At 43.8% G+C, this 72,089-nt stretch overlaps 1 protein-coding gene across 1 annotated transcript; it reads right to left on the bottom strand.

The window, feature by feature from the left end:
• Positions 1–17,959: 17,959 nt before the first annotated feature.
• BLOC1S5 (biogenesis of lysosomal organelles complex 1 subunit 5) lies at positions 17,960–50,413 on the bottom strand. Its single transcript, XM_075272184.1, has 5 exons — positions 50,197–50,413; positions 47,159–47,241; positions 38,826–38,955; positions 27,766–27,824; positions 17,960–18,199 (listed from the first exon to the last, which is right to left on the bottom strand). Exons 1-5 carry the CDS (start codon positions 50,303–50,305, stop codon positions 18,023–18,025), a joined length of 558 nt encoding a protein of 185 aa, XP_075128285.1. The 5' UTR covers positions 50,306–50,413; the 3' UTR covers positions 17,960–18,022.
• Between the last annotated feature and the right edge of the window lie 21,676 nt (positions 50,414–72,089).

Below are 72,089 nucleotides of genomic sequence, written 5' to 3' on the forward strand. Positions count from 1 at the left end.
AAATGGTTTCCACTGCCTGATCTCATATACATGGAGCCATAGTGAAGTCTGACATTACAGGTATACCGCTAGAATACAGATCTGGTGGATAAAAATAAAATTCAGTTCATATAAAAATTAAAGATAATTTATTAAAAAAAAGAAAGCAGTGGAGACCATGGCTACATACTTCTTTACAGGGGTTGTCATACTACATTTCTGTTAGTGTATGCTGCAGGAAAAATTTATGAGCACAAAAAAAAAAAAAAAATTAAAACTTTAAAGGGGTTTTCCGGGCAAAACAAAAAAAGGTCTGTTGGTTCTATTAACAGGTTAATAAATGCACCGAAATAGCTTTAACCGTGTTTTGAGTGACTTCTGGCTTTCTCTGCGACCTCCTGTTCTCCTCTGCATTTGTTTACTTGGGTAGCTTTCCGCTGGCTTAGCCTACAACTACCATGATGCATTGCAGTTCACTCAGATTAGCCCTCACAACTCTCCCCCCCCCCCATTTCCCTAGCTAACCTACGGACTACTAGCCCTATCTACTAGAGATGAGCGAACACTAAAATGTTCGAGGTTCGAAATTCGATTCGAACAGCCGCTCAATGTTCGTGTGTTCGAACGGGTTTCGAACCCCATTATAGTCTATGGGGAACAGATACTCGTTAAGGGGGAAACCCAAATCCGTGTCTGGAGGGTCACCAAGTCCACTATGACACCCCAGGAAATGATGCCAACACCTCTGGAATGACACTGGGACAGCAGGGGAAGCATGCCTGGGGGCATCTAACACACCAAAGACCCTCTATTACCCCAACATCACTGCCTAACAACTACACACTTTCCACATTCAAAAAAACCTCTATCAAAGTGGGAAAATACCTGGAAACCTTCTTTACTCCCCAAATGGATGGACACAAACCCCAATTTAAGCTCAACAAACAGTAACAACCACCCCTTTAAATCACGTTCCCCATGACAACCACAAATGGAATAGGCAATGGGAATTCCAAAAGCCCTCACCCTTAACTGTCATTTTGAGTGTGTGTGTGTGTGTGTGTGTGTGTGTGTGATGTGGTAAGACCTTCCAAAATTCACTTTTCTAGCCCTTAACATGAGCCCTTCCAAACAAAGTTACATGACCTTAAGCTGAGCTACCAGCAGAGATTGAGGCCCTTGGCATGAGTAGAGCCTTGCACCAGCAGTGTTTTTGGCACTTAGGGTGAGTTGAGCCTTGTACCAGCGTGTGTCCCTTAACATCAGGCGGGCCCTAAGTTCTGCGCTTTGCACAAAAGTTCCACATTAACTAGGCTGAATGGTACAAAGATTAGTAGGCCCGAGAACCAGGAACAGGTCTTGCAATGGCTGTCGGATAACGCTTAAAGCACATTGTCCACCAGCCAGTCAGCCTCTACCTCCTCTTACCCAACAGTCTTGTCCTCCTTCCACCCAAAATTCCCAATCTTCTCAGAACAATAACCCCAACTGTCCCTGCTCCCCAGAGCTGTTCTCCCTTCCTTTGACTGTACCGCAACCTGCCCCTCCATTTCGCGATTCCACGGACCTAACAGACGAGTATCTGTGTCCAGATGCTCAAACACTAGAGTCTCCTCCATTCCATCTCCGGTCGATTTGGTGGCGGATGACCAGCAACCCACCCTCATCGACGACGATGAGACGCAGTTGCTGTCAGGGCAGCCAGTTGACATGCGCATTGTGCAGGAGGAGGAGGCGAGACAGGAGTTGGAAGAGGAGGTGGTGGACGACGAGGACACCGACCCCACCTGGACAAGGCAGATGTCAAGCTGGGAAAGTAGTGTGGATGTTGAGGCAGGTGCAGCACCAAAAAGGGTAGCTAGAGGCAGAGACATGTCCAGAGGCAGAGGTCAGCTGCTTTGCCGAAGCCAGGCCAGACCCGGAATGTCCGAAGATGTTCCCTTTTGTACCCAGCCCAGAAAAACTCCCCCATCGAGGGCACGTTTCTTGAAGGTGTAGAGTTTTTTCAAGGAATGCGCCGAGGACAGATATAGTGTCGTCTACACAATTTGCCTCTCGAAATCGAGTAGGGGCCCTGAGAAGAGCAACCTGTCCACCACTTCAATGCACCGTCATTTGGAATCCAAGCAATGGAATCAGTGGCAGGCAGCAACGGCAGGACAAACGTCGCCCGCCGTTCATGCCACTGCCTCTGCTCACAGTGCTGGCGATGCACTCCAGAGGACGAGCCAGGACATCACTTCATCTGCCTCCGCCACTTTGTTGACCTCCCTCATCCTCCCCTGTTTCTGTCTTATCTCCTTCTCCTGCACCATCAAAGGCACCATCAGGCGCTTCTTTACAACAACCCACCATCTCTCAGACATTGGAGCGCCGGCAGAAATACACTGCTAACCACCCACCCACGCAAGCCTAGAACGCCAACATCGCTAAACTGCTGGCCCAGGAGAGGTTGGCGTTCCGGCTTGTTGAAACTCCCGCCTTCCCGGACCTGATGGCAACTGTGGCACCTCACTATGCCGTCCCTAGCCGTCTCAACTTCTCCCGGTGTGGCGTCCCCGCCTTGCACCAGCACGTGTCACTCAACATCAGGTGGGCCCTTAGTTCCGCGCTTTGCTGCAAGGTCCACTTGACCACCGACACTTGGACAAGCGCCTGTGGTCAGGGATGCTGCAGTGCTTATCTTTAATGACAGGCAGGGTGAATGTGGTGGAGTCTGTTCCCCGGGTGCAAACTGGGGTGGCCTATCTCCTCTCCCAGGCCAAAATTCATGGCAGGAGTAGACTGAAACCCTACGACGCTGCAACCTCCACCACAGCTACTAGCGGCAAACGCTAAAACACTGGTGTGGGGAGACGTCAGCAGGCGGTGCTGAAGCTCATCAGCTTGGGGGACAGACAGCACAGTGCCTCCGAGGTCAGGGATGCCATCCTGGCTGAGATGGCATTTTTTTTTCCCTGCTACACCTGGGGCCTGGCATTTTTACGCCTGTGATAATGGCTGGAACCTGGTAGCGGCTCTGGAGCTTGCCAGCCTCCAACACGTTCCATGTTTGGCCCACGTCTAACCTAGTGGTGCAAAGTTTTTTAAAAACATACCCAAATGTACCGAAGCTACTGTTGAAAATGCGGCGCTTGTGCGCCCACTTTTGCAAGTGCACAGGAGTCGCTGCTAGCCTAAAAACACTCTAGCAAGGCCTACATCTGTCCAAACACAGGCTGTTGTCCGTCATTCACACACGCTGAAACCCTACAATACCATATCTTGAGCAGGGTGTGTGAGCTGCACAGACCTTTGATGGAGTTCCATCTACAAAACCCAAGGGTTCCTCAAAGTCAGCAACCAAAGTTTCTGCACCATGAGTTTCCAGGGGTGGCAGAGTTATGGCTAGGGGAAGAGGCATGGATAGGGATGATGTCTAGGGGCAAAAGCAGTGTGGATGTGGAGGCAAGCTAAGCAGGAAAAACTGGGGGTACAAGCTAAGGCATGGACTGGGGTGATGTCTAGGGGCAAAAGCAGTGTGGATGTGGAGGCAAGCTAAGCAGGAAAAACTGGGGGTACAAGCTAAGGCATGGACTGGGGTGATGTCTAGGGGCAAAAGCAGTGTGGATGTGGAGGCAAGCTAAGCAGGAAAAACTGGGGGTACAAGCTAAGGCATGGACTGGGGTGATGTCTAGGGGCAAAAGCAGTGTGGATGTGGAGGCAAGCAAAGCAGGGAAAATGGTGGCTAGAGGCAAAGGGATGTCCATAGGCAGCAAGGGCAAAGATGCAAAACTCTCCCGTTTCAAGAATTTTCCTGACTTGTTTCCCCACAAAACATTCCTGGGAGGAGGGCTGAAACACCACCCTCCTCCTCCTCCGCTGTTAGATTTACCCCAGCTACGAGCTGAAAACGCTGCAACACTGGTGTGGGGAGACGTCAGCAGGCTGGGCTGAAGCTCATCAGCTTGGGAGACGGACAGCACACTGCCTCTGAGGTCAGGGATGCCATCCTGGATGAGATGGCAATTTGTTTATCCCCGCTGCCCCTGGGGCCAGGTTTTTTAGCTTGTTGGAGGGCTCTGGAGCTTGCCAGCCTCCAACACGTTCCATGCCTGGCCCACATGTTCAATGTAGTGGTGCAATGATTTTTAAAAACATACCCCAAATTAGCTGAGCTAAGGGTGAAAGTGCGGCACTTGGACACCCACTTTCCCAAGTCTACAGTACCTGGAGCTAGCCGCAATACACTCCAGCAAGGCCTACATCTGCCTGAAGCACCTACTGTTGTGCGAGGTCACCACACGCTCTAACCCTAGATACCGTATGTTCAGCAGGGTGTGTGAGCAGCAGAGACCTTTGATGGAGTACCAGCTACAAAACCCAAGGGTTCCTCAGAGTCAGCTCCCTCACTTTCTGCACCATGAGTTTCCATGGGTGGCAGACTTATGGCTAGAGGCACAGGCATGGATAGGGGTGATGTGTAGGGGCAAAAGCAGTGTGGATGTGGAGGCAAGCTAAGCAGCAAAAACTGGGGGTACAAGCAGCCGGTGACATCATCACTGACAAGCACAGCTGTCTGTCAGCTGACAGGCTGACTTTCACCAAAATGAACAGACAATGGATAGACTCATCATATACATGTCAGTTACATGACAAATTTAGTGCAATTTGCAAGTCCAAGATGGTTTGGAGATCTGCGGAGAGGAATCTCACCACCTCTTGCGGGTGCCATCATTTGGAAGGCAAGCCCTGGGCTCAGTGGGTGAGAGCAAGCGCAGGATAATCGTCGTTTGGCCTGGCGGCCACTGCCTCTTCCACTGTTGACAGGGCTGGCGCTGCAGTCCAGACCAGGAGCCAGGACACCTCCACATCTGCCTCTGACACTTTGGGGAGTTCACCCTTATCCTCACCTTTTCCTGCCATTTCTCCTTTTGCCCGCGCCATCATGCGCCTCTTCCCAGCAACTCCCCATCTCCCAAGCCTTTCATTTCATGCTAAAGTACAGCGCAACCCACCCACATGCCCAAGGCTTCAACGGCCTCATCTCAAGAAATCTGGCCCAGGAGATGTTGGAATCCCGGCTGGGGGACACTCTGCCCTTTTTGGGCAGAGTGTCTACTGCGCCACCGCACTGTGCCGTCCACACCAGCACTTTCCCCCAAACATGAGGCGGTCCCTAAATTCAGCGCTTAGCCCTAAAGTTCCATGTGACCAGTTACGAATGGACAAGTGCATGCGGACAGGGACGCTACCTTTCAATTTGGGCACAGTGGTTGAATGTAGTTGAGGCGTGGACCGGGTCGCAAAATGTGGTGGCCTGACTTGTCTCCCCACACAACATTCCTGGGAGGAGGGCTGAAACACCACCCTCCTCCGCTGTTAAATTGACCCCAGCTACGAGCTGGAAACGCTGCAACACTGGTGTGGGGAGACGTCAGCGGGCCGTGCTGAAGCTCATCAGCTTGGGGGCCAGACAGCACACTGCCTACAAAGTGAGTCATGCCATCCTCGATGAGACGGCAATGTGGTTTTTGCCACTGCACCTGGGCCCAGGCATGTTGTCATGTGTGATAATGGCCATAACCTGGGATTGGCTCTGTAGCTTGGCAGCCTGCAACATATTCCATGCCTGGGCCACGTTTTTAACTCATTGCTGCTAATCTTTTGAAAAAGGTACCCCAATGTTCCTGAGCTACTGGTGAAAGTGTGGCGCTTGTGCGGATAGTTTTTAAAGTGTATAGTTGCCGCTGCTAGCCTCTATGCACTCCTACAACGCCTGTACCTGCTGGAACAACGGCTGTTGTGCGACGTCTCCACACTGCTGGCACTAAACATATCATGTGTTGAGCAGAGTGTGTGAGCAGCACAGACCTTTGATGTAGTTCCAACTCCAAAACCCTCGGGTTCGTCAAAGTCAACTCCCTCAGTTGCTCAACCATGAGTGGCCATGGGTGGCAGACTTATGTGAAATCCCATCCCATCCATTGCACTGGACACGAAACATTAGCATGCGCTCAGCACAACTTCGGATATGGCAGATGCGTTAAGCAGGGTGCAGGGTACAACACAGACCAGGCCCGAGCACCAGGAACAGGTGTTAGAAATACTGCAGCATCTGCCATTTCCTTCCAATTTTGGGGTTTTGGACCCGCCACCGACTTGTCTGGACCTAAGTGGGGATCATGAGACACAGTTGCCATCAAGGCAAGCTGTGGTCATGTGCGGTTTGCAGTAAGGGGGCAGTGCGCAATTGGAAGAGGAGTTGGTGGATGACGAGGCCACCGACCCCACATGGACAGGGGTGATGTCTAGGGGCTAAAGCAGTGTAGATGTAGAGGGAAGCTAAATCAACAAAAAACCTGGGTAGAAGCAAAGGCATAAACTGGGGTGATGTTTAGGGGTGAAAGCAGAGTAGATGTGGAGGGAAGCTAAGCAGCAAAAACAGTGGGTAGAAGCAAAGGCATGCAAAACTCTACCCTGTTGGAAGACTTATTCCTAGGTCTGGAACACGTTAATGGCCCCCCTGGACAAATTACTGCCACTCAGGGGCCTAGTGTCACCAGGAGGGACAAGTATAGGCGCATGTTGTGGGAATACCTGGCCGACACCAGCTCTGTCCTCTCCGATCCCTCTGTGCTCTACAGCCTAAACTTATTTTCTCATCTTTTTTTCTGAACTGCACATCTCTTGCCTGCTTCCTTTGGGATCTTAAAAATGGTGGTCCACTTCCACAGATGGTAACTTCAATAGACAGTGTAACGGGAGTAGCTGAGGGATCGCTGTCTTAACCACTTTTTGGCACAAAATTAACTTCCAAAGCCAAATATGGTGCAAGTATATGATGCAAGGACACCTACACACCTATCTCTGACACATTGGGGAGTTCACCCTCATGCGCCCTTTTGGCCTGCACCATCATGCGCCTCTTCCCAGCCACTCCACATTTCCCAAGCTTTTCATTGCAGGCAGAAGTACAATACAACCCACCCCCATGCCCAAGCCTGTAACAGCCTCATCGATAAACTGCTGGCCCTGGAGATGTTGGTGTTTGTTTATGCTTCTGGAGACCCAGGCCTTCCGTCAGCAGATGGCAGCTGGGGCACCTCCCTATGCTGGGCCTAGCCGTTACTACTTCTCTTGGTGTGCTGTCTCTGCCTTGCGCCTGCATGTGTCCCATAACATCAGTCGGGCCCAGAGCTCTGCGCTTTGCTGCAAGGTCCACTTGACCACCGACACATGGACAAGCGCCTGTGGTCAGGGATGCTGCAGTGCTTATCTTTAATGACAGGCAGGGTGAATGTGGTGGAGTCTGTTCCCCGGGTGCAAACTGGGGTGGCCTATCTCCTCTCCCAGGCCAAAATTCATGGCAGGAGTAGACTGAAACCCTACGAAGCTGCAACCTCCACCCCAGCTACTAGCGGAAAACACTGTAACACTGGCATGGGGAGATGTCAGTAGGCCGTGCTGAAACTGATCAGCTTGGGGGACAGACAGCACAGTGCCTCCGAGGTCAGGGATGCCATCCTGGCTGAGATGGCATTTTTTTTTCCCTGCTACACCTGGGGCCTGGCATTTTTGCGCCTGTGATAATGGCTGGAACCTGGTAGCAGATCTGGAGCTTGCCAGACTCAAACACGGTCCACGCATGGCCCACGTTTTCCAACTTGTTGGTGCCATGTTTCTTTGAAACCTACACCATTGTGCCTGATATACAGGTCAAAGTGGGGCCATTTTCGTAAGTGAGAACTAGCCTCTGCTAGGCAGAAAACATTCAGAGCACACTCCTCTCATCTTCGCACCGTTGGCTGGCGGAGGAAGACGAGGGGGTTGGAGTGGCATCTGATGTCCCTATCCCACACGAGGCTAGAGGGTGCACTTCAGTGCATCCCATTGCTTCACCACAAATGGTGTGAAGGGGAGTGGAAAATGGAGGAAATGGAGAGTGACCCTTACAGTTGGGGCCAGCAAAGGCATGCCAAGTAACACACTGGCACACATGGCTGACTTCATCTTGGGTTGCTTTTCAACACATATTTCACATCATGAAGAACAAATAATACTGGATTTTTTCAAGCCTCGAACCCCGGTCTAGGTCTAATGTCTGTTCCTTTCTTATATTAGGGGAGAGGGGAAAAAAATTACTTCAGTGATACGTTTAGCGTACATAGACTGACTATTAATGTGTATCCCACTTAGTGTTGTTAGGGTTACACACCGTCACAACCTGGCTAAAGCTTCTATAGCTGTTAATAAAGTCAACATAACTTTACGGTATCCAAAAAGACAGCTGGTACCGACAGAGAGCAAGACAAATGTCACCCAAAGCTGTGAGCTCTGAACACCCACAGTGACTTTGGCGTCATCATCATTATAAGGGAGCGGGTGGTAATAAATAACTTGGCAGTGCCTAAAACCCAAAAAGCTTATACAACTATATTTACATTAAGATACACAAATGAAACTTTTCAGTAGCATGTCATGAGACAAGCTGATAAGCTCTTCCTTTGTGCAGTGCTATTTGAAAGTTAAACGCTGCCTTTATTTTAATTCTGGAGAAGGTGCAGACATTAGATTTAGAACATGTTGTCTTCATTGTCCAAATCCTCTATATAGGTAACGCGTTTTTCGGGCCGAGCTGTCTGGGAACGAGCTGGTGCAGCACTGACAACCTGGGTGAATATGGCAAGAGCCTGAGATGTAGGGTGAATGAATCCCCAAATTATTTGTGGAATTCCCAGTGAGACAATGGCACTGTATACCAGTATTAAAAATTGTGGGTGCACATAACCCCCATATATTCTTTGAATTCCCAGTCAGACAATGGCACTGTATAGCAGTATTAAAAATTGTGGGTGCACGTAACCCCCATATATTCTTTGAATTCCCAGTCAGACAATGGCACTGTATACCAGTATTAAAAATTGTGGGTGCACATAACCCCCATATATTCTTTGAATTCCCAGTGAGACAATGGAACTGTATAGCAGTAGCAAAAATTGTGGGTGCACGTAACCCCCATATATTCTTTGAATTCCCAGTGAGACAAAGGAACTGTATAGCAGTATTAAAAATTGTGGGTGCACATAACCCCCATATATTTTTTGAATTCCCAGTCAGACAATGGCACTATATACCAGTAGTAAAAATTGTGGGTGCACATAACCCCAATATATTCTTTGAATTCCCAGTCAGACAATGGCACTGTATACCAGTATTAAAAATTGTGGGTGCACATAACCCCCATATATTCTTTGAATTCCCAGTGAGACAATGGAACTGTATAGCAGTAGCAAAAATTGTGGGTGCACGTCACCCCAATATATTCTTTGAATTCCCAGTCAGACAATGGCACTGTATACCAGTAGTAAAAATTGTGGGTGCACATAACCCCCATATATTCTTTGAATTCCCAGTCAGACAATGGCACTGTATACCAGTATTAAAAATTGTGGGTGCACATAACCCCCATATATTCTTTGAATTCCCAGTCAGACAATGGCACTGTATAGCAGTATTAAAAATTGTGGGTGCACATAACCCCCATATATTCTTTGAATTCCCAGTCAGACAATGGCACTATATACCAGTAGTAAAAATTGTGGGTGCACATAACCCCAATATATTCTTTGAATTCCCAGTCAGACAATGGCACTGTATACCAGTATTAAAAATTGTGGGTGCACATAACCCCCATATATTCTTTGAATTCCCAGTCAGACAATGGCACTGTATACCAGTATTAAAAATTGTGGGTGCACATAACCCCCATATATTCTTTGAATTCCCAGTGAGACAATGGAACTGTATAGCAGTAGCAAAAATTGTGGGTGCACGTCACCCCAATATATTCTTTGAATTCCCAGTCAGACAATGGCACTGTATACCAGTAGTAAAAATTGTGGGTGCACATAACCCCCATATATTCTTTGAATTCCCAGTCAGACAATGGCACTGTATACCAGTATTAAAAATTGTGGGTGCACATAACCCCCATATATTCTTTGAATTCCCAGTCAGACAATGGCACTGTATAGCAGTATTAAAAATTGTGGGTGCACATAACCCCCATATATTCTTTGAATTCCCAGTCAGACAATGGCACTATATACCAGTAGTAAAAATTGTGGGTGCACATAACCCCAATATATTCTTTGAATTCCCAGTCAGACAATGGCACTGTATACCAGTATTAAAAATTGTGGGTGCACATAACCCCCATATATTCTTTGAATTCCCAGTCAGACAATGGCACTGTATACCAGTATTAAAAATTGTGGGTGCACATAACCCCCATATATTCTTTGAATTCCCAGTGAGACAATGGAACTGTATAGCAGTAGCAAAAATTGTGGGTGCACGTCACCCCAATATATTCTTTGAATTCCCAGTCAGACAATGGCACTGTATACCAGTATTAAAAATTGTGGGTGCACATAACCCCCATATATTCTTTGAATTCCCAGTCAGACAATGGCACTGTATACCAGTATTAAAAATTGTGGGTGCACATAACCCCCATATATTCTTTGAATTCCCAGTCAGACAATGGCACTGTATAGCAGTATTAAAAATTGTGGGTGCACATAACCCCCATATATTCTTTGAATTCCCAGTCAGACAATGGCACTATATACCAGTAGTAAAAATTGTGGGTGCACATAACCCCAATATATTCTTTGAATTCCCAGTCAGACAATGGCACTGTATACCAGTATTAAAAATTGTGGGTGCACATAACCCCCATATATTCTTTGAATTCCCAGTCAGACAATGGCACTGTATACCAGTATTAAAAATTGTGGGTGCACATAACCCCCATATATTCTTTGAATTCCCAGTGAGACAAAGGAACTGTATAGCAGTATTAAAAATTGTGGGTGCACGTAACCCCCATATATTCTTTGAATTCCCAGTCAGACAATGGCACTGTATACCAGTATTAAAAATTGTGGGTGCACATAACCCCCATATATTCTTTGAATTCCCAGTGAGACAAAGGAACTGTATAGCAGTATTAAAAATTGTGGGTGCACGTAACCCCCATATATTCTTTGAATTCCCAGTCAGACAATGGCACTGTATAGCAGTATTAAAAATTGTGGGTGCACGTAACCCCCATATATTCTTTGAATTCCCAGTCAGACAATGGCACTGTATACCAGTATTAAAAATTGTGGGTGCACATAACCCCCATATATTCTTTGAATTCCCAGTCAGACAATGGCACTGTATACCAGTATTAAAAATTGTGGGTGCACATAACCCCCATATATTCTTTGAATTCCCAGTGAGACAATGGAACTGTATAGCAGTAGCAAAAATTGTGGGTGCACGTCACCCCAATATATTCTTTGAATTCCCAGTCAGACAATGGCACTGTATACCAGTAGTAAAAATTGTGGGTGCACATAACCCCCATATATTCTTTGAATTCCCAGTCAGACAATGGCACTGTATACCAGTATTAAAAATTGTGGGTGCACATAACCCCCATATATTCTTTGAATTCCCAGTCAGACAATGGCACTATATACCAGTAGTAAAAATTGTGGGTGCACATAACCCCAATATATTCTTTGAATTCCCAGTCAGACAATGGCACTGTATACCAGTATTAAAAATTGTGGGTGCACATAACCCCCATATATTCTTTGAATTCCCAGTCAGACAATGGCACTGTATACCAGTATTAAAAATTGTGGGTGCACATAACCCCCATATATTCTTTGAATTCCCAGTCAGACAATGGCACTGTATACCAGTATTAAAAATTGTGGGTGCACATAACCCCCATATATTCTTTGAATTCCCAGTGAGACAATGGAACTGTATAGCAGTAGCAAAAATTGTGGGTGCACGTCACCCCAATATATTCTTTGAATTCCCAGTCAGACAATGGCACTGTATACCAGTAGTAAAAATTGTGGGTGCACGTCACCCCAATATATTCTTTGAATTCCCAGTCAGACAATGGCACTGTATACCAGTATTAAAAATTGTGGGTGCACATAACCCCCATATATTCTTTGAATTCCCAGTCAGACAATGGCACTGTATACCAGTATTAAAAATTGTGGGTGCACATAACCCCCATATATTCTTTGAATTCCCAGTGAGACAAAGGAACTGTATAGCAGTATTAAAAATTGTGGGTGCACGTAACCCCCATATATTCTTTGAATTCCCAGTCAGACAATGGCACTGTATAGCAGTATTAAAAATTGTGGGTGCACGTAACCCCCATATATTCTTTGAATTCCCAGTCAGACAATGGCACTGTATACCAGTATTAAAAATTGTGGGTGCACATAACCCCCATATATTCTTTGAATTCCCAGTGAGACAATGGCACTGTATAGCAGTAGCAAAAATTGTGGGTGCACGTCACCCCAATATATTCTTTGAATTCCCAGTCAGACAATGGCACTATATACCAGTAGCAAAAATTGTGGGTGTATATAGCCCCAATTCTATTGCTAGGGGACTTGCAGGGTATTTCTGAGGTGAAGGTGGGGGGGCACACCATTGGAACGGGGATTTGGGGTGTATATATGGGGTATACGGGAATACACTGTCAGTGTGTTCCATTCAGGATCCTGGGAAAGCTGGGTTGCGGCGATTGAGCCCGTCAGTGCCACGTTACACTGACAAGCTTCTCCCTGGAATTGAAGTTATATGTAAGCCCAATATATTCTTTGAATTCCCAGTGAGACAATGGCACTATATGGCAGTAGCAAAAATAGTGGGTGTATATAGCCCCAATCCTATTGCTAGGGGACTTGCAGGGTATTTCTGGGGTGAAGGTGGGGGGGCACACCGTTGGAACGGGTATCGGGGGTATATATCGGGTATACGGGAATACACTGACAGTGTATTCCATTCAGGATCCTGGGAAAGCTGGGTTGCGGCGATTGAGCCCGTCAGTGCCACGTTACACTGACAAGCTTCTCCCTGGAATTTAGCTCTTATAAGAGCTGTTGGTTGTCTTCTCCTTCCTATCCTAGCCTGTCCCTGCCTACCCAGAATCTAACCCCTAGCTAACTGGACGGAAACCTCCGTCCTCGGTGAATTGCAAGCTCAGAATGACGCGAAGCTGGGCGGCGCTGTTCTTTTAAATTAGAGGTCACATGTTTTCGGCAGCCAATGGGTTTTGCCTACTTTTTTCAACGTCACCGGTGTCGTAGTTCCTGTCCCACCTACCCTGTGCTGTTATTGGAGCAAAAAAGGCGCCAGGGAAGGTGGGAGGGGAATCGAGTAATGGCGCACTTTACCACGCGGTGTTCGATTCGATTCGAACATGCCGAACAGCCTAATATCCGATCGAACATGAGTTCGATAGAACACTGTTCGCTCATCTCTACTATCTACCTACCTACTTAGCTAACTAATTCACTCCCCCAACCCCCTCCCCATCATACTTATCTTTCTTCTCATCTTGGAGATGACTTTGAGAAGCCGCTGTCTACTTTTCAGCCAGCACCTGGAATCCAGAACTGGGGCCTATGCATTAGTACATCGGCAATAGACATGCATGCGCAATAGAACGCGGCTTATTTTTGCTTCTGCTGGTGTTCTATTGCGCAGGCACCTTGTGAAGGAAGTGATGCCCATCAGAAAAAGAGGAAGTGAGCGTTGGCAAATATGAGAAGGAAGGAAAAGGGGGGGGGTTAGGGAAAGTGGAGTACTGGTGGCCTCCCGTCTCCCGAAACTCCGATATGCAAAGTCACCAGGAAATCAGAAAATGTGCCTGGGGCAGTTGCATGACCTCTCCAGGCATATGGGTAAATATACAATTATTATTAAGGGAGTAAATTAGAAGTTAGGCGGGGGAGGGGGTTTAGCTTAGTGGTAATGTTTTAATTTATCCCAGACAACCCCTTTAAGGCTGCATTCACATCTGTGTTGAAGTCTCCATTGGAGACTCAGTTGTAGAATACGACAAAAAACAGCAGAGGAATGGAGGACTTTTCCTCCTCTGCTGACAGTTTAAATACGAAGGACACCCGCCAGGCTCCTTGGGTAACCACAGATTTGGCAGTCCATGTCTCAATTATTTGAACAGAATAAGGAAGAGCAATCAAATCAAATCAAATCAAAAAAGCTTTATTGGCACGTCCGAATAGATATTTGGCATTGCCAAAGCTAGTAAAGTGGTGGTGGTGGGGGGGAGTTGGACTCGGGTGGGTGAGTGGTGGTGGGGGGGGGGGGGGTGGTTTGGGGTATAACAGTCCATGGAGTTTCATCTTCCTCTTCGTTGGTGACTGCTATATGGGGAGGTGGGGGTGGGTGGGGTGGGGTTGGGGCGGGTGTATTGGGATAAATATAACAGTCCGTGGAGTCTCATCTTCCTCTTATTTGGTGACAGCTGGACACGTATTGGGCAGCGATCTCCACAGTGGCCTCTTCTTCTCCCAGTAGGATGTAGAGTTTCCTCTTCTCGTCTGCAGATATGAAGTCTGGGATGTGGGCAGAGAGTCTTTGGTAGTAGACAGCCCTCACAGCTGAGTATTTGGTGCAGTGTAGCAGGAAGTGGGTCTCGTCTTCTAGGGCCCCCTGGTCACAGTGCTGGCACAGTCTGTTCTCCCGTGGCTTGTACGTCTGCCTGTATCGCCCCGTCTCTATCTCTAGGTTGTGGGCGCTCAGTCTGTACCGGCTCAGGGTCTGTCTGTGTTTGGGGTGAACCTAGCGTAACACTCTGGGGCTCTTAAAGACTGAACCACGTACATCAGTTGATCGACAGGGAGGCTTTTTTTTTTCTTTTATTCAGCCATCTAATGTATTGTATGTAATATTTTTTATTGTCTATTCTGTAGAAAAGATGTCCAAAAATGACAAAATACACAGCAGAATACTCAATAAATTGCATCACTAACTGTAAACCATAAGAAGGAGTGGATTCACAACAGAGGAAACACATTAGAATTTCTCTTTGTAGGTTGACAAATACTGATGCAAAGTACTGACTGCTCCAGTCCTTCACAAAGGCAGTATTGTAGTGTTCCATAATGTTAAAATAATTAACCATGCACACTATTAAATACTTTAAAGTGTAAATCCCATGTGGTTTCTTTTCTGCTATTGTGTCGAGTGGGGGACATTTTGTAATATGCTTTATTAATTTATCACACTTCCTTTTAATAGAAAACAGGCTGTAAAGTTCCCATTAGCAATGCTCTAACTAAGCATTGTTAGGGTAACTCAGTCCGTAAACCCATTCTCGATGCAGTATGTAGAACTGAAGCATTTACAAAAGGGGATGGTCACTTCCAATAACTGTCTCTGCTTTTATACCACCTAGAAAAATGGTATCACAAGAAAGCTTGAGATTCTCAGCTCTCACATTATTCCAATATTAAAAGTACTAGCTATAGTTATACTTTACATGGCACGTCGCTGCTGATGTCAGGTAGGGGGTCTGTAAATGGAAGCCATCACTGGAAACAGAGAACCAGGGAGAACTGAGTAGTATTTTTGGCCCTGACAGAAGCACAACTAAATGTTTTCTAAAAGAATCAGATAACCCCTTTAAGATTTTTTTTTGTAAGGTTAAACAAAAGTAATAGAAAAATCAATAATCTTCATTCCTTTCCGCTCTGATGGAACCCTAAAAAAGTTACAGTCAAAGAAAAAAGCCTGGCCAGGACAACCCATTTGTGGGAAGGGAATAAAAAGTATAACTTGTGTGTAGCTTGTTCTATAAAAATGATGATATATTACAAAACTAGTCAACTAGACCGCTTATGCCTTGTTTTTTAATGAGACACTCAATTTTCCCATGAAAAATCATCTCAACACAAAAACACACAAAAACATGCTGTCCCCTGAAGGACAAAATGAGCTGTGTCATTAAGAGGTTAAAGAGGTTTTATAGACATACAAAGATACTGGACAGGGGTAATAAACTATATAGCTGTAGTTTAGAATATGAAGTTACCTAGTGGCCACATGCCTTTACTGCTCTATATAGAATTCCCTTCAGGCACGATACTACAGATAGTAACTACAACATTATTAGTAGCAAAACATTCTCCTACGGCATGGACTTAAACCTAGGCTAGCAGGTGTAGGAAAACTCTTCATTGTACCATCCACATAATGGCCACTTGGAGATAACCACTGAGTGGAGAAGATATCTATTCACCTCTGAAGTTTCCCAATCTGTCATCATCTGCATACCTGTTTATAAAACCACCAGTTTGAGATAGCCAGCACCTAAGATGGGACAAAATGGCTCGTACTTATAACCTATGTCACCACTCTTACAATTGCAAAGATACAAGCTTTGTTATGATTGCAAAATAAAGTTTATTAAAAAAGAAATAGTGGCAGGGGGCAAAGAGGGGGTATAAACAAATAAAATAAACATAACCCCCCCCCCCCACTTGCCCCACTGATCCCCCTAATGCTCCCATCTTAAAACACATCATACTCACTCCACTGCTCCTTCCATTATAACACACATATAATGTTTATGGGACCAGCCACACACCAATGATACCTTCTTTGCAATGTGATAGCCACTACCCTTCCCACAAATGGGTTATCCTGGCCACACTCCTTTCCTAGCTTTTGTTTAGTTAGACTGTAATAGTATCTGCACAATGAAACAATATTCACCTAAAGCTGGAACTCATGTTTTGAGACTTTGGGTGGTCCATGCAGGACTACAACTGCTAAATCCCCCAACAAAATAATTTAGAAATCACAATTATAGTGTAAAGTCCTGCCCTATAATAGTTGTCCTGATGAAACTGGAGGTATGCTTTAATAAAACAGATAAGGTCCTCCTTACATTTCCAGAAAAGTCTTATTTTCTTCCAGCAAATGGTCAATAGGTTGCCTTAAAAAGGTCTTCTATGAGAAGCTAAACACCTGATGGTGGAGTTCTGCAGCCTAAAGTCCTCCAGTGACCATTAACTCCAAAAAGATGCCACTTTCATCAGCAATGGAAGAGGTTATGTTGTCACTCTCCATTGTGAATGAAACTTCCTGAAACTTCTAAGGGCTCATTCACATCTGCACCCGGTCTCCGTTCTGCAGGTTTCCGTTTTCTGCACAAAACAGAGGCAGGAGACGGAAACCTGCAGGACTCTCTCACCCATTCATTTTAATGGGTTTGAAAGCTGTCCGGCCATGAGCGGCGGTGAGCGTTTTATGCTCTCCGCCACGAAACCGTTTTTTTAAAAATTCGGACACAGAGTGGGACATGCAGTACTCTGTGTCCGGTTTAAAAAAAACGGTTTCGCGGCGGAGAGCATAAAATGCTCACCACCTCTCACGGCCGGACCCAGTCTGTAGTTTCCGTCTTCTTGCATGCAGAAGACGGAAACCACAGAACGGAGACCTGAACGCAGGTGTGAACCTAGCGTAAGTGATTTTGCTTTGAGGAACCCATCTTTAGAATTGAGTGACCACACATGAATTCTGATTTCTTCATCCATGGTATGTCTACATGACCACAGCAGAGGAAACAAAAGCAAAAAAATGACTTGCCATAAGGCAGCTAAAGGACTGAAAAACAATGTGCATTTGTAACTAGAAGTTGGCATCCATCTTTGTGTAGACCTGCAGTAGACTAATACCTCTAGTGAGGGGCTATGAAGAAGGCCACGTGCTTTGTAGTAACAGTACTCGCCAGAGATATTCTCCTTGCTGTACCTCGTTATTTTATTGCTGAGTCAGAGCTGGATATTGCTCAAGTACACAGTGATGTTTGTACAGTACAATGTACACCATTGCTTGCATAATACAGATTCAATACAGAGCTCATAACACCAATGGAGGGCTAAACAAACACATGGACAAGTCCAACATACCAAACGTCTGTGATGTCTATGCAGAATTTACAACAAACAACATACATATCTATAAATTTCCTGCACGATCCTTCTTGTTCTAGATCTTCTCCCAGGTCTTGAACTTCCTCAGGCACTTAATATACAGTATGAGGTAATGGAAGCTTACCACCAATCTTTTTTTTTTTTTTTTTTTACCAATAACAGAATGGCAAGCAAGCATCAATGGATCACAGCCATATTTTATGATCTGCATAGGGTTGATTTTAAAAGGAGGCCATTTTGGAGAGCTCGCTGTCCATCTGGGCATACTGTTCCTTTAGGCGTAATACAGCTTTATTGTGCTCCTCATCTATTGCAAAACGTCTTCGCTCCTGTTCCTTCATGAATTCCTCCCTTTGAGAATGAAATCTCTCAAGTCTGCCTTTTGCTGCTGTGTTAGTCTAAAAAATAAGAGATTGAGATAAGGAACACTTCAATACTGTTACAGCAACCGCAGTTAATCCTAAAGATCTAGATGATATAATAATATCTAAGACATTTTCTTCCATTGTTATTTACAGTATGTTATGTATGTATGTATGTATGTATGTATGAGGTAGCCCAGAAGTATTTGGACAGGGACACAGTTCGCAGAAATGTAACCTCCATACACCATCACAATGGACTTGGAACAAAACAATCAAGATGTGACTCAAATGTAGTTTTCAGCTTTAACTCAAGAGGTTTCCAGATATGTTACATTAACCATTTAAGAAGTGAAGACATTGGGTTTATATAACCCATAAAAGAGTGATGGCACGGAAATACAGTCAACATAAGTTATATACAGAAGTGAGAAAATCACATAGATAAAAGTCGGATCTTCTACAATCACTGATTTCCAAAATGAAAGGATTCTATAGAACACCTCAAACCCCCTTGGCGTGACCTTTCACCAACTCCACTGTTGTTAATAGGCACCACTCTACTGATTCCAGCACAGCTGGCGTTTTACCACTAGCCCCCAGCATTCCTGAGCAACAAGTGCAATTAGTTTTGGTGCCTGATGTGATATTTATGCTATGTTCACACTAGCATTGTGGTCTCTGTCATTTGGACCTGAATGACAGAACTAGATTGTTAAAACAGTGGTTACTGAGGCGTTCCAGGCTATATAGTCATCTTGGGACGCATACTGTATTTTGAATGGTCTCTGACTCCTTCCCCTTCCCTTCCTCCCCCACCCCCTCATTTCTACTCTCAGGTTTTTGTGATGTGTATACATTTCCAGTCTATTTGACGTTATATGCATTGCTTCACGTTCATGTTTTTTAGGTTTTCAACTCTTGTGTTGTATTGTATTTTACAAAAATCCTTTCAATAAATATTACAGTTTTAAAAAAACAAACAAAAAAAAACAAAAACAGTGGTTACACAAGAAAGCAGTGGAGAGAAAAGTCCTCCACACACGACTTTTCTCAACACCAATTTTTGGCGGATTCTGCAACAGAATCTTCAACAGAGACCCCAGCACAGATGTGTACCCGGCTTTAAATGTTTTTTCCCGTTTTTCTTTCTCACAAGTCTGCCTCCTTTCTCTACTTTCTCACTTCCTATATTCTTCAATAATCTGGTGTGCAGGCTTTACCTGTTTGAAGAATATGACACTATGAAATATCTGTAGATACACATATTGCTTTACGATGAGACATTATTTATTATGATTAGTAGAAATACATGATGCAAATCAAACATGCACAGTAAATGTATATTACATTATACAGGTTTGGAGAGAGAAAAAAATTACACATGCTCTCCAGGACTGATGAGGGACTTGCAGTAAATTCAGTGTTATCTTTAAGTTTACATAGAGAGATAACAATCAGTGTTTGAGCCTTCAACAACAAACTGCCAATTAGCTGACCTAACTACAGAGAGCAGTGAGTTACATCAGGCATCCTGGATCAGATAACAGGACAGGTGCCTTGACAATGAAGTGTAAACAATGGGAGGAATTATTTCACATAAATAAAGAAATATATTTAGGAGAACTCTTCAATTTACATAAGCTAGCAGTATAGATAGGATCCTTGAGATGGGAATACCCCTTTAAACTCTGAAGAGAAGTGTCAGGCAGAGAAGCGTGATTCAGAGCACCAATCAGAGGCAGCCAGTGTCAAAGCTCAGAATCATACCTCTTGCGTGCTCTTTCCATTACACTGCCCTCCCCTCCTCACAGTACTGAGCCTAAATAGCATATCAGGCACCAAAACTAAGAGCTTTAATTGCTCTGGGGGTTTAGAGAAATCAGCTGTGCTGGAATCATATAAAGAACTGTACTTTGTGGAGGTGGTGAAAATTTCTCTTTAAATGCGGCATCATGTACCAAAAAAAAAAAAAAAAATTGCCATAAAAATCTGGAAATATTTTGCTGTTGGAAACTTAGACAATTAATCAGGTGATATGAGCTCAGTGGTGTAAACTTGGACTAGAGGTAACACTGACTGTTTATAGAGGAATACAGGAAATCACACTCTCCAAAATATGACCCCAGGATAAAATCTGCCAGTTTTATATGAACATTGCCAGCTATGTATTTTAGGATGTTTACTGTTTGATCTGGGACACCTAGTGCTCTGTTCACATATTATTTTAAGGTAAGCTAGTAAACTTAGGACAATCATATTTGGAACTTATTTATGTACCCAACCAGGTGCACTTAAAGTGGTAAATTTTGTATTTCGCCAAGGTGTGCACAGTCACCATCTGAGTTAGGATAGTCTAATAACAGAGATGTCTTTCCTTAAAGTTTTCCTTCTTCTTAGTATCCAATCCCTCAGAAAAAAACATTGACTTAATAGCACTGTGTAAATAAGACCTTAATGTCACTTCAAGTATTTTTTTCCATTAAAGGGATTCTACCATTAAAACCTTTTTTTTGTGGATAAGACGTCAGAATAGCATTTAGAAAGGCTATGCGTCTCTTTCCTTTAGACGTGGTCTCCGCTGCGCCGTTCCTTAGAAATACCGGTTTTTACCAGTATGCAAATGAGTTCTCTCGCAGCGAGTGGGGCAGGCCTCAGTGATGGGGGGCGTCCCCACCGTTCCCAGAGAAGTGTCTCCAAGCGCCGCCTCCTTCTTCGTCTGCAGCGTCATCTTCAATGTCTTCTTCCGGCGCAGGCTCGTAACTTCTAGGCCTCGGGCAGGGCAGACTGCGCAGGCGCACAGGTCACGGGAAAATGGCCGCTTGCACAGTATTGTTAGCGGCCATTTTCCCATGAGGTGGATTCGGAGTCAAAATCCCCCTCTTGCCCCGTGTGAACGAGACCTAAGTATAGTCTAGTCTTCAGATCAAAATGACTATGCCTCCATTAACAGTGCTATATTAGGCTCTGTGGACATCTCAATTCATTTGACTCATTGTTTATACCTAAGAAAATGTTCCTGCAGAATACACTACCCATATAGTGCTGATTAGAGATGAGCGAACAGTGAAATATTCGAGATTTGATATTCGTTTCGAGTAGAGCCGCAATATTCGACTACTCGATCGAATATCGAATCCCATTATAGTCTATGGGGAAAAAATGCTCGTTTCAGGGGAAGAGAGAGAGGAGAGTGTTTAGGAGGAGCGCTGTGCAGTTAAAGCACACAGACCCCATTATAGTCTATGGGGTCCATGCGCTTTAACTGCACAGCGCTTGCAGTTGCGCTGATAAAAAGTAAGCTCCCTCGTAACAGCAAGCTGCCAGCGCTCCCAAGTAGCATAGGCGAGATTGTCGCAAATAAACACTGGTTCTGCAGCAGGCTCGTCCTTGCTAATCAGGAGAGCAGGCAGCTTGCTGTTACGAGGGAGCTGACTTTTTCTCATAGGAATGAATTGACCAGCGTTGATTGGCCAGTGTACAGCATTCGGCCAATCAACGCTGGTTCTGCCGGAGGCTTGTCTGTAAGGAAGCGGAGTCTAGGTTCGGACCACAATGGAAACTGCTATGTTCCTATCTTAGACTCCGCCTCTTCACAGATGAGCCTCCGGCAGAACCAACGTTGATTGGCCGAATGCTGTACACTGGCTAATCAATGCTGGTCAATGCATTCCTATGAGAAAAAGTCAGCTCACTTGTAACAACAAACTGCCAGCTCTCCTGACTAGCATGGACAAGCATGCTGCAGAACCAGAGTTTATTTGCCGAATGCTATACACTGTATAGCATTTGGCCAATCAACGCTGGTTCTGAATCGAATATTTACTGCGAATAGCTAGTAGTATTCGATTGAGTATGAATATTGTTGAACACCGTAGTATTCGATCGAATACCTACTCAATCGAATACTACTCACTTATCTCTAGTCCTGATGTATGCCATACAGTTACTTACATCACCATTTAACGCCTAATAATGAAAAACAAGAAATATGCTGTACAATATTAAAATATCAGACAAGTTAGAAAAAAAATCTCCATATCTCCATACTAGAAGCAACTCTATATGAACACAAAAATTGCAAGGTTTCAATATTTCTCCTAAATAAAAACTAATATATTGTGTGTTCGTAGTAATATCCATATTTATGTACCCTAAAATAACATTTTTCAGCCTTGGCGTAGTTGAATCTTCGAAATGACTGTCTCTGTTTCTAAAACAGCAGTGGCTATGGGTTAAACAGCCCTTTTCCAAAGTTATTTTGTATAGTGACCTTTCTAAGCATTTTCCCCCATTTTTCAGTAAACAGAGGGGGCTCTGTATGAGCGGATCCTGTGGGCTTTCACCACTCCAGTCTTGGCCACAGACTGAAGACCACTGTTGATTTTTAGTGGGAGTGTATAGGTCATAGTGGTTTCCCGCTCTTGATGTTAATACAAACAAGTAAGGTTTAATCTTCTTAGTTTAAAGAATTAAAATATACCCATCATTTAAGGAAAGCAGTTTTGGCAGTTTCAGAACGACCCTAAAAGGTTACAAAATAAATTTACTGAGCTGAAAAAAGCCAAGCAGCTTTAAAGTAAATGTTGTGTGTCAAGACTTTTCCAAGGAGTCAAGTATCTTAAATATATGAAGTAGGTAGAACATATTTTTATATTCAGTACATGAGTATATTCATGCCATGTCACCAGCTGCTTCCACACAATGTATAAATTTAAGCTGGTTTAAGGCTTAAAAAATTTCCATAGATTATGAAATCAGCAGTGAAAAACATATTTTTTTTAAATGTAGATTGTGAGCCCCACATAGAGCTCACAATGTACATTTTTCTCTATCAGTATGTCTTTTTTGGAATATGGGATGGAAATCCATGCAAACACGGGGAGAACATACAAACTCCTTGCAGATGGTTTTTTGCACTTGGTGGGATTTGAGCACCAGGACCCCAGTGCTGCAAGGCTGTAGTGCTAACCACTGAGCCACCGTGTGGCCCCAGTGAAAACCGTTTTTGTCAGCCCCGTAGACAGTAAGGGAGCAGTAGAGTGTGTAAGTGCCCACCATACTATGTCATTTCTTTATCCCCGTGAAAATTCATGCCTTTGTTGCTGAGATATTCATTTATTTGACAACAGGCAAAAAAAAAAAAAAAAAAAAAAAGCAGCCTGGAGCACTGGGGAGGCTCTGATGCTCCAAACTGGTACTACCCAAACTTCTATAATACTCCCTCCTTACCCCCTCCCTTCCTTGAGTGACATGGCCAGAGAGCGATGCTGAAACCTCATCTGGCCTTGTGTTCTCCACAATATATTTGCTCAAATTCATCAGCGTGAATACACCCAGGGTCAGAAGACAGGGTCTGGTGAGAATTCAGCATAGCTCCCTGGCCATGTCACTCAAGGAAGGGAAGGGGAAGGAGGGAGTATTAGAGAAGTGTGGGGTGTAGCAGTTTGAAACTACAGAGTCGCCCTCGATACTCCAGACTGTACATTTGCATATTACCGAATAAATGAATACCTTGGCAATGGATGAGCAACATTTTCAATGGGAGAAAATGTTAGATAGGTCAGGCTCACCTGAATGTAATTGTGTTACTGGTTTAATATGCTTCACCCTGGTGACAGACTCCCCTTAAAGAAGGATGTGAATAGATGATAAATGGGATTCCTAGGCCAACCCCTTCAATGGACAGGGCCAAAGATTGAATTGGAGTTACAGCTATGTTGTTTATCTAAGAGTCCTTTACAAAGAATACTCCATACTAATGCTTGATGATACCAACACCTTTATCAATTACTACAGATATTTATTGTAAAATTGAGTGATGACCAGTATGGAAGTTCTCATATGTTTGTCAACCAGCTTCTCAAATCTACACACTGAAAACTTAGGCTATGTTCACACTTACGTTTGGGTTTCCTCATCTGCTTATAAAGTGGTTACCCTCAGACACCATAGATTACAATGGGGTCCTCAGGGTTTCCATCTGGTTTGCAGCCGAGAAGGGTGGAAAAATGCAGAGAGAAGTGTCCTGCTTACAGAACTTTTTTCTCCGCATTTTTAAGTGGATTTGGGGATGGAAACCCTGAACGTAGATGGGGTACAGATGTGAACGTAGCCTTAGGAGATATACAGTGATACATTCTCTAACACTGAACCAGTGTATCAAGATACATCTCCAGAGTCCAAGTGATAACCCATCTAGGAGATGTAATCCCAGTCATACTGGTAGAGATTTTTTTCATCAAGGTTTTAAAAAGAATTGCACGCCCTGGATTTTCTACATACCAGTGTTACAATAAGGGTTTAAATGCAGAAAATGAATGGTAGAAATACTGCAATTCACCCAGTTCTGTTACAGGGTCCTCTCCTCACAGCATACATGTCCACATACGCAAGCTGGCTCTATCCTCAAGTCAAACAAATATGGGCCACTTAAATGATTCACGTGCTGGAAGCTTTACCTTTCCACTATGGTATTTCTCTTCATTCTATAACCTTTGCATTTAACCCACAAATGAAAAAAAAAAAAAGCATTACAATGTAAATAAGGAAAGGAAGACATGGAAAAATGAAGCCACCAAAGTACAGCATGCATTACCATGGATTGAAAGCATTTTTAGGCATGTATGCTGTGTACCCCCGATGCCCCCTGCTGGTACAGATAAATGTATGAGTGTTTAAAAAGCAAAAATGTCATAATTCTCCTATGAATAGGGTGTCTTCACTCCTCCTGCTCAGACCTGACATTTTGAAGTTGGCGAAAAGGAGAAAATGGTAAAAAAACAAAACAAAAAACCTGCCGTGTAAAAGGCCAGATGGAAGTTATTTAACATATAATGGTAAATAAAATTTTTACCTAATTCTGAACTTTCCCAGCTTCCAAGTACATTATATGAAATATTATATGGTACCATAAAGAAATACAATATATCCCGCAAAATTTAAGCCCCCATACAGTTCTGTGTAAGGAAAAATAAAAAACTGGGTCTTGTATCCTTTGTGCCACAGCCACTGTTTTAGCCTTAAAAAGGACCTTTCATCATCACCACCTCCAGTTCTTTGTCACATGACACCCCAGGGATATGGGTAAATATTAGAGATGAGCGAACAGTAAAATGTTCGAGGTTCGATATTCGTTTCGAGTAGCCCCTCAATATTCGACTACTCGAATCGAATATCGAACCCCATTATAGTCTATGGGGGGAAATGCTCGTTTCAGGGGTAGGCAACGTTCGATCAAATTATACTTACCAAGTCCACGAGTGAGGGTCGGGCTGGATCCTCCGAGAAGTCTTCTCCTTGCAGTGTCCCCGCGGCATCTTCCGGCTCTGAATTCACTCTGCCAGGCATCGGGCCTGGGCAGAGCCGACTGCGCATGCCTGCACTACAAGCGGACATGCGCAGTCGGCTCTGCCCAGGCCCGATGCCTGGCAGAGTGAATGAAGAGCCGGAAGACGCCGCGGGGAAGCTGCACGGAGAAGACTTCTAAAGGTAGGAGGAGAACCAGCATTGATTGGCCGACTGTATAGCATTTGGCCAATCAATGCTGGTTCTGCATCGAACGGACAACCCCTTTAATTTTAGCACTGATATCTCGCCACTATCAGAAGGGCGAGCCTTACAGCCTAGCGTCACAGCTCAGGGTCATCTTTGTGCTGTACTGTTCATGGTGCTCTTCACTTCTGAGCCTTGTCAAATTTCCAGGCTGCATGTAGGATGTGTCCAAAATTAGGAAGCAGAACATAACTGTATAGCTGATCTTTCACAGTGCCACTAGCTGGGCATGAAATATTGGGCACTGACACAGCATATACCTGAGAAAAGTTAAATTTTTATTTCGTACCATCTGCTGCACATCAAACCCCCTACCCAATGCTGGTGTTCTTACTCAGCAGCCCGGGGTCTTATCAGTGACCCTGGGTCTCTCCTGCTGCAGCCTACCACATACCTGGTTGATCCTGCCTATAATGGAAGCTGTGAACCTATGAGCCTGCATAGACTCAAAGCCTCCTATACACTGCATACTACTTAGAAAATCATGGGGCATAATGATCATTCACCATCTTGCCTCACAAAATGTTTAAAAGGTCCAGATGAAAACCATAACTGTACCAATAAAAAGCACAGATCGTCCTGCAAAGAATAAGCCCTGCTTTTTTAACAGAAAAATAAAAAGAAGTGGGTGATGCAAAAATAATAGATTTTTTTTCCCTGAATGGAACTTTATTCTGCACAATTCGTAATGCATAAAAAAAAAACAATATAAATTCTACGTAATCGTACCAACCCATAGAATAAAGGTAACATGTTACTTATGCCGTATGCTGCAGGCAAAACATTTTAATGTTTAAAAAGCAATGCCAGATTTATTTATTTTTTTTAATTCCACCCAGAAAGTGCTAGTAAAATTTGGTCAACAAGTTATATGCACCCCAAAATGGTTGCATTGAAAAGTACATCTCATCTTGCAAAAATCAAGCCGTGAGAGAGAGAGGGAGAGAGTGCGCTTAGAACAAAACTGGCTGCAGCAAGAAGGAAATGTATAAGCAGTGCAAGCGTATATTAGGGTACACTGCAGATTTAAAGCTTACGAGGGGAAATACACAAACACTGATACTCCAGAATGACGCCCCTGCCCAAGTCATAGGAGCTAGTGGCAAAATAATGTGGGATTTGGTGTACCCAATGCACTCTGCACAGCTTACATATTCACTTCTAGGGATACACCCCTTGATACATTCTTTTAAGTAGGGGTGGGGTGGGGTGGGGTGAGTTTTCAAAATGGGGTCCCTTTCTGACAGAACCCAATCCACTGATACTTTAGGAAATTCACCACTAATTAACAACAATTTATCACAAGAATTCACTTGGGCAAATTTATTGCCCACATAAATTGACATGTCAGTTTTAGAAGAATGGCGTCCTTAGGCCAGGGCCCCACAGGAAGGAAACGCCGTGATTCCGCTGTAAAAAACGCAGCATTTTACAGTACGGGCAAAGTGGATGGGATTCTAGCAAATCCCATGCCCACTTTGGGGTAAAAACTGCAGTGCGGACACACCGCGATTTACAAAACAGTTGCAGTTTTGGAAATCGCAGCATGTCAATTATACCTACTGCCAGCGGTTTCCCCATAGGTATAAATGTAACAGAAATTCTTGGAGGAAAACTCTGCAAACTTTCGTCTAAAAAGCTGCAGGAAGAACCGTAATGCATTGCCGCCTCGGGTTTTCCCGCAGCACTTTCTGGTTGCGGGATGTCCTGTGGGGCCTTAGCCTTAAGGTGAGTTTTGTACTTAAGGTTGTAATACCTTCCAAGTACCAGATGTTTTGGGGTTTTTTTATATCCACATATGTAAAACCATAGAAGAGGGTGTACTTCCTTTTAACATCCTTTATACCAGCACTACAGCTGTAATGTTAGATATTATTTGCTTTTCTGTGAATTGCATGCTTACATAACTCGGCAGATTTACTATTTGAGTATTTTTCTAGTGGCATTTGTCTATAATAAGCATACAAGTAAAAAGAATGTGCAAGGATAATAAAATATCACAGAATATTTCAGGTTTTCTGCAGGTTTGTGCAGCAAGCCATGCTTACCTTCTCATTGTCCTGCTCTCGCTGCTGGAGCCTATGGATGGTGAGATTGGCAGTTTCCACTGAAAGAAACAGATAGGAATGAATTAATCAGCTGGCCTGTCCTCGCAGGGAAACTCTGTCCACGTCAGTGTGTGATAGCCTGCAGACTCGCTGTAGTAAAACACTTTAGCAGTATGTTCAGGAAGTGCCCGTGGGTGAGAACTACAAATCCCTGGTTCAGTGCATTGCACCCCGTTGCTTTAGAGAAACCAAAGCAGGAAAGGATATTAAGGCCCCATCACTTTATACTGCTGACAAGCAATGGGAATTTGGAGTTCATTGTGCATATGGAAGGAAAGGCTTGTCAAGTCACAGATTGTTAACAGATGGAGCAAAGCCCCGAATACTTCCTTTATTTACATGTTCTGGAACAATCCAACAGGCACTCAAATATTTCACTTGTTTTTTGCCTATACCAGACTGTGTGCACACAGACATTCACGCATATCATTTCCAGATAAATAAATGAATGTATAATCAAAATTACCTATGGATGTGGCAGATTCTGGACTTTAGAACGCTGACAGTTTCTATGGTCTCCATATTTCAAAAGGCTATACCTCATTTTATGGGAGGAATTTACTCCGAGTGCCACAATTTGGAAGATATCTCCCTATAGGTTAATAACTGGTTGTCAAAGAAACCTAAGGGCATAATCTGGGAATAATAGGCAAGCCAGTATAACTAAGTCTAAAGGAAGTGGTTCCTATCCACAGTCTACCATTTCGAGGTTTTTGCCTCTTCCTTACCGGTGAGATCCTATTTGCAAATTCCTTACCCAGAGTTCGCAGCAGGGTATGCATGCTCTAATAAGTCCATGTAGCAGTTTTGCCCTAATGAGAATCATGTGGATCATTACTATTATGGCATTACCAAAATTACACTATATATATATATATATATATATATATATATATATATATATATATATATATGTATATATATATATATATATATATATATATATAACTTCTGGATGCCATCCTGGAATATGATATTAAACTGGCTGGGGGGCCGCTATGGGACATTATCCTGTCTTAGGGATCTTTGTCATGAACGGGGAATGGGAGGTGCAATTTCTGTGCACAATAAATCTGCATTGAGTACACAACAGTAAAGAGGACCTTTAACCACCTCCATCAATTCACGTTCTTAGCATCTGTTAATAGGTGCAGCTCCATTGATAAAAGCACAGTGGAATTTTTCTCTATAGCTTACACCATTCCTAAGCAGCAAGTGCAGTTAGTTTTGGTGTCTCGTGCTATTTAAGCTCTGTAATCTCAGAAGAGCAGAGTCAGGCAGGAGCAAGATAGAGGGTATAACTGAGAGCTCCAAACCAAAACAGACAGCATTGATTGCTCAGGAACGGTGGGGGCTACATAATAAAAATCCAACTGTACTGGAATCAGTGGAGGGGGAAAAAAAAAAAAAAGAACAATGCCAAGAGGTACATAGCGTGATACTGTAAATTTACATGATACCGATAGAGGTGTGATGAAGCGTAACAGGTGCACTCTACGGGGGTATCGACAGACCCCGCAAGAGAGAAAGATGGTAAACAAATTGTACAGAACTAGGTCCAGAAACATAGGTGATAGTAACCATGGATGTTGTCGGGGTAAAAGAGGGAGCCCATTCCCTCTCCCTAACCATTTAAAATGCTGCAGTCAGCATTGAACATGGCATTAAAGTGGGGTCACCTGCAAGCAATGGCCTGGAACATGTCCTGTGCCATAACAATAATAATAGCTGACATTAGTTACCTGCCTATAAGAGCATGCTATCAATCCCCCCCAGCTCCTGTGATGCCTTTCTATTAGCCCTACTGGTCCACCAGCAATGATGTTATATAGATTATTCACATGACTACTGCAGGAAAACACTGGCCTCAGTGGTGACCGCTAAATGTTCTGGATATGACAGCAGTTATTGGCTGTAGGGGTGACATGAATGATAAATGTGTCATAACTGGAGGACGGCGGGGACAAACCAGAATGGCAGCCCTGGAGATACAGGGAATTTAACAGATAAGTAATCTTATACAATCTTATACACTTTATTAAATGTCTGCAAATACCAGACACCACTTTTCAAGTGACACTTTGTAACAAATTTGATAAAAGTGTAGCAAAAAACGTAAATCTTTAATATAGATCTCTAGGTTCGGCCTAATTTAGATAGTTGTACGGCAAAAAATCCATCCTTTCCACAGATCTAATGAACGAAAATAATAATGAATAGAGCAGCGTCTATTGTGCTGTACTGTGAGAGGAGGAATTCCTTCCCGCCCAGCGATGATGTTCCTCCCCGCTCACACAGTACAGCGCAATAGGCACTACTGTGAAGAAAGGCGTTCCTGACAGGCTGTCAGAAACGCCCTTCTGACACTGAAAAGCTACGGTAATGGCACCGAGAGCTCTTCAGCGAGGGCACAGAACGGGAAAGCCGTGAATTCAGCGCACTGTCGGCTTTCTAGCGGTGTATTACACCGCATGTGCCCAAGAATGTGAAAGGTCCTCTTTAAATTTGTCATCTGATAATCTGGACTGTTATCTAACTATATATGCTTAAAAATCTAATATTTACTTCCTACTTCATCAATTCCCCAGCAGCATTTATCAATATGTGAATCTATGAGAAACTAAAAGTGTCTTACGTTACAGAATTTACTTTAAGCATTGCCTTTATTACTGGAAAAATAGAAGACGTGTGACAAGGAGATGTGGCACCTGACAAAAACTGTGTGATTTCTATTAAAATTTGTTCTTTTCCGTGAAAACTCAGTAACATATGAATTATGTCAAACGCACACAATAAAAACTTCAAGTGATGCGGAAACACCCTAGAGTACACCAGTTTCCTTCACACAGATTTCTTCACTCAACACATTAAGAAATTCAGAATGAGAGTTGTTGCATGAGGACAATTCTTTCCCATACGACCTATGCCATCGAGCAGAGACCTGTTGCAAAAAGGAACCCCCTCCACGGAATATCAATGGACTTCATGCGAGTACCGGGCAGGTGAAAAATGCCACCATCTTGAAAATGATCAACTATATTTTATCCAATAAAATAAACTTATCATGATCATAAACCCAATGATCATGATCATGATCATAAACCCAAAGCGGCAAATATGCGGCACCGCATTTTAAGAGCGGGATTGGTGGCACGGATATCTTTCACCCAACTCTGGTTGGATCCCACGCCTTTGCCATTTTAGAGGTCACAGGTGCATAAACAAGGCCTTTCTGATGTATAGAAAAAAAAATATTTTTTCTGTTTAAACATCAACACTCAGAAACTTTCCCAGCTACTCCACAAGTGTGAAAACTTTGCCAGGTGCCAGAATTAAAACCACAACAGGACCGAATTTAACATAGCTCAGGAATATTTTGCCAGCTCGTGTCACTTTCTTCTTTTCTGGCAAGAGCTTAAGGCACACAAAAAGAACGAAACACATTTTTTTTTCATCCTTTTCGACATATGCAGTATATTTTGGTTGATCCCAGGAATGTAAGACTATGCAGAAACAATTAATACTTTACAGCATGTTGGAATAAGACTATGTGGTGAACAAGACAGGCGCTGCAAACTCTGGTCTGCACTAGTAGAGGCTTCGGCGCACAGATTCTCACAGAATTCTTAATCCCCCACAAAAGCGGTTATATAGCATATAGGTGGTCTTCTAGCAGAGAACATACACATTGTGTAAAGATGTTTATATGCAGAAGAAGGGCTTACGTCAGTGGCCAGAGCCCTCGGTTTTAGAGGAGAAATCCATAGTATAGCCAGTTAGTATCACCACACAGTGAAGCATGTGGGTGACATGCGGCAGAGATGTTCCTTATGGTGCTTGTAGCGTATCTATTACTTAGGGAAGTGGAGCAGTACTTGAGACATTAAAAAGGGTTGCCTGGTTAGATTTTTCAAGATTCAAAAATGGCTTCTTGACATAGGAAATACCTGCTTGAAGTCTCAGCTGCTTAAGACTGTGCTAGAGTGTCCTAGTGCACATTCACTACACATGTCATCAAGGGGATTCATAGACTTTTAGTATGTGTGGCTATCCTGTGCCAGCTTCACCCACGCTGGAGCCCGGTTCACATCTGCATTCGGGGAGTCCGTTTGGGGACCCCCCCGAACAGAAACCTATACATATTTAAAAAGCACTTACTTAAAGGAAATCTGCAGACCCCATAGACTATAAAGGGTTCCATGTGGTTTCTGCTCAGTTTCCACACAAAACATGCGGAAAGAAAACCGAGCGGAAACCACATGGACCCCATTATAGTCTATGGAGTCTATGGATTTCCCAGGTAATCGTTTTAATGCGTATAGGTTTCCGTTTGGGAGGTCCTTAAGTGGACTCCCCAAACGGAAACCCAAACACAGATGTGAACCAGGCATTAGGTGCTATTGCGGGGAACACAGACTTCTACAAGGCCTTATTCACAGGGCAGTTTTTTTGCAACAGTATTTGTAAGTAAAAACCAGGAGCAAGTTGAAAAGGGAACATGTGCAAATCTTTCCATTAGATCTAGCTCTGTCTAGTCTCTACTTCTGGTATTGGCTTACAAACACTGTGGCTAAACAATGGCAAGTGAATAAAGCCTTAATATGACATGGAGATGCCAGAAATGAATTAACTTGCTCATACACTTGATTGATAGACATTCCTCCCACTTTAATTAAGAACAATTCTGATTTTGGTCAGAATCATAAAACGGATAATAGCCCAAATCCGGGCTGCAGCTTACTATTACTTTCATCATTCTGACCAAAATCAAAATTATTCATAGATGAAATGGTGAATTCACTAAGGTGAATGGTTATACCATATACCATTATGGCATGAACATGGCACCTATGGTGGCTGAGCAGTGCCATAGACAGCGGCTGTCAGCTTACATATTCTTATACTTTCATCATCCACACTTGGAAAACTTTTGCTCACACCACACCTTGATGATTTCTTTAAGGAGGGATTTAGTTTATAAAACTGGGTCACTTTCTGGGAGACTTCACTTTACTGGAACCTCAGAAGCAATCCAAATATGCTGTGTGAAAGCCTTACAGATGTACACACCCAGCAGTGTACATCTGCATATACCACATAGTGCCTGTGATAACTCATTTAACAAAGTCATTTAATGGGATATTAACTGCTGTTTGGGCGCACAGTAGGGCACAGAAGGGAAGAAGTGCTATGTTGCTGTTGGAGCACAGATTTAAAAGGATTGGCTTTTGGATGCCATTCCACTTTCACACAGCCCCAAAAACGCCAATTTGGAAAATACATCTCTCAAATAATTTATTATGGGGCGTAGCATTTTTACTCCTTGAGTGTTACATTAAAGGGGTTTTCCAGTTTTTAAAAGACATATGGGCCAAATAGCAGAATGCATCAATAGATTTATGCAAATATTGCAATTTTAATTATTATGATGATTAAAGGTGTGGTCTGATTAGACGCTGGGTCTTGCCATAAGAGGGCATAAAAATGCTTCCCCTGTTGCTCTATAAAAGGCTCTCAGAGGCTACTTTTGGGTAGTGTGCCTCTTAGTCAGAGATCGTTGACTTCTAAATGTGTCTCTATGACACACTCAAAGACATTTTGCCTAGCTGACAGACTTTGAAACGGGGTTCATCATTGGACTGTGAGAAGTCCACCATCTACACCAATAGGACTTAGCTGTTAGGAGGTGCTTGGAGCAGTGGTTACATGAGGGCACACATAGTGAACAAACTCTAACAGCCCAAGCAGACAGGTGTTTTTCACAGACCCTATCATTTAAACAGGTTGACTGAGTTGCAAGAATGCACAAGAATAGGACTTGCTCCACAGTTTTTGGATTGGTCCTATGGTCCTCATACAGAATCATACAAACTATGGAGGTGTGTATAGGGCCATAAAATGAATGGGTCCGTATGCTATCTATTATTATAGATCTGTAATAGCAGATGGCATATAAGTTATTTTAGTTGTGCCTAACAAGAGTTTATTTCTTCAGTAGAAAATAAAGTTCTGTGTTCAACCTGGACCTGGGAAAACTCCGTCCCCATGCTGTCACGTAAGAAAGGTCCTGGCAGCTAGACTGTACTAAAGTTTGAAATAAATTCTTATAGAAAAGGACCTTCAGGCTGTAACCACGACCGCTTTACAAGAAACTGCCATTTTGCTCATCACCAATGTTGGGAAAGGAAAGGACAAGTTAGGTAAGTTTTTTTTATATGTAATCTACTCTTTGGGCTCATGTAACTTGCTTGTATATATTTGTCCAGCTATCCTACCCCTTTACCTGAAAAAGTGAAGCTATCAAATTCATTTTCTGAACCGTTCTGACCTACTCCAGAGTCCAGCGCTGGCATGCCTCAGATCACTTTACATCAGCTGATACTCGGGATTGCACATGGTGATCTTAGGCTTGTGCTACTTCACCATATAAAACCATTTCACAAGCCTCCAGACATACACAGGGTAATTTATAATTTTGTCACATCAGTTTTGTGGCACAGCTGTTTGCATAAAAAATGCATCGCTTTTTACAACTCCCACACCTCATATGAAAAAGTGGGCGAAGAGGGATGGGGATCAATGTTGGCTGAGGAACCGCAGCCCATCAAATTTACTACAGATCATGCCAGAAAATTGGAGTCATGCCTGTAATCTAAATCAGTCCCTGACTAGTGTAGATTTTATTTCTAGCATACAGTACCTCCCGCAGAGCACCAGAATTATTAAGAAGCTGGAGCCTGTAGCTAGTGCACAAAATATTAAAGGGGTATTCCCACGTCGCATACTCACCAGTCTTCACTGCTGTAAAATCTTCTTTCTTCCTGGTTTCTTGCGTCATTTGGTGGGCGGGATTTCATATGCACCGTTTAGCTCCGCCCCCAAATGATTGTGTAGCTCCGCCTACCACATAGCGTGATCCTATGGGGCGGCTGAAGGGCCTGTGATGTCATCAAAGGTCCTCAAACAACACTATATGCACAATATTGGACCATGAAGTACAAGCAGGAGCAACTCCATTCTGTGTTACATACAGAGGCTGCCTGTCTCTGCCATAATGAACACAATTGAATTAGCTAGCCTGATAACTGGGAGAACAGAAGACAAGTTCAAAAATTAAAGCAGCTCTTCTCCCCTATCTGAGTGCAGGAGGCTAGGTGACATGGTTCAGACACAGGAATAGCTAGAAACACAGGTTGGCTCCCGTGCACTTAGCCCCTCCTCCCTCCCCCCTGAGAGCAGGCAGATACATCATTTGACTTTTGAGCAGATAAGTCAAGGGCTGTGTCAACAATGAACTGAATAAAGTAAGATAGTGGACAAACAAAGCAGTTTTGCTGAAGTAGTGTATTTAGGAAAAGTCTTACATCCACATTAACAAGCAGTATAGATAGGATCCTTGTGATGGGACAACCCCTTTAACCCCTTAACGCCGATGGCATTTTTTGATTTTCGTTTTTGACTCCCCTCCTTCTAAACCCCATAACTTTTTTATTTCTCCGCTCCCAGAGCCATATGAGGTCTTAATTTTTGCGGGACAAATTTTTCTTGATGATGCTACCATTAATTATTCTATATAATGTACTGGGAAACAGGAAAAAAATTCAGAATGGGGTGGATTTGAAGAAAAAATGCATTTCTGCATCTTTCTTACGGGCTTTGATTTTACGGCGTTCACTGTGCAGCCAAAATGACATGTCCCCTATATTCTGTGTTTCGGTACGGTTCCAGGGATACCAAATTTATATGGTTTTATTTACATTTTGACCCCTAAAAAAAATTCCAAAACGGTGTTAAAATTTTTTTTTTCTAAAAGTCGCCATATTCCGACGGCCGTAACTTTTTTATACATAGGTGTACGGGGATGTATAGGGCGTCTTTTTTGGGGGGGCCGGGTGTACTTTTTAGTTCTACCATTTTCGGGAAATGTTATTGCTTTGATCACTTTTTATTCAAATTTTTATCAGAATCAAAACAGTGAAAAAACGGCGGTTTGGCACTTTTGACTATTTTTCCTGCTACGGCGTTTACCGAACAGGAAAAATATTTTTATAGATTTGTAGAGCGGGCGATTTCGGACGCGGGGATACCTAACATGTATATGTTTCACAGTTTTTAACTACTTTTATATTTGTTCTAGGGAAAGGGGGGTGATTTGAACTTTTAATACTTTTTATATTTTTTTATATTTTTTTTTACTTTTTTTTTTATTTTTTTTTTTTGCATTTATTAGACCCCCTAGGGGTGTTGAACCCCAGGGGGTCTGATCACTAATGCAATGCATTACAATGCTAATGCATTGCAATGCATTGCAAAAAATCATCATCTCTTTTGCAGGCTGCATAGACCAGCCTGCAAAAGAGAGAATTTGCAGACCGGCTGGGAGCCTTTAACAAGGCTCCCGGCTGTCATGGCAACATGACGTCGGCCCTGGAGCATGCTCCAGGAGCCGGCGATCCCTGCCAAAATGGCGGCGCCTATGCGCCACCGGGAAAATGGCGCCTCCGGTGCCTTTGACAGCAGCGCCGGAGGGGTTAATGCCTCCGATCGGTCCGGGGACCGATCGGAGGCATTAGAGCCGGTTGTCTACTGCTTAAAGCAGTAGACACCCGGCGGCTATGACGGCCGCCCGGCTCCCGGGCGGTCGCCATAGTTACAGATCCGACACGCGCCGTACTATTACGGCGCATGTCGGGAAGGGGTTAAAGCTTGTGCATTGGCCCAACAGCTGAAAAGTGTAGGCAAGTATACACATTATATCCTCAGCACTCAGAAGGCTGCTGTGCTGAGGACTCCTCTCTCTGCTCTCATACACATAGAGAAAAGCAGACAATGCTCACACACACTTCCGAATATGTATAAAAATTGACTTATTCAAAAACTACTAAGGCAATTTACATACAAAAGGTAGGTGTGGAATAGTCTTTCTAAAGGCTATGCAAGGATGTGCTTAGTTAAAAATGACTTTTTCCCAATGATAGAGCCCCTTTAAGTAGCTTTTTCTGCTGTAAAACCACTTTCATATACAGTGAAACCTCTCCAAAACACCACCGCTTTAAGAAGACTACCCCATACCCCGACCACATTTTATGTGACAGTTTTCTATACTAATCATCTTCTATTAGAAGAACATTTCCCCCTGAAGACCACTTTTTAATGCAGCTTTGGTTGGTCATCTGAAATAAGTTCCATTCTATCTGGGTTGTATTACACTGAACAATATTACTGGATGCCAAAATCAAATTACACTTGGTCAAAAAGGTAGAGAAAGCTAAAATATCCTTCCCAGAGCAGATGTTTGCGCAAACCTATGTCATGTATGTATAACATTACTGGATTTTACTGCTGAACAATAACAGGAAGGCATAAAATTAATGCTTATTGCACTAGAATTCAATATGAGATTTCACAATAGTTTGTTTTGTCAAGAGAACCTCACATATGACCCGCTCTTATAAATCCCATAATCCAAGCTGGCTACAATACAAGGTGCAATCACTTTAGAAACTGATACTCTGAAAAGATATATCAGCAAAAAATTCATGTGCAATATGAAAAGAAGATTGGAATATACTGCAACGGGCTACTATGTGTAACCCAAGTGCCAATCTGCTGCCATCTGCTCAATACAGTTTTTGTGCTGCATATAGTTTTTGTGAGACTTGTTCTGGCCATTTATTAAGACAGACTGGCTTACGTTTCAAAGTAGAAACACGACTCACATTCTTTCAGGCACAAGGTGCCAATGTCAAATGAAACTGACAACTGTAGTCAATTACGTGAAACTGGAAATCATGGAAACTATGTTAATGTTGTCTGCTCAATTATTTGCAGAGCCAAGTCAACATAAAAGTTTTTGCTCAAAAAGCAACTTAGGAGGGTATAGATTCCCAAGATTTCTCAGGGAGGCATTCATGTGTGTCAACATACTTAGCCGCCCGATGTATGCCTGCAGATGTATAGGGATGACTATTATAGTGTTTCGAACCTGAGAAGGTTGTTATAAATAAATATGATGATACATTGAACACTCATTCATTCACATACAGGCAGTTTGCCTACATAAATGATACACACTATATCTTTCCAGCAAGGTTTCAACTTTTAATCTGCACAGTTATAATGGGCATTACCTGTTCTAAAAGGGGTTGTCCAGGCTAAACAATAATTTCTAATTAGGCTGGGGAAGGTGAAAAAAACAACAACAAAAAAACCCCGCCATGTTCACCTGCCCCTGATGCTCCCCAGTCACTCCTGTGCTGGCACTTCCAAACACATGAAATGGCAGGAAACACATGCTCGGACAAATCAGTGGCTGAAGTGGGTCAGCTCTGGGGCCAGGAATTGGCCTAGGGGTTCATTTCTTGGGCATTGAGAGACACCAGGATGCAGAGAACAGCAGGAGATCCAGGCAGGATATAAAGGATTGGAGCTCAATGAGGCGCTTACTGCTTTTTTATATTTTTAACCCACTCCTTTGGTAGACAATGGGTATTAAGGATTTGTTACGCAAAGGAAAAGGCGACAAAAATATAAAATAAATGTTCTAAATCACCTCCTCTCCCTAGAATACATATAAAAGTGGACAATTACTGTGAAACATTAAGTATCCCTGTGTCAGAAAATGACCGGTCTACTACTAGTTTTCCTGTATGGTGAACTTCAAAATCAAAAGTGACAAACCGCTGTTTTTTTTCACCATTTTGCCTCTGATTTAAAGGGTGATCTAAGCAATAGACATTCCCCAAAATGGTAGAACTAAAAAGTACATCTGGCCCCGCAAAAAAACGTTCTATGCATCTCCGTACAGCTGCAGGGTCGCCTGTCAATGTGGCCTTGCAGGTGTTGCAAAACTACAACTCCCATATATTAAATATTTTACCATTTTTTGCTTCAAAATCTTTTTCCTCCTCTAAAACCTAGGTGCATCTTATAGTCCGAAAAATACGGACTATACGGCCATTATTTGTTGTTTGCAATAACTTGACTTTTTGATGACTTACATGATTTTAGCACCAGACCAAACTGATCTTGCATTACATCAGAACACTTGGGAAGAACATGATCACTGGTTTCAGAAATGCTGTTTTTCACATTTTCAAGGACTCTCATTTCTCTATGTCCCCGTTTTTCCTTAAAAGAGAAAAAAAAGAAATATTTACATGATATTTGTTATAATCCTGGAAAACTGAACATCAGTATACTTTCAGAGTAATGTGTTAAAATTCAGAGGTTAATGAAGCCTGTTAAGCCCTAGGACATTATAAAAACTAAAGCCAAACTCAGATGGTTTCTTTGGGTAACTAAAACAGTCTAACGCTGGGTTCACACCAGCGTCTGGACTCAGTTATCAGGTTTCCGTCTTCTGCATGCAGAAGACGGAAAACTGTCATGCCGAGTCCGGCCGTGAGCGCCGATGAGCGTTTTGAGCTCTCCGCGGCAAAACAGTTTTTTTTAAACCGGACACAGAGTACTGCATGTCCGACTCTGTGTCCGGTTTAAAAAAGACGGTTTCACCGCGGAGAGCATAAAACGCTTACCACCGCTCACGGTCAGACACTTTTCAAACCCATTCAAATGAATGGGCTTGAAACATGCCGGCAGGTTTCCGTCTCCTGCCCAGTTTTGTGCAGGAAACGGAAACCTGCAGAACGGAGTCCTGGGCGCAGATGTGAACGAGCCCTGAGGCTACGTTCACATCTGTACCAGAGTCGCCATTGGAGACCCTGCCAGAAACCGCCGGAGAGAAAAGTCCTGCACAGAGATGGATGAGATTTCTCTACAGTCTGCAGTGTGTCCATTGTGTGTGTAGTTCTCTGACAACATTAACATGAATCCAAAACTATTTCGCCCAAAGTTTGGAGTACCACTACACTAACTGCACCCCAAAAACACAACATATTTATCTCCTTATATTAAGTAGAAGAATATTACAGACAGATTTAGCTATACATTTTTTATAGTGGACAAAATATGGAGACTGCAGTAAAACTGGAATTACTGAATGGAATTGTCTTAAAGGAAATAAATCCAGTGTTTGCATTTCGTACCAGTGTCTGGAGTAAAATCTGTGTCCCAGTTTCCTCGATACAAAACCTGTCAGGAACATCTGGGCACATTGTGAATAAAGGTGAAACATCAGGGCAGATTTATAAAGCAGCGTTCATGAAAACATTGATCTCACACCATGGAGTCCAGCACACAGCAGAAGATGAGTTCTGCAGGCCTGGAAAAAGGTTCAAAAGAATCTCCACTACAAAGAATGAAAGTTTTAATAAACCCTTAGTGGAATGAAACACAGACCCAGCGGAACGCTGGAAGATATTAGCTCACAACTGCACCTCACACAAACGCCTCAAAGGACATCTGTTTGGAACATGTGTTTGTCGTGTCTGCTCGACGTGACCCGCCTTTCTGAGGTGAAGAACATTAAAAGCCACATACAGAAAGAGCTATGCTAACAAGATAATAGTAGCATAGTAAATCTGTCAGCAGCACATTAAGAATAATTGTCTGCTTCCATCTAGTGGTGTCATTGGGTTAATGCAACCTTAGGCAGCTACAATTAGAAGTTCTCTGAATACTGTAAAACCATGTACTACACATGGAGTTGTGTAGTCCTACATCATATACAAGGCAAATACACAGAAGCATGGCATGAAGTAATTCTATGTAAGTGCTCACTAAAGTGACACATAATAATCCTGAGCCTTGTGTAGAAAAATAAAACTAATGTAAAGAGCCGTCTATTGCAACCCATCAGATCAGGTGAAATGGCAAAATGATCAGAATCTAGCCCTCATATGTAGCTACGGACAGCTGCACTACTTTGGATTATTGTCCTTTAGTGTTAGTACACAATACCCATGTGATAATCACATAAATGGAGCAAGCCATTTCCATATAGCCTATGAGATGACATGGACTATACAGAAGGGAATCCCTCACTCAGGGCCCCCATTAGTCTGAGCAGCTTTTGTGGTAACATAGGCACCAATTCAGAAGGGGAAAACACTGTCTGATTCAGTGACCATCACCAATTTATATAAGGGGCTGGGTTGATGTGCTGGATTCTGGTGACAGACTCCATTTAATGCTTTCCTATTAAAGACCAGAAAATTACAACCTTTTCTCTGTATCACTAACAAGCTGTGCGGCTTTATGTGTTTTGGTTTATGTTTTTCCAAACCTTTTACTAATTTTATCAAAAGTATTTTTCCCCATTACAAAAAGTTTTCTTTATGCCCCAGAATACATAAAAGTATAGTCCAGGAATTACTTATTTATGGTCGAACCTTAAGATAGGCCATAAATATACGGCTGTGCTAAACCGATAGGCAGCCCCTGTCCCTGCTGCTTCTGATGCCCATACTATACACTACACAGGGCCAGAAGCAGTTACAGATCATGTACCATTAGGGCTAGTTCACACGAGGCTAGGGGATGCGTATTTTGGTCCTGATTTTGCCGCGGAAAGTCGCTTCTGAATAGGACCACAATGCGCCTGCACAGTCGCGGTTTCCCGCTCTGGAGTAGGCCCAAATGAATGGGCCTAGTGTGGAGGGTGCTGTCACGAGGCGGACGCCATGGCTGAATCAGCCACGGAATCCGCCTGAAGAAAGGGCAGCTCGCTTCTTTTTTCGCTCATGGAAAAAAGGACGCTAGCGGTCTACATAGACCTCTATTGTGAGGGGGCGGATTATGAGATGGATTCGGCGTCAAAATCCGCCCCGTGTGAATGAGCCTTTAATGACGGTATGCAGCCTCTCTTCCTGGAAACAGTTTTATTTTTTGCATGTACACAAAGTCAGACATGCAGGACGTTGTGTCCGTCCAAAAAAAAAAGGTTTACCTGTAGAGAGGCTGCATACGGACACCGGCGGTTTGCTTTAAAAACCCATTGAAATGACCACCAGCAAGCCATCCCCTGTCCAGTTTCACCGGGAATTAGGACGAAAACATGGTGGACTGACAGGGGTGCAAGTGTGAACGCCCCCTTACACATAGTGCTTCCCATTCCTCCCCTTTCATGCACTGTTCCTGTCCCTTTATACATGCTTGTCTGCACAGTTCTCTCTCTGCTCAAGTAAGAAGAGATTCAGGACTATTCTGCCAGACCATTTAGATGTGTGCAGCATACATGACTCGAGCGCTAATAGTTTTTGAGCTGCGCAGTTTAGAAGGAACTTGCATGCTGTACAACCTTGCCTTCTCCATATACAGCCATTCTGCTCTTCCCTCTGCCCAGCACCATAGTGTATATTAACTGTCAGGGACTTTAGGAGACCCTTACTGGCTAATAGCCTTACTTAATACTTACAAGTCCCTATAGACCTTACCAATAAAACTTTCAAGAGAAAAGGGTCATCAATGAACTTAATCTAGGAGGCAATTTTCCCACTTCTGTGTTGAACAGCCTGTAGACCTAAGATTGAGATCTACTGGTCCTGGTTCTGAAGGCTTCACTATCTCGCCATGTCCTTTCAATATAATAATGAATATAAATAGGACATATCAGTTCAATCTCAAAAAAGGCTGCAAGTATTCTATGAAAGATGAGACATGACATGATACAGTTGTCTCTTACATCCTCCTGCCAGCCCTTGCTTTATACAGTGAACTCACAAAACAGAAGACCTATAAACCAGCTCCATTTTTTGCCTTAGACAGCTGAGACATACAGCATAGCTAATGGGCGACACATTGTCTGTGTCTGCCTATAAAATTAAGAGAAACAATAGATCTGTTTGGCAAGTCTTTTTTTTTTTTGTCCAGCAGACAGGATGAAATCATTTTCGCTGTAATTCACACTAGAACTAATAGTAAGTCTACCATATGACTTGTGAGGGAATAGCAAATTCTACCCTATGGACTTGCACTTTAGAAAGTAATTCAATTAATATCCATAGAATAGATGCATTTACTTCGTTATAGCTTCAATGTAACTGCTGTACGAATAGATTTATCTCCAAAAAGGCTGGTCCTCAAGTTAAGGCAAGTGCTGCAGGCAGCAGATCATAGAGAATACATAAACTTGTCTGAATGTAAGTATTGTCCACTCTGGACAGAGAAAGTCATAGGCGTTCCCTCTTCAGGACCGAGAGGACCCAGCCCCGGGGTGGAGATCCCTCTGACATGACTAGAAGCTTTCTTACACAAGAGGGGTAGAGGGGTTGTCCTCTTTTGCAAAACTGGCAACAGATAGACAGGCAGACAGACAGATGGCATATGTCTGAAATTGGAAGATGTCATCCTCTCCAGGGATAAAGCAACAAAAATGCAGTATGTGTAAGGAACATTTTCTACTCTATACATATTACTTGCCATGTGATTTATTTTCAGTATAAACCTTCCTCCAGTTCTCAGTGGATTCACAACAGCATTGTACAACATATATCAAGTCAAAAGGACCGTGAAAGTTTAGTGCAGAGAAAATAGCAGCCGTCGGTTTTCATCAGACATACACAACATGTGGCCGGGGACCTGTAATGCCTTTCTCTGCGGCCCACAGACACAATGCACAACACGCACACCACAAGATTAGAAGACTATGGAGAGTATAAATAAGGCCAACAATCATCTACTTCTTACCCATATTGCATCTTATCTCATAGCAGATAGAGGAGGTTGCGGAGAGAAAGGCTTTGGATAAATGCAGATTGTTTTTCTTCATCTGCCTTACATGGAACTTTAGCAACTTTACAAAAATAACTCTTGCAGGACTTTTCTCTTCTTCTGTTTTAAGCGGAATGGGGGACAGAGTATCATACTGAGACTCAAACACTAGTGTGAACCTAACATAAAGCTCAAAAGGACCAGAATAAAATAAATAAATGAAATTTTTCTTCATTTTCCGCTGCCAGCATTTTGGCGGGGGTTAGCCGCTCCGGGATGTCAATGCAATCCATCAGCATTCCATCGCGGCATCCCACTCCTGAATAGGCCCGGATGAACGGGCCTAATCAGGAGGGAGTCTCGAGCCACGGACACCACAGGCAGAATATACAGCAAGATCGAGCAGGAGGCTTCTTTTTTCCATGTCCTGCTGCAATCTCTGCTTACCATTGAAAACAATGGATGGATTCGGGAAGAATCTGCTCTGGATTCAGGGGTGATATCAATCCCCAAATCCACGGCAAATTCCTCCGTGTGAACTGACCGATAGTGGCTACCCTGCTCTATAACAGAATCCAGGCCATGGCATGGAGCGGTTAGGAAATCAACACCAGGGTATGTATGTAAAAGATTTCTAGACACAAGGTAAATTATTTCAACTGGAGAAACATTAAATTTGTACAGTAATATGTTGGAGAACTCTTAAAATTTGCTATGAGAACCACAAAACTGGCCGGCATGAATAAAAGAAGAGGTCAGCAACAAAATTCATTCAATGTTTGAAATGGTTTATGGTTGATCATGTCACCACTGAGACATTTTGCTGGTGACATGACACTTGTAGGGGCATCTACTGTAGGAATTGCAGCACAGCACACAGCCATGGAGAACAAGGATCATCTCATTGTAAATGGCTACAAGAATCTGATTGCACAAGTTCCACTGCCTGACCATTAGAGCTTGATGGAATTCACTTAATGGGTAAGACACAATCCATTATATTAAAGAAATAAAAAGCACTGGATGGAATGAAAACCTCTGATGGGGCTCTTACAGAGCATCTAACAGAGGAAGGGCTGGCAGGAGGAAGTAAGAGACAACTATATCATGTCATGTTCATAGGCTCCTCTCCAGTGATTCTGGCACAGTTGGTATTTTTTCTCTAGCCCCCACCATTCCCAAGCAATCAGTGTTGTAAATTTCGGTGCCTGATACGCTACTTAGGCTCTTTACTGTTAGTTGGTCAGTGTCAGGTAGGTGCAAGAAGGGGGATGAGATTCAGAGCTCCATCCAATCAGAGGACAACAGTGTCAAAGATCACAATCACACCCCTTGCCTAAAGTCTAAATAGAATATCAGGCACCAAAAGTAGCTGCTTTGATTGGTGGGGCTAGAGATAAAATTCCAACTGTGCCAGAATCAGTGTAGCAGTGACCATTCAACGATGCAAAGAGTTGAACTTTGCAGAGATGGCGAAAAATCCTCTTTATGTGTCAATAAAAGAAGCTATTCAAAAGTTGTGTCTTCCTATTTTGTGCCTAAGTAATAAACATGCAGTGAAAGGGCTGTAAGGAAGTGGGGAGACATCAGTGTGCTGAATTCCGCTTTCTAGCAGTATATACAACACATCTACCGGTATGAGGGCGTGAAAGGGCCACTTTAAGTATTCTTTCTTCTGGTGAAAATATTAGCTATGGTTCTATAAAATGAAATGTACAAACCAGTTATTTCAAACCCATTTGAAATAAAGCCGGTTCTTCAATCCTTACTCTTAGAGAATATGCACCACATTTTGTATTTATTTCACAGCACTAGTCTTTGATATTGCACTACAGCAGAATGCTACTGCCACCTAATGTATATACCAGGAAATGAAAGAAAGGCATGAATGAAGGCGATTTTACATTGCACTGTTTGGAACAAGGGTTACTTTGTGGCAGTTTTTCAAGCACACAATAGGTTATCAGTACTTAAATATTGCGAGTCCAACACCCGGACTTTGTTCTGATAAGCTGATCCAGCTGCCTCTGGGTGCTGGAATTTTTAGGGAAGGATGGAGCCAGAAGTAGTTCCTGTAGAATTTTTTTGTCCGCTGGAAAAAAAATGGGCTTTTGACGGATTGGGTGTAAACGGACACAAGATAAAATCCCATTGAAATTAATGAAAATTTTAACGGATTTCTGACGGTTTAGTTAGTGTCCGTTGCTAAAATCTTGTAACGGACAATAGCTACGGACACTGCTGAGGGTCACCAATGGTAGTGTGAATGCCCCCACAAATGCAAGCTCACTGATCAAATACTGATAAGTCTATGGTGTGAACAAGTCATCGTTATGAAAACTGCCTAGGGTTCTGATAAACCCCTTTAAGGATAAGACCCCATATTGCAAAAACACAGCTATTTTTGTTGCAGATTTTCTGCGATTTTTCAACCAAAGTCAGGAGTGGATTGAGCAGAAGGTAGAAGTATAAGCACTTCCTATATATTTCCCATTCCTTTTGTACCCATTCTTGGCTTTGGTTCAAAAAACCGCAGTTAAACCTGCAAGAAAAAAAGCTGGGTTTCCGCAACTTGGGGTTTCAACTTAAGGGTCATTTTTACTTTTACAGTAATACACATAATTTGCTTTCTCCATGTTGGCATTCCCATTTTAAGTCTATGTGGGAATACAAAATATTGTAAAAGTTGTAGTTTATATATACCCAGTTTGAAGCCGACCTAAATCTAAGAATGTAAATTGATAGTACAAGCTGTTCAGGTCAGGGGAATATCAGATATGTTGGGGTTCTGTTATGTAATAGACTTTACTCTAAATGCAGTAAGATACAATTCAGCAGATTTACTAATACAACCTACACATACACTCAAGACTGTGGAGTCAGAGTAAGTTTTGGTGAAGTCAGAAACAAGCATCTGACTCCAGCTTTAAACTAAAATGAATTGATTTTCTTAAATTATATTGTTATTGATATTGTATTATTAAATATATAGTTACATATTTGTTTTCTTATCAATTCAATCACTAGATTTGTTATGAATTAGAGGCTTACTGCTTCTGTCCAACCATGGCTGTCAGCCATCTATGAAAGAGTGAAGGCCTCAGTGGTTTGTTAGGGAACACTAGTGAACAAACAGCATCTTGAAGACCAAGGAACTCACCAGAAGTTTAAAGCAGTGTTAGATTATAAAGACATCTCACAACCTTTGAGTACTGTATATTAGTAAATGGGACCAGCAACTGCAATGAATACAATGCAAGAATATTTTATTCCCTGGATAACCCTTTTAAGGCAGGGTTCACACTAGCGTCGGTGTCCGACAGCTAGTGTCCAATGCTAATGTCCACGCAAAATCTTGCGCGGACGTTAGCATCGGACACTAACTGTGTCCATGACATTTTGCATTGATTTAATGTCATCATGTGCGTTCTGCCCTTAAGTGTCCGTTCACAAAGATGTCCGATTTTTCAAGAGGACAAAAAAACCTACATGATGTGGACACACACGGACTGTAAAAGAATGCACATGATGTCCCTTTAAATCAATGCAAAATGTAACGGACACAGTTAGTGTCCGATGCTAACGTCCGCGCAAGATTTTGCGTGGACATTAGCATTGGACATTAGCTGTCGGACACCGACGCTGGTGTGAACGCCCCCTAAGAAGTTAAATAAAGAGCTCAGAAAGACCACTATAAGAGTATTACAAAATTACAACTTACCTCAAACTCCTTGATGAAATAGCGGGTTTCACCCTGAATGATCGGCCGGTGATCCAAGAGTCTGGAATGAATTTCTCCAACATCTGTAAAAATAATTTACAAACAAAAATAAAAGGTCTTACACTATGCCACCATTTTAAAAAGACCATATGCCGCTGTCATTGTTCTACATCTGACTAAAAGGGAGCATTCACACTGCATTTTCGTTATTAAGAAAAAAATATATACTGTGCTGTAAATATATTTCTACTTGATGTCTCAAAGAGACACTCCATTGGATGAATGAGCCAGGAGCTCTCCTGCTACAAACACCAAATGGAAACCCTGCTGCTGGTACTAGTAATGCTACAAACCCACATTACCCAGGTTATATAGGTTTTCAAAGCAATTTTAAGCCACTTACTTCACTTATGAAAAGTAGGAGGGGCGTGAGAGTGGTTAAGCTGGAAGATTTATCAAACACGACTTTTTAAAAAGTCACAAAAATCTCTGGGTGGTCCAGGGAAAAAAATATTTTTTAAATCGGCCAGGGGTGGTGGTGCCTCCCGTAGTCCTCCTGGTCCATTGTTGTTTTCCAACGTATACCCACACCGCACATGACCACTGAAGCCAATCAGCGGCCTCAGAGAAGGGCACATGATGTCACTACCTGTGACGTCCCATGGTGTCTTCCCGAGACCGCTGACTGACCTTGGTGGTCACGTGACTGCTGAGGCCAATCAGCGGCTTCAGTGGGAGAGATCCGGGATGTCACAGCTGGTGAGCAGTTTCACTTTGAGAAGACACCGGAGCTCCAGGGACAGGTGACTATAATTTTTTTTCCCACCTTCCCCAGACTATTTAAAAAAAACATTTTTTTGCCCATATAACCCCTTTAAAGACATTTGGTGCAAATTACAACAACGCAGACTCCAGCGAAAACTACTTTGACAATTCAGTGCATGATGAATCTCCCCCACTGACTAATGGTGTTTTATTGCTCCTTTAGAAGGGTACCACTAATGATAAGCTATTCAGAGTGTATCCAGCTGCTAGGACACACAACAATCAGCTAGCATTTTTGTTGGAATCCAGCAGCGATTATTTAAGGCGGTGTTCCGGGCTAAAAATACTGACGACCTATCCTTTAAGGATTGGTTAACAATACCAGATTGTGAGGTCGGTTGTTCTCAGCACCTGATGCACTGAGAATTGAGCAGAAAGCAGACAGTGCTGTGAATGGGAACTAAGCTCAGACCGCTCTACTTCCTGCTCTATTGTCTGTATATCAGCTGATGAGAACTATCTTTAGGATAGGTTATCAATATGTTTAGCCCGGAAAACCACTTTATTTGGAGTCAGTTGGTTTTTGATTGATTTAAAAAATTTTTTTTTAAAAAAGCAATAAATGCAAAACCATTTTGCCCTTCAGAATTTGCATCTACGCATCAAAGCCTCTGATGCAGATGTGAACAGGGTTATTCTTTTAGTCAAGGAAACTTAATTTTGGCCAATGAAAATGATCTAAAAAAACAAAAACCAACCCTGCAATATTCCCGTTTAGCTCCCTGATGCTTTAGCGGTGCTACACAATGTTTTTTGTTTACTCACTTGGATCAAAGTTGTGCCATACAGTCATGTAAACGCTGTAACAATGGTGTGCCATGAATCCATGTAATCGCTACAGCAAAAAATGTGCCATATATCTATGTGATCTTTACAGCAAAGTTGTGCCATACAGTCATGGAATCACTTCAGCAATGGTGTGCGATACATCCATGTGATTATTGCAGCAAAGTTTCACCAATACAGTCATCTAGTTGCTGAAGTAATGGTGTGCCATGAATCCATGTAATCGCTACAGCAAAAATGTGCCATAGATGTATGTGATCATTGAAGCAAAATTGTGCCACACATCCATGTGATCGCTGCAGCAATGATATACAACACATCCATGTGATCGCTGCAGCAATGACATGCCACACATCCATGTGATCGCTGCAGCAATGACATGCCACACATCCATGTGATCGCTGCAGCAATGACATGTCACACAACCATGTGATCGCTGCAGCAATGACATACAACATATCCATGTGATCGCTGCAGCAATGACATACTACACATCCATGTGATCGCTGCAGCAATGACATACTAGACATCCATGTGATTGCTGCAGCAATGACATACTAGACATCCATGTGATTGCTGCAGCAATGACATACTACACATCCATGTGATTGTTGCAGCAATGACATACCACACATCCATGTGATCGCTGCAGCAATGACATACTAGACATCCATGTGATTGCTGCAGCAATGACATACTAGACGTCCATGTGATTGCTGCAGCAATGACATACCACACATCCATATGATTGTTGCAGCAATGACATACCAGACATCCATGTGAACGCCGCAGCAATGACATACTACACATCCATGTGATTGCTGCAGCAATGACATACCACACATCCATGTGATCGCTGCAGCAATGACATACCACACATCCATGTGATCGCTGCAGCAATGACATACTACACATCCATGTGATCGTTGCAGCAATGACATACCACACATCCATGTGATCGCTGCAGCAATGACATACCACACATCCATGTGATCGCTGCAGCAATGACATACTACACATCCATGTGATCGTTGCAGCAATGACATACCACACATCCATGTGATCGCTGCAGCAATGACATACCACACATCCATGTGATCGCTGCAGCAATGACATACCACACATCCATGTGATCGCTGCAGCCTTTGAGCCATACACTAGCTTCATTTTGTATATACATATATTAGATATATATTACACACACACAGCACATGATCACAAGGTATAACACGACTAGAGGAGACCTATGGAGCGCCAAGTTATCACAGTAGTTATGTTTGACAATATCTTAGAATCCTAGAGAGTAGCTTGAAGTCAGAGGAGCAGATTCCACTGCTTTCCCATGTTGCTATCTCTTGCTCACTCCTTAGAACGTGACTGGCTACCACATTCTCTTCCAACTCCCCTGCAGTATGAAGCCACCATACCCTTGATGATAAGCTGGGTCGCTGGCCCAACAAAGTAGCCATTCTCCCGCTTCGGGCTCAGCACTAGCGGGGTAGTAGCGGCAGCCTTGGCCGGTGAACCACTACTCATCTCCTCGCTGTGGCCGCTGGCTCGTAGTATGGCGTACTGTATGTCACATGAGCCTGGTACATAGCCCCGATACCCTGCAGCTTCTTACTGACTCCAGGTACCGTGTCACTGCCAGCCGCCCTTTACTTTAACGCGGCTTCTGATTGGTCTCACTCTGAGCTCGTAACGTATCAGATTTGTGTCGCGCCTCATCATTGGTTCAATGCAATTCCACGCCCATTGTTGTGTGTGTGAGGAAGTGCAGTCAGGACTGGACACCAGTGTGTCGCCTGTATCAGAGAAGTGTGTGCAGAACTCTATTGGTGTCGCCGCCTGTGGTTGTAATAACAAGGCTCTGAGTCCTGATTACTAATATATACACCAGTAGGTGGCGTCTATATGAGTTTTTGTGCCAATGTTATAGATGCCCTTGTAATGCTCATGGAAAGGGATTTTAACAATATAAAAGACTTCCTTATGGAGTTGTGACATGTTTTGTAGTGATGTTATCCACAGGATAGGGTGTCAGTATCAGATCGGTGCGGGTCTGACGCTATTTAATTGAATAGGCGCACAGCTGCTTCTGCCCATATACCGCATATACCGCTTCCAGTGTCCAGAGGCAGGTGGATCTTGTAACACAAAGATTGCCATGTCGTCCTGCGACACCTTCACTAAAGTGAGTCTACCATTGGCTATATTGTTTTATAAATAAGCATATCTTTATTTAGCCTTTCGAAAGGCTATTCCAGGCGTACCTTTCATTCATTGATCCATGCCGCCTGAAGTATCACAATACTTATGCAGATCAGATATTATGCAGAAGCTTGTAGAGAACGGACTTAGTGTTATCTGTGTGTTTACATAGAGAGATAACAGACTCAGCTTTATCAGCAAACTGCAATTAGCTGAACTGATTGGCAGAGCAGTGAGTGATGTCACTTGTCCTATCCCCCAGGTCCATGGTTATAGCAACACTATGTAAACAATGGGAGGAATAAGTTCACATAGCAGGAAAACAAAGCAGAATTTCTAAAGCAATATATTTAGGAAAAGTCTTCAATTTACATAAGCTACCAGCACAGATAGGACCCTTGAGATGGGACAACCCCTTTAACCCATTTTTCTTGATATACTAATTACTGTTCAGGGAGCATCGGAAGCCTTCTTGATCTTCCCTGTGCACTGCAGTGTCATCAGCAGCCTCCATTTCTCACCGCCCCCTTCTCTACAGATGATCCCTCATTCTACACCTCTTCATTGCTTCCAGAGCAGCTAATCACGTACAGCGCATGTGCAAGATTTTAATCACGCTGTATGTGACTAGCTACTCTGAAGTAAGCAATGAAGAGGTGTAGGAGGAGGGATCATCTGCAGAGAAGGGGGCGGTGAGAAACAGAGGCAGCTGATGATGCAGTGGTGCTCAGGGAACAGGGATAATGCTTCCAGTGCACACTGAAGCGTATTTAACATATCAAGAAAACCAGGTTAATTTAAAAAAAAAAAAAAAACAGCTGAGAGGATCAATGACTGAAAGGTATGCCTAGAATAGCCTTTCTAAGGGCTATGTAAAGATATGCTTATGTAAAAAATGATATACTCATTGATAGACTCCATTTAAAAAGGATCTTTCACCTCCTGGGGCACATTCGGTTTTATATATATAGCTAGAAAGCCGATAGTGTGCTTTCACTTCCTGTGCCCCCAGTGAAGAGCTATCGGTGCCAGTACCATAGCTCTTCACTGTCAGAAGGGCGTTTCTGACAATCAGTCAGGAATGCCCTTCCTCACAGTAGTGTCTATAGCGCTGTACTGTGAGAGGGGGCGTTCCTTACCGTCCAGCAATGACGGTGGGCAGTGAGGAACGCCCCCCTACCTGTCTATGCTGTGGAGCGGGAAGGAACGCCCCCTCCCTCTCCTGATAATACTCGTCTATGGACGAGCGCTGTGAGCAGAGGGGGGGGGGGCATTCCTCCCCGCTCCACAGCACAGCGCGATAGGCGCCGCGAGGCAGAAGGACGTCTCTGGCTAATGGTCAGAAACGCCCTTCTGACCATAGAAGAGCTACGGTACCGGACCGTAAGCTCTTCACACCGGGCACAGATCGGGAAAGCCAACAGTGCGCTGAATTCAGCGCACTGTCAGCTTTCCGGCAGTATATAACACTGCATGTGCCCAGATATGGTGAAAGGTCCTCTTTAAGTGATACTAATTCTGCAGAGCAAAAACACATTTGGGAACATAAATCAATGTTTTTTGCATCGCCATCTTCTGAGAGGCATAATATTTTTATTTTTCAGTTGACAGTGTTGGTCCAGGGCTTATTTTTTGCGGGACAATGTGTGCTTTTTATTGGTACTGTTGTGGGATTAATATGACTTTTAGATGACAAAAAAATCACTACTTCCGGCAGTTTTTTTCCGTCTGACAGCTAATGAAGCAGGTCTTAGCAGTCAGATACAGCTAAGATCCGTTTCAATTACATCGGCACTGACAGGGAATCCTTCCCTGACTGCTCGACGTAATTTTACTATAGGACAGTCAGGAAGGACCTGTCAGTGCCGACGTAATTTTACTATGGACAGGTCATTAAGGGGTTCAACATTCTTGCAAATATAAGTAGTTTAAAATTCTGCAGTGTTTTAAAGATCTTCTCTAATGATCTTAATAGTGACAGTCTGTTGCCTTGATCGGTTCCTTTTGAAGCCTTTCTTGGCTCAAAAAACCAATGCAAAATCTGCAACGACTGTGTGTAGTCTTTGGGTTAGTACAAACGGCAGGGATGGAACACAAATTGATATCCACTTGTCATCTGTGGTTTTCACTGACCCATACAATCCAAATGAATTGATAGAGCCGCAATTCCAGACAGGTATAGTAGCTGCTCCGTAATTTGGGCAAAAAACAGAACCGCAAAAACTACGATTTGAAAAGTATACTTTTATCCGCAATTGCAGATAAAAAGTACGTTCATATACATGAGGCCTAAAAGATGACTCTCTTGATTGATCATGTAGGGGTCATGAGGAAAGGCTTTTCCATACTGCAGATATAACATGAGCATCCATAAAGCTTATAATATTTATATAGTACAGAAATGAAATGCCTTTTAAAATAGTTTTATGTCATTGCCCTCCCTGGAAAGCTAGAAAATTTTGAGATGCATGGAAAGAATTTCTATTTAGGGAACCTATGGGAGATATAAAAGGAAAGACAGATTTTCTGAACCCAGAGGCAAGATTTGTATGAACTGCAGTATATCCTAATTACTTACGCATTGTGGCAGATATAAGGCCTTGCATTGGAACATCTGCGTAACTCTGCTCAGTGACGAGAAAATCATATAGAATAATGTGAATACTTCCTTAGCAATAAGGAATGTAACAACTTTGAAATACACAAGTGTTCTTACAGATACACTACCAATCAAAAGTTTGGGATCACCCAGACAATTTTGTGTTTTCCATGAAAACTCACACTTCTATTTATCAAATGAGTTGCAAAATGAATAGAAAATAAGTCAAGACTTAGAAATAATGATTTTTATTTGAAATAATAATTTTCTCCTTCACACTTTGCTTTCGTCAAAGAATGCTCCGTTTGCGGCAATTACAGCATTGCAGACCTTTGGCATTCTAGTTGTTAATTGTCTGAGGTAATCTGGAGAAATCTCACCCCATGCTTCCAGAAGCCCCTCCTACGAGTTGGATTGGCTTGATGGGCACTTTTTGCGTACCATACGGTCAAGATACTCTCACAACAGCTCAATGGGGTTGAGATCTGGTGACGGCGCTGGCCACTCTATTACAGATAGAATAGCAGCTGCCTGCTTCTTCCCTAAATAGTTCTTGTATAATTTGGAGGTACTTTGGGTCATTGTCCTGTTGTAGGATGACATTGGCTCCAATCAAGCGCTGTCCACAGGGTATGGCATGGCGTTGCAAAATGGAGTGATAGCCTTCCTTATTCAAAATCCCTCTTACCTTGTACAAATCTCCCACTTTACCAGCACCAAAGCAACCCCAGACCATCACATTACCTCCACCATGATTGACAGATGGCGTCAGGCGTCTTCCAGCATCTTTACAGTTGTTCTGCATCACACAAATGTTCTTCTGTGTGATCCAAACACCTCAAACTTCGTTTCGTCTGTCCATAACACTTTTTTGCAATCTTCCCCTGTCCAATGTTTGTGTTCTTTTGCCCATATTAATCTTTTCCTTTTATCAGCCAGTCTCAGATATGGCTTTTTCTTTGCCACTCTGCCCTGAAAGACAGCCTCTTCACTGTAGACATTGACACTGGTGTTTTGCGGGTACTATTTAATGAAGCTACCAGTTGAGGACCATGTAAGGCGTCGATTTCTCAAACTAGAGACTCTAATGTACTTGTCTTGTTATCCAGTTCTGCAGCCTGGCCTCCCACTTCTCTTTCTACTCTGGTTAGAGCCTGTTTGTGCTGTCCTCTGAAGGGAACAGTACACACCATTGTAGGAAATCTTCAGTTTCTTGGCAATTTCTCGCAAGGAATAGCCTCCATTTCTAAGAACAAGAATAGACTGTTGAGTTTCACATGAAAGTTCTCTTTTTCTGGCACATTTTGAGAGTTTAATCGAGCCAACAAATGTAATGCTCCAAATTCTCGACTAGCTCAAAGGAAGGCCAGTTTTATAGTTTCTCTAACCAGCAAAACTGTTTTCAGCTGTGCTAACATACTGCACAAGGGTTTTCTAAACATCCATTAGCCTTCTTACACAATTGGCAAACACAATGTACCATTAGAACCACTGTAGTGATGTTTGCTGCAAATGGGCCTCTATACACCTATGCAGATATTGCATTAAAAACCAGACGTTTACAGCTAGAATAGTCATTTTCCACATTAACACTATATAGAGTGTATTTCTGATTCATTTAATGTTATGTTCATTGAAAAAAAACGGCTTTTCTTTCAAAAATAAGGAAATTTCTAAGTGACACTAAACTTTTGAACAGTATTATAACTGATATGAAGTATTTAAAGGGACATTCAGGCTGAGGCCCTGCATTGCAGGAACTGATTTTTTTTGTTGCAGATTTTGTTGCATTTTTTGAGCCACAGGCAAGAATAGTTACAAAAAGAATGGGACAACAAAAAAAAAGCTACAGTTCCACAACGTTGGAATATATCCTCCCTACAGAATCTATAGTTATTAATAATAATAATAATAATAATAATAATAATAATACTACATTTATTTATATAGAACTGTAGACAGCTATTGGCTTTAAGTGTCCTTCAGTTGATTTACTCACTTCTTTACCTGTAAGGCCAGGGCTTCACTTTGTGTAGTGCTAGTAATTGATTTTAAGGGGTAGTTCACATGGAGGAAAATGATGAGGAATTTGAGAAATTCACCTCAGATTCTTCTTCCATCCCAGCCCCCTGGCTCCATTCGGTAGAATACTAAAACGTCATCCTGGGACGCATATTGCACTCTACATGGTCTTTGAATCCTTTTCTCTTCTCCCACCTTTCCACCCCCTTCCTCTTTTGTAGTCTCCCACTATGTACTATGTGTTCAATGATTTCTGCTTTGATATGTATTTGTTACTTTTTTCTTGTTTGCCTCTTTTTTGGTTTTCCATATTCTTGTTTTGTTTGTAAAACACAAATATTTAAATAAAAACTACAGTTTAAAAGAAAAAAAAAATACTAAAACAGATAAATGGGCCTAAACAACAGGGTGTCTTCCGCTGCTGACAATTTGTCTCAAACTCAGCTACAGCTAATTTGAGTTTCTAGGCCTCGGGTAGAGCCGACTGTGCATGCCCGCAGCCACAAAAAAAATGGCTGCTTACATAGTAAGTAAGTGGCCATTTTCTTGTCGCCTGTGGGCATGATCATTCGGCTTTGCCCTAGGCCCGAAGCCTAGAAGTTTGAAGACACTGGAAGAAGACACGTAAAGAGGCCGCTCCTGAAGAAGATGGAGGCGGTGCTGGAGGGTTCTCTCGCAGCATTGGGGACGCCCCCAGTGCTGCAAGAGAACTCATTTGCATACCGACAAAAACCGGGATTTATACCGAACGCCAGCGCGGAGAAGACATCTAAAGGTAGAAGAAGAGTAGCCTTTCTTAAGGCTATTCCTACGTGTCAACGAGAAAAAAATTCGATTTTAATGGTAGAATCCCTTTAAATGGTTTTCTTTAGACTTACAGATAGTAGTTGTGACATTTGTGCTTGGCTAGTTATTGTTAATAACTAGAGATGAGCGAACACTATTCGAAATGGCCGTTTCGAATGGCACACACCCATAGGAATGAATGGAAGCGGCCGGCACGCTGACTTTGCCGGCGGCCGGCCGCTTAACCCGGCTGCGTCCATTCATTCCTATGGGTACGTGCTATTTGAAACGGGAGTTTTGAACAGAGTTTTCTCATCTCTATTAATAACCCCAACACCTTCTGCAAAAACTCCAACACCTTCTTGCATTAGTCTTATCTATGATTTTGTAAAGAAATTTGTTGTCTATATGTGCATAGTTATATCCTGTACTGTGAAAAGAAACAAGTGATGGGACTCACTGAGCATAATTTACAGGGATATTCCAATCCTAAATTTACCCCTATCCACAGGAAAGGGAACCAACGGAAATAACTGAGCATCATCAGTGATCAGTGTGATTCCCAGTGGTCGAGCACTAACTCGATCAGCAAGAAGACCTCTATCCTATTGATATGGGAATGACTTGTGACTGGAATTGCCTTGAACAATAGCATATGCCTTTATTGTGTTTTTTTGCTATGATGGTATTCCGTGCACTTGTTGTCATTTTGTGTTACTGCAGACAAATAATGGGATAACTATGCCACATGCAGTTAGTATGTACTACACTATACTGCATAGATTTTAGACTTTGCTACTGAACCATGTTATTTTTCTACAGGCTGCTTACCAATCGTAATCCACCACAGTGCTATTTTGTCCAAATGGCGCAAATCCAAGTGAAAGGCTGGCAATAGGCAGGGAGACCCAAACCTGTTGAGGCATTCTCTTCCTGGCTAAGGGATATTAGGCTGACAGCTACTACAGCAAATAAGTGGGGGGAAGGGAAATACAACTTGTGTGAGCAGAATAAGTCCATAGGCTGCGTCTCTGATGGAAGATCAGGGCTGCTGCAGTCATGATAGCTAGAAGTTGTTGGGATGTTATGCTGATCTTGGTCAAAGCCAGCCCCGGGCTGCTGTATTTGGAATGGTGCCGTTTCTGATTATCCGTATGGCTACTGTGTTTGATGCTCAACCTGGACAGACAGGCCTGGCAGGCAAAAACTGCTCAGGCAGATGATGTCAGGAAAGACAAAAATTATTTAGTGCAAGTCTAAGAAGACAGATGACACCCAGCAGGAACAGCAAGCCAAATCTGTAGAATCCACAATACAGCTGGCTAGCCCCAGGGGGGATGCCTTTTTGGAGTGGAATAGACATCACCAATGAGCTGTCAAATTAGCTCATAAGGCTGGAAAGTCTGCAGAGATTGAGTTCCTCCAATGGAGAAATAGTTTAATAGATAAAGAGTGTACTAAACAGCTATGGTGTATAAAATGGGAAGAACAAGCTTGAAATATCTAGTAATCTCAAGTATTTTTATCAACTCTTTTTAAGACTCAGAATCAAGGCAAGCCTGTAGGACAGTGAGCAACAAGTAATACTTTCATAGACGTCTTTAATCTAATCTGCTATGAGATTCGGTATAACCCTAGAGCTTGACTTTAATTGCAATGGGCTGGTGTAATAAATCCAAGTTCTGAGACCAGAATTAGAAGGTACCTGTCTATCCAAAGGCTCAGTGCAACGCTCAGATATATGGTCACATATCCACCTCATCATTTTTGCTATAAAATTCACCTCCTGCCTGAAGAAAGCTATAATTCAGTTTTAATAAATCAAGAATAACATTAGGCATGGACAATATAGCGAAATGTTCCCAGGTAGAATTTATAGAATTTAGACTTTTGTAATAAAGTACAGTCCGAATCTCTAATAACAAAAATAATGGAAAATACTGACAGGAAAATAATGTTAGGTTGCAAACTTGTACATGTAAAAAGATTATTATGTCTATATTATGTTTTCATGTAATGTTTATTACTGTTACATTGTGAATAATTACTCATATGGTATGGTAATATGAACCCAATATTAATGTTACACTTCTACTTAGCACTTAAGAGTGATGCTAGGTTCACACCTGTGTTCGGGGTCTCCGTTCTGTGGTTTCCGTCTTCTGCATGCCAGAAGATGGAAACCGCAGACCGGGTCCGGCCGTGAGCAGCGGTGAGTGTTTTATGCTCTCCGCCGCGAAACCGGTTTTTCTAATCCGGACACAGAGTACTGCATGTCCGACTCTGTGTCTGGATTATAAAACCCAGTTTCGCGGCGGAGAGCATAAAACGCTCACCGCCGCTCACGGCCGGACTGCTTTCTCACCCATTCAAATGAATGGGTGAGAAAGACTCCTGCAGGAAACGGAAACCTGCAGTACGGAGAGGAGAACGCAGATGTGAACGAGCCCTGAATGTGACTGTGATTCAACCTAACAGTCAGCAATCCAAGCCTGCTGGCATTAAATGGTCACACATTTTTCAGGTAACTTAGTCTCATAGTCCATAGGATAGGGCAGGGGTCCTCAAACTTATCAAACACGAGGCCAGTTCACTGTCCTTCAAACCACTGGAGGGACAAAATATAGTTTAAAAAAAAATTAAGATTATATGCTCCACAATAGCGCCCCCCACAGTATTATATGCTCCACAGCAGGCCCCTCCCATAGTATAATATGCTCCACAGTATGCCCCCCCACACAGTATTATCTACTCCCCAGTACGCCCCCCCACAGTATTATCTGCTCCTCAGTATACCCCCCCCAGTATTATTTGTGCCTCAGTACCGCCCCACTGTATTATCTGCTCCTCAGTACGTTCCTCCCACACCCAATAGTATTATCTGTGCCTCAGTACCGCCCCACTGTATTATAGGCTCCTCAGTATGCCCCCCCACTGTATTATATGCTCCTCAGTGCACCCCCCACCCCACTGTATTATATGCTGCTCAGTACACCCCCCCAGCCCAATGTATTATATGCTCCTCAGTATCCCCACATTTTATTATATGCTCCTCAGTACACACTCAGTACACCCCACCCCACGTTTTGCTCCTCATTACGCCCCCCCCCCCACCCCAGTGTATTATATGCTCCTCAGTACGCCCCCAACCCCACTATATTATATGCTCCTCGGTACAAAACACACAATCACACACACACTCTTTCATACTTATCCATGAAGAGCTGCCGTGCGTCCTCCTCCTTCAGACTGCAGGCACGATGACGTCATTGCACCTGCGTTGGGGCAGAGGTTACTCTCTGCAGTCAGTGTAGGCCGCGGTTGCGATCCGCTCACTATAGGGGAATCGGATTCCCCGTTAGTGAGCGATGCAGGCGATGGCGCGCGGGCCACATGCAGCGGGCCGGATAAATGTCCTCGGTGGGCCGCATGTGGCCCGAGGGCCGTAGTTTGAGGACCCTTGGGATTGGAGATAATTTGCAGATCACTTGAGATCCAACTGCTCAGACCCTCACAGGCTATCTCTGGCATTCCCATTCAAATGCATGGAGTGGCAAACACGCTACCTGGCCACTGCTCTATTCAGAACAGGAGACAAAAGTCCCCCTTTCTCCTGATTAGTGAGGGTCTGAGCAGTTGTACCCCACTGAACTGCAAGTTATTCCCTATCCCGTACTTGTTTTGTGGAAAAAAAACCTTTAACCCCAATGTAATGCACTTTATTTAAAAATATTATTATTAAGACTGAAAAAACCCTCTACGGCTCCTTATACTAGGTATCTCCCGCCTCCTTAATTTGCTATTCACTATCTGTTACTAGGGAAAATCAGTCCTTAGAAACCAACAGACTCAAGACCAAACACAGGAAGAGGGAGACAGGTCTTTGGTCACAGCCTTTTCTTGTTCACACAAGGCTCTGCTGCTCTGTGTTCCCTGCCTGTACACTGCTCAGAGAGTCTGCAGCTTCTCACAGCTCATAGTGAGTATAAGGAGGGATCTATCTACTTCTGACTAGCTGTTTCTGTTATTGCTGATGGGATGTTTGTCATAGACAGCAAGCCACTTTCCTTATTATATTCAGATCTCTTTTTCTGTAGCAGGGATTTATTTTAGCTGGATAATATTGTGGTAGTATTGGGCTTTTCTCAGCTATTTATTTGCAATTTTACATTTACTTCTGGCAAAATCGTACATGTAAAGAAAATAGTGGTAGCGATGGATGGGGCAGGAGGCAGATTGCTCTTTATCGTATGTGTCTCCAACATGAGAGAGAAGTGCAAAATATGCTTCAGCAATTTTCAGCAGAAAAACCTGATAGGACACTGTGTATGAAGGGTTAAATAACAGAGAACAGATTCCCTAGCAAGACCATGCAGATATTTTAGCTTTTCATAAAAATGTAGGTACCTTTTAAATGTGACTTGCAGCACCACATATGTCGCACAGACACCAATTCATATGAGGCCATAAGCTAATGAGCACAACCAAATGCACATGCAGCTTGGCTCGCGATAGCTCAACTTCCCCTTACAATAACTCAGCTGTTAATATAAGGAGATGTTTCAGACCACCGGACTTTCCTCTACAACAGCCACTGCAGGGGAAATGTAGTATTACGGTACATTGTAGGCTGGGTGCAACAGAGATGTTGATATAGAGCAGTACTGGAATGAGTTGTAAAGGAGAACTCATTGAGGCAGATTTACTGAAAAAACATAGTCTAAAATTCTGGTACAATTTGTTCCTAAAACTAGTATTAACTAAGCTAACAAATAAGTGGTGTAAAGTTACACCAGACAGTCTAAACATGCACCAGTTTATTATCTGGCAGTATACGTAAATCTCCATCAATGACTTATGACACTTACTGGAAGGCAACTTTCCTACAAATCAGTTAATAAAATGCCCTGCATGAGCCAATCTAACTTTGCAATTGGGTAGGAAATCAGCAGCTAAAAGATAGGACACGTAAGCTCTAAGAATGAGAGCACTAAGTGGTGAGGTACACAAAATCTGCCTGTCCTATGGCACAACTCACAATACTGAGTTCCATACTTCATCTCCGCACAAGAACTGTTTTTAAGAGCTTCATGAAGTAGGCTGCCTTGGTCCCAAATTAGTTTGAGATTACCATACACAAAGCTAAGGATTGGCTGTATTGATGTAAATCACACAGCCACTGGACAGCCATCATAAGTGTAGCTTTGACACATACCCAATTGTGTCAACTAAAAATATTTTGGAAATTCCTGGGTAATGTTTAGTGTCCATAGGAGCTGTGCTAGGCAAATCACAGTGGCCAGCATTTACTAATGTAGATGCACCTGAACAGTAGCCGAAAAAGCACCCCAACTTGGCGCACTGCGGCGCATCTATGCCTCTGTTCCCCGAACTCCACTTTTTTAGACAGTGCGTGAAGCAGGTCAGGAATCTAGCTGTCCCAGAAAACTGGGGTGAGTTATACCACAAATCTAAGTCAGTCCCTGACTGGCCTAGATCTGTAACCAGGAACCAGAATTACTAAGAGGCGGTGTGTCTCACAGGAAAAGAGTTAAGACTGGCGTAAGGATTGCCAGTAGAGATGAGCGAACACTAAAATGTTCGAGGTTCGAAATTCGATTCGAACAGCCGCTCAATGTTCGTGTGTTCGAACGGGTTTCGAACCCCATTATAGTCTATGGGGAACAGATACTCGTTAAGGGGGAAACCCAAATCCGTGTCTGGAGGGTCACCAAGTCCACTATGACACCCCAGGAAATGATGCCAACACCTCTGGAATGACACTGGGACAGCAGGGGAAGCATGTCTGGGGGCATCTAACACACCAAAGACCCTCTATTACCCCAACATCACAGCCTAACAACTACACACTTTACACACTCAATACCACCTCTCTGACAGTAGGAAAACACCTTGAAACATGTGTATTTGGCACTTGCAGTGAGGAGAGCTTGTCACCAGCAGTGAATTTGGCCCTTGTAGTAAGTTGAGGTTGGCACCAACATTTGTTTTGAAAATCAGGGTGGATTGAGCCTCTAACCAGCAGAGTTTGGGCAAATTCATGGTGGAGGGAGCCTCTAAACACCCCAGTTTGGGCAAATTCATGGTGGAGGGAGCCTCTAAAAACCCCAGTTTGGACCAATTCATGGTGGAGGGAGCCTCTAACCAGCCCAGTGTGGGCAAATTCATGGTGGAGGGAGCCTCTAAAAAACCCAGTTTGGACCAATTCATGGTGGAGGGAGCCTCTAACCAGCCCAGTTTGGGCAAATTCATGGTGGAGGGAGCCTCTAAAAAACCCAGTTTGGACCAATTCATGGTGGAGGGAGCCTCTAACCAGCCCAGTTTGGGCAAATTCATGGTGGAGGGAGCCTCTAAAAAACCCAGTTTGGACCAATTCATGGTGGAGGGAGCCTCTAACCAGCCCAGTTTGGGCAAATTCATGGTGGAGGGAGCCTCTAAACAGCCCAGTTTGGGCAAATTCATGGTGGAGGGAGCCTCTAAACAGCCCAGTTTGGGCAAATTCATGGTGGAGGGAGCCTCTAACCAGCCCAGTTTGGACCAATTAATGGTGGAGGGAGCCTCTAACCAGCCCAGTTTGGGCAAATTCATGGTGGAGGGAGCCTCTAAACAGCCCAGTTTGGACCAATTCATGGTGGAGGGAGCCTCTAAAAAACCCAGTTTGGACCAATTCATGGTGGAGGGAGCCTCTAAACAGCCCAGTTTGGGCAAATTCATGGTGGAGGGAGCCTCTAACCAGCCCAGTTTGGACCAATTCATGGTGGAGGGAGCCTCTAACCAGCCCAGTTTGGGCAAATTCATGGTGGAGGGAGCCTCTAAACAGCCCAGTTTGGACCAATTCATGGTGGAGGGAGCCTCTAAAAAACCCAGTTTGGACCAACTCATGGTGGAGGGAGCCTCTAAACAGCCCAGTTTGGGCAAATTCATGGTGGAGGGAGCCTCTAACCAGCCCAGTTTGGACCAATTAATGGTGGAGGGAGCCTCTAAACAGCCAAGTTTTGGGAAATTCATGGTGGAGGGAGCCTCTAACCAGCCCAGTTTGGACCAATTCATGGTGGAGGGAGCCTCTAAACAGCCCAGTTTGGGCAAATTCATGGTGGAGGGAGCCTCTAAAAAACCCAGTTTGGACCAATTCATGGTGGAGGGAGCCTCTAACCAGCCCAGTTTGGACCAATTAATGGTGGAGGGAGCCTCTAAACAGCCAAGTTTGGACCAATTCATGGTGGAGGGAGCCTCTAAAAACCCCAGTTTGGACCAATTCATGGTGGAGGGAGCCTCTAACCAGCCCAGTTTGGGTAAATTCATGGTGGAGGGAGCCTCTAACCAGCCCAGTTTGGACCAATTAATGGTGGAGGGAGCCTCTAAACAGCCAAGTTTGGACCAATTCATGGTGGAGGGAGCCTCTAAAAACCCCAGTTTGGACCAATTCATGGTGGAGGGAGCCTCTAACCAGCCCAGTTTGGGCAAATTCATGGTGGAGGGAGCCTCTAAACAGCCCAGTTTGGGCACATTCATGGTGGAGGGAGCCTCTAACCAGCCCAGTTTGGACCAATTAATGGTGGAGGGAGCCGCTAAACAGCCCAGTTTGGACCAATTCATGGTGGAGGGAGCCTCTAAAAAACCCAGTTTGGACCAATTCATGGTGGAGGGAGCCTCTAACCAGCCCAGTTTGGACCAATTAATGGTGGAGGGAGCCTCTAAACAGCCAAGTTTGGACCAATTCATGGTGGAGGGAGCCTCTAAAAACCCCAGTTTGGACCAATTCATGGTGGAGGGAGCCTCTAACCAGCCCAGTTTGGGCAAATTCATGGTGGAGGGAGCCTCTAAACAGCCCAGTTTGGGCACATTCATGGTGGAGGGAGCCTCTAACCAGCCCAGTTTGGACCAATTAATGGTGGAGGGAGCCGCTAAACAGCCCAGTTTGGACCAATTCATGGTGGAGGGAGCCTCTAAAAACCCCAGTTTGGACCAATTCATGGTGGAGGGAGCCTCTAAAAAACCCAGTTTGGACCAATTCATGGTGGAGGGAGCCTCTAACCAGCCCAGTTTGGACCAATTAATGGTGGAGGGAGCCTCTAAACAGCCAAGTTTGGACCAATTCATGGTGGAGGGAGCCTCTAAAAACCCCAGTTTGGACCAATTCATGGTGGAGGGAGCCTCTAACCAGCCCAGTTTGGGCAAATTCATGGTGGAGGGAGCCTCTAAACAGCCCAGTTTGGGCACATTCATGGTGGAGGGAGCCTCTAACCAGCCCAGTTTGGACCAATTAATGGTGGAGGGAGCCGCTAAACAGCCCAGTTTGGACCAATTCATGGTGGAGGGAGCCTCTAAAAACCCCAGTTTGGACCAATTCATGGTGGAGGGAGCCTCTAAAAAACCCAGTTTGGACCAATTCATGGTGGAGGGAGCCTCTAACCAGCCCAGTTTGGACCAATTAATGGTGGAGGGAGCCTCTAAACAGCCAAGTTTGGACCAATTAATGGTGGAGGGAGCCGCTAAACAGCCCAGTTTGGACCAATTCATGGTGGAGGGAGCCTCTAAAAACCCCAGTTTGGACCAATTCATGGTGGAGGGAGCCTCTAAACAGCCCAGTTTGGGCAAATTCATGGTGGAGGGAGCCTCTAACCAGCAGAGTTGGTGGAAATCAGGGTGGAGGGAGCCTCTAACCAGCAGAGTTGGGGGAAATCAGGGTGGAGGGAGCCTAGTATTAGCAGAATTGTGCAACGCTTATGGTGGATGAGTATGAGGATGCGGAGGAATTGGAGAGGTTGAGTACAGACATGGAGTTTCATGTTGGGGTGCTTTACACAGGTGGGCACAAAAATGACGGCTCTACCCAGTGGTGGTTCATTTTTATCAAAGTGAGCCGGTCGGCACTCTCAGCTGACAGACGGGTGCGCTTGTCAGTGATGATGCCACCGGCTGCACTGAACACCCTCTCAGATAGGACGCTGGCGGCAGGACAGGACAGCACCTCCAAGGCATATAGGGCAAGTTCAAGCCACAGGTCCAACTTCGACACCCAATACGTGTAGGGCGCAGAGGGGTCGGAGAGGACAGGGCTGTGGTCGGAAAGGTATTCCCGCAACATGCGCCTATACTTCTCACGCCTGGTGACACTAGGACCCTCCGTGGCGGCACTTTGGCGAGGGGGTGCCATCAAGGTGTCCCAGACCTTAGACAGTGTGCCCCTCGTTTGTGTGGACCGGTGAGAACTTGGTTGCCTACTGGAGGAACTGCCCTCCCTGCCGCCAACGTCACATGCTGGAAACATCTCCATCATATTCTGCACCAATTGCCTGTGGCAAGCATTGATGCGATTGGCCCTCCCCTCTACCGGAATAAAAGACGAGATGTTGTTTTTATACCGGGGGTCAAGGATAGCAAAGATCCAGTACTGGTTGTCCTCCATGATTTTGACAATACGCTTGTCGGTTGTAAAGCACCCCAACATGAACTCAGCCATGTCTGCCACAGTGTTAGTTGGCATGACTCCTCTGGCCCCACCGGAAAGTTCAATCTCCATTTCCTCCTCATCCTCCATGTCTACCCATCCGCGCTGCAACAATGGGACGATTCGAAGTTGCCCGGAAGCCTCCTGTATCACCATCACATCATCGGACAACTCTTCTTCCTCCTCCTCCTCCTCCTCCTCCATTAAACGCAGTGAAGCGGACAGATGTGTGGACCTACTCTCCAGCTGTGACGGATCGGATGCTATCCCTAACTCCTCTGTGTGATCTGAGTTATCCCTGATGTCAATCAGGGATTCTCTCAGAACACACAAGAGCGGGATTGTAAGGCTCACCATCGCATCCTCAGAGCTCACCCTCCTTGTGGACTCCTCAAAGACCCGTAGGATGTCACAAAGGTCTCTCATCCATGGCCACTCATGGATGTGAAACTGAGGCAGCTGACTTTGTGGCACCCTAGGGTTTTGTAGCTGGTATTCCATCAAAGGTCTCTGCTGCTCAACCACTCTATTCAACATCTGAAACGTTGAGTTCCAGCGTGTGGGGACGTCGCACAAAAGCCGGTGTTGTGGCACATGCAGGCGTTGCTGGAGAGATTTTAAGCTAGCAGCGGCTACTGTCGACTTGCGAAAGTGGGCACACATGCGCCGCACTTTCACCAGTAGCTCTGGAACATTGGGGTAGCTCTTTAGGAAACGTTGCACCACTAGGTTGAAGACGTGGGCCAGGCATGGAACATGTTGGAGTCCGGCAAGCTCCAGAGCTGCTACCAGGTTCCGGCCGTTATCACAAACGACCATGCCTGGGCCCAGGTGCAGCGGCTCAAACCATATTGCCGTCTCATCGAGGAGGGCATCCCTCACCTCGGAGGCAGTGTGCTGTCTGTCCCCCAAGCTGATCAGCTTCAGCACAGCCTGCTGACGTCTACCAACGCCAGTGCTGCAACGTTTCCAACTCGTAGCTGGGGTCAATCTAACAGCGGAGGAGGAGGCGGTGGCGGAGGAGGAGGCGGTGGCGGAGGAGGAGGCGGTGGCAGAGGAGGAGGAGGGGGGTGTTCTTCTCGTGTCCCTGCCAGGAATGTTAGGCGGGGAGACGAGGTACACCGGGCCAGTTTGGGAAGCAGTCCCAGCCTCAACTACATTCACCCAGTGTGCCGTCAGTGAAATGTAGCGTCCCTGTCCGCATGCACTTGTCCACGCGTCGGTGGTCAAGTGGACCTTTGTGCAAAGCGCGGAACTAAGGGCCCGCCTGATGTTGAGTGACACGTGCTGGTGCAAGGCGGGGACGGCACACCGGGAGAAGTAGTGACGGCTAGGGACGGCATAGCGAGGTGCCGCAGTTGCCATCAGGTCCAGGAAGGCGGGAGTTTCAACAAGCCGGAACGCCAACATCTCCTGGGCCAGCAGTTTAGCGATGTTGGCGTTCAAGGCTTGCGCGTGTGGGTGGTTAGCAGTGTATTTCTGCCGCCGCTCCAATGTCTGAGAGATGGTGGGTTGTTGTAAAGAAACGCCTGATGGTGCCTTTGATGGTGCAGGAGAAGGAGATAAGACAGGACCAGGGGAGGATGAGGTAGAAGTCAACAAAGTGGCGGAGGCAGATGAAGTGGTGTCCTGGCTCGTCCTCTGGAGTGCATCGCCAGCACAGTCAGCAGTGGCAGTGGCAGAGGCAGAGGCAGTGGCAGAGGCAGTGGCAGTGGCGTGAACGGCAGGCGGCCTTTGTCCTGCCGTTGCTGCCTGCCACTGATTCCAGTGCTTGGATTCCAAATGACGGCGCATTGAAGTGGTGGACAGGTTGCTCTTCTCAGAGCCCCTAATCAATTTCGAGAGGCAAATTGTGCAGACAACACTATATCTGTCCTCGGCGCATTCCTTGAAAAAACTCCACACCTTCGAGAAACGTGCCCTCGAGGTGGGAGTTTTTCGGGGCTGGGTACGAACTGGAACATCTTGGGAGATTCCGGGTGTGGCCTGGCTTCGCCTAAGCTGCTGACCTCTGCCTCTGCCTCTAGCTACCCTTTTTGGTGCTGCACCTGCCTCAACATCCACACTACTTTCCCCGCTTGACATCCCCCCTGTCCAGGTCGGGTCAGTGTCCTCATCATCCACCACTTCCTCTTCCAACTCCTGTCTCATCTCCTCCTCCCGCACAATGCGCCGGTCAACTGGATGCCCTGACGGCAACTGCGTCACATCATCGTCGATGAGGGTGGGTTGCTGGTCATCCACCACCAAATCGAACGGAGATGGAGGAGACTCTAGTGTTTGAGCATCTGGACACAGATGCTCCTCTGTTAGGTTCGTGGAATCGTGACGTGGAGAGGCAGGTTGAGGGACAATGAAAGGAGCGGAGAACAGCTCTGGGGAGCAGGGACAGTTTGGGTTATTGTTCTGTAAAGCTTCGGAATTTTGGGAGGAAGGAAGACAAGACTGTTGGGTAATAGGAGGAGAGGAGGCAGAGTCTGACTGGCTGCTGGACAATGTGCTGTAAGCGTTCTCTGACAGCCATTGCAAGACCTGTTCCTGGTTCTCGGGCCTACTAAGGTTTGTACCCTGCAGTTTAGTTAATGTGGCAAGCAACCCTGGCACTGTGGAGTGGCGCAATGCTTGCTGCCCCACAGGAGTAGGCACGGGACGCCCTGTGGCTTCACTGCTACCTTGCTCCCCAGAACCATTCCCCCGACCTCGCCCACAGCCTCGTCCACGTCCCTTTCCGGGAGCCTTGCGCATTTTGAATTCCTAGTTAGAAATTGGCACTGTATACCAGTAGTAAAAATTGTGGGTGCACGTAACCCCAATATATTCTTTGAATTCCCAGTCAGACACTGGCACTATATGGCAGTAGCAAGAAATGAGGGTATTTGTATTCCCAATATATTCTTTGAATTCCCAGTCAGACAATGGCACTGTATACCAGTAGTAAAAATTGTGGGTGCACGTAACCCCAATATATTCTTTGAATTACCAGTCAGAAACTGGCACTATATGGCAGTAGCAAGAAATGAGGGTATTTGTATTCCCAATATATTCTTTGAATTCCCAGTCAGACAATGGCACTGTATACCAGTAGTAAAAATTGTGGGTGCACGTAACCACAATATATTCTTTGAATTCCCAGTCAGACACTGGCACTATATGGCAGTAGCAAGAAATGAGGGTATTTGTATTCCCAATATATTCTTTGAATTCCCAGTCAGACAATGGCACTGTATACCAGTAGTAAAAATTGTGGGTGCACGTAACCCCAATATATTCTTTGAATTACCAGTCAGAAACTGGCACTATATGGCAGTAGCAAGAAATGAGGGTATTTGTATTCCCAATATATTCTTTGAATTCCCAGTCAGACAATGGCACTGTATACCAGTAGTAAAAATTGTGGGTGCACGTAACCACAATATATTCTTTGAATTACCAGTCAGAAACTGGCACTATATGGCAGTAGCAAGAAATGAGGGTATTTGTATTCCCAATATATTCTTTGAATTCCCAGTCAGACAATGGCACTGTATACCAGTAGTAAAAATTGTGGGTGCACGTAACCCCAATATATTCTTTGAATTCCCAGTCAGACACTGGCACTATATGGCAGTAGCAAGAAATGAGGGTATTTGTATTCCCAATATATTCTTTGAATTCCCAGTCAGACAATGGCACTGTATACCAGTAGTAAAAATTGTGGGTGCACGTAACCCCAATATATTCTTTGAATTCCCAGTCAGAAACTGGCACTATATGGCAGTAGCAAGAAATGAGGGTATTTGTATTCCCAATATATTCTTTGAATTCCCAGTCAGACAATGGCACTGTATACCAGTAGTAAAAATTGTGGGTGCACGTAACCCCAATATATTCTTTGAATTCCCAGTCAGACACTGGCACTATATGGCAGTAGCAAGAAATGAGGGTATTTGTATTCCCAATATATTCTTTGAATTCCCAGTCAGACAATGGCACTGTATACCAGTAGTAAAAATTGTGGGTGCACGTAACCCCAATATATTCTTTGAATTACCAGTCAGAAACTGGCACTATATGGCAGTAGCAAGAAATGAGGGTATTTATAACCCCAATATATTCTTTGAATTCCCAGTCAGACAATGGCACTGTATACCAGTAGTAAAAATTGTGGGTGCACGTAACCCCAATATATTCTTTGAATTCCCAGTCAGACACTGGCACTATATGGCAGTAGCAAGAAATGAGGGTATTTGTATTCCCAATATATTCTTTGAATTCCCAGTCAGACAATGGCACTGTATACCAGTAGTAAAAATTGTGGGTGCACGTAACCCCAATATATTCTTTGAATTCCCAGTCAGACACTGGCACTATATGGCAGTAGCAAGAAATGAGGGTATTTGTATTCCCAATATATTCTTTGAATTCCCAGTCAGACAATGGCACTGTATACCAGTAGTAAAAATTGTGGGTGCACGTAACCCCAATATATTCTTTGAATTCCCAGTCAGAAACTGGCACTATATGGCAGTAGCAAGAAATGAGGGTATTTGTATTCCCAATATATTCTTTGAATTCCCAGTCAGACAATGGCACTGTATACCAGTAGTAAAAATTGTGGGTGCACGTAACCCCAATATATTCTTTGAATTCCCAGTCAGACACTGGCACTATATGGCAGTAGCAAGAAATGAGGGTATTTGTATTCCCAATATATTCTTTGAATTCCCAGTCAGACAATGGCACTGTATACCAGTAGTAAAAATTGTGGGTGCACGTAACCCCAATATATTCTTTGAATTACCAGTCAGAAACTGGCACTATATGGCAGTAGCAAGAAATGAGGGTATTTGTATTCCCAATATATTCTTTGAATTCCCAGTCAGACAATGGCACTGTATACCAGTAGTAAAAATTGTGGGTGCACGTAACCACAATATATTCTTTGAATTCCCAGTCAGACACTGGCACTATATGGCAGTAGCAAGAAATGAGGGTATTTGTATTCCCAATATATTCTTTGAATTCCCAGTCAGACAATGGCACTGTATACCAGTAGTAAAAATTGTGGGTGCACGTAACCACAATATATTCTTTGAATTCCCAGTCAGAAACTGGCACTATATGGCAGTAGCAAGAAATGAGGGTATTTGTATTCCCAATATATTCTTTGAATTCCCAGTCAGACAATGGCACTGTATACCAGTAGTAAAAATTGTGGGTGCACGTAACCCCAATATATTCTTTGAATTCCCAGTCAGACACTGGCACTATATGGCAGTAGCAAGAAATGAGGGTATTTGTATTCCCAATATATTCTTTGAATTCCCAGTCAGACAATGGCACTGTATACCAGTAGTAAAAATTGTGGGTGCACGTAACCCCAATATATTCTTTGAATTACCAGTCAGAAACTGGCACTATATGGCAGTAGCAAGAAATGAGGGTATTTATAACCCCAATATATTCTTTGAATTCCCAGTCAGACAATGGCACTGTATACCAGTAGTAAAAATTGTGGGTGCACGTAACCCCAATATATTCTTTGAATTACCAGTCAGAAACTGGCACTATATGGCAGTAGCAAGAAATGAGGGTATTTGTATTCCCAATATATTCTTTGAATTCCCAGTCAGACAATGGCACTGTATACCAGTAGTAAAAATTGTGGGTGCACGTAACCACAATATATTCTTTGAATTCCCAGTCAGACACTGGCACTATATGGCAGTAGCAAGAAATGAGGGTATTTGTATTCCCAATATATTCTTTGAATTCCCAGTCAGACAATGGCACTGTATACCAGTAGTAAAAATTGTGGGTGCACGTAACCACAATATATTCTTTGAATTACCAGTCAGAAACTGGCACTATATGGCAGTAGCAAGAAATGAGGGTATTTGTATTCCCAATATATTCTTTGAATTCCCAGTCAGACAATGGCACTGTATACCAGTAGTAAAAATTGTGGGTGCACGTAACCACAATATATTCTTTGAATTACCAGTCAGAAACTGGCACTATATGGCAGTAGCAAGAAATGAGGGTATTTGTATTCCCAATATATTCTTTGAATTCCCAGTCAGACAATGGCACTGTATACCAGTAGTAAAAATTGTGGGTGCACGTAACCCCAATATATTCTTTGAATTACCAGTCAGAAACTGGCACTATATGGCAGTAGCAAGAAATGAGGGTATTTATAACCCCAATATATTCTTTGAATTCCCAGTCAGACAATGGCACTGTATACC

This window comes from Leptodactylus fuscus, chromosome 4 (assembly GCF_031893055.1).
Source record: "Leptodactylus fuscus isolate aLepFus1 chromosome 4, aLepFus1.hap2, whole genome shotgun sequence".
Classification (NCBI taxonomy): domain Eukaryota; kingdom Metazoa; phylum Chordata; class Amphibia; order Anura; family Leptodactylidae; genus Leptodactylus; species Leptodactylus fuscus.

Bases quoted from the DNA above. Each gene is read 5' to 3' on its own strand.
- BLOC1S5 (XM_075272184.1), bottom strand. From the start codon at position 50,305: ATGAGTAGTGGTTCACCGGCCAAGGCTGCCGCTACTACCCCGCTAGTG. The intron at 47,242-50,196 runs GTATGGTGGCTT...TTATTTTTACAG, and splicing joins GACCCAGCTTATCATCAAGG to ATGTTGGAGAAATTCATTCC. The intron at 27,825-38,825 runs GTAAGTCATCAA...TGTTTCTTTCAG, and splicing joins TGGTCTGGTGCTAAAATCAT to TGGAAACTGCCAATCTCACC.